This window comes from Diplotaxodon limnothrissa, linkage group LG3 (genome assembly GCF_057381915.1).
Source record: "Diplotaxodon limnothrissa isolate DT_005_m linkage group LG3, D_limnothrissa_male_GT1.1, whole genome shotgun sequence".
In the NCBI taxonomy this organism is placed as follows: domain Eukaryota; kingdom Metazoa; phylum Chordata; class Actinopteri; order Cichliformes; family Cichlidae; genus Diplotaxodon; species Diplotaxodon limnothrissa.
The window spans coordinates 38,141,730-38,202,677 of NC_140598.1; the positions used below are offsets into that span (position 1 = coordinate 38,141,730).

Sequence of the window (60,948 nt, forward strand, 5' to 3'; positions counted from 1 at the left end):
ACAATGAATCATTCATCAGTAAAAATCCAACTCAAATCAAATACAACAAATTCAACATTCATAGAAAGAAATCCAACCCTGCAGGGATCAAACATCTGATCAAACACCAGGGTTGGACACAGACTTTCTGATCTGACATCACAAAGTTATTCTGAAGCTGTAAATCTAATTAAAAACTCCCCAAAACTACTAAGAGAAAACCCTTAAAAGGTTCAGTGATAGAAGAAAAATCCTTTACATATAAAATCAACAGAGGTTCCTGATAAATAGACTAATAAACAGAGAATAGCTGAACAGTTTCTGTGACACAGACGTAAAAATGCATAAATGCTCCATGATTTTCATTTCTATCCATCATCTTGAACACTGACTATAAATGTGTTCACTTCATTATTGTGTGATTTGGTTTCTTCACGTGTCTCTGTATCTGAAAAATGACATTAAATGTCATCACTCTAGATACAATAATAACAATATAAAAAACCTCAAAGATTAAATTTTTTATTACATTTTAAAAGTTCAAACCTCAAAGACATTAAGTTTACAGTCATATATGATCAAGAAAATCAACAATCTTCACATTTCAGAAACTGGAACCAGCTTTAAATGTGACTAAAATAATGATAAAACAATCAATTCTCTAATCATTGACTAACTGATGAATCACTGCAGCTCCAATATATTGTTGCATTTGACAACCCACTACAGCAACTACAGAATAAAAGCACTAACCAGACTGATGACAGATTTCAAACATGCTGAATATGAAGAGTAGTATCATTTAAACTCACATGATTATCAGCCATGAGAACACATTCAGATTTATATTGATGTAAGGTATATAAATGTAAGTACAGTTTGAATCAGTGCAATATTATTTTCACACATCAATGGACCACTGAACTTCTCAGCTTCTAAAATGTAAAGCCTCATTTAGAAACTACACAAGTACACATAATGGTCAGGGATCAACATGAACCTGTCTTCTCTGTTTGACTTTAATCAACTCTGCAGTGTCTCCAACTCCATAAAGACAAAGTCCAGCATAGAGCGGCTGAGTGAATGTGGTCTGGACTCTGTGGAGGAGAGTCATGGTTTCAGAGACGCTGTAGAAAGACAGAATACCTGCTCTGTGATCCAGGTACACTCCTACTCTGGAGGACCGAGGACCTGAGAGGACAGTTTGGACTTTGTTGTGCAGAAATATATAACCGTTTGTGTAACAATATAATGCCCAAGATTTGTTATTGTTTCCAAATAAACATTCATAGCCCCTCCCTGCTCTGCTGATATTCTTGTATGCGACTGCTACACGAACTCCTTCTCCTCTCCACTCCACCTCCCAGTAACAACGTCCAGTCAGACTCTCTCTACTCAGGACCTGACACCATACAGTGAATCTGTCTGGATGATCAGAATAAGACTGTTGTTGTTCCATAAATGTTACTTTTCTGTTCCCCTCAGATAATAACAGACGTCTGTTTGCTGTGTTTGGATCCAGTGTGATTTCATGTGAATATTTTAAGAATCCAGCTCTGGTCTTTGGCTCTGCTGGTGACAGTAAAACATCCTCTTCAGTGACTGTCAGTGAGATGTTTGTCCATTCCTCTCTCAGGATGTCCTGTAGTTTATCTCTGGTCTCTGACACAGCTGCTGTCACATCCTCAAAGTAGCTCAGAGGACGAATATTGATGCTGGATGAGTGTGTAGACTCACTGAGTGCTGACAGTGAGGGGTAGTTGTGTAGAAACTGGTTGTGATCCTCTGTGTGTGAGAGCTGCTCCAGCTCGCCGTCTTTCCTCTTCAGCTCAGCGATCTCCTGCTCCAGCTTCTCCTGAAGCTCTTTGACTCGACTCACTTCAGTTTCCTGCTGGGATCTGACCTGCTGCTTCACATCAGAGCTTCTTTTCTGGATGAGACGGATCAGCTCAGTGAACATCTTCTCACTGTCCTCCACTGCTTTATCAGCAGAGCCACTGATGGCCTCCACCTCCTGTTGAAGCAGCTTCACATCTTTCTCTCGCTCCTGGATTCTCTGCTGGATGTTTAGTCGTCTCACCTCGAGCTCCTTCTGCTTCTCAGTCCTTTCTGCTGCAGCTGGGACTGTTTCATGGCCTTTATGTTCATCCATTGTGCAGAGATAACAGATACTCTGCTGATCAGTACGACAGAAAATCTTCATCACCTCATCATGACGAGAGCAGATGTTCTCCTGGAGCTTCTTGGAGGGGGCCACCAGCTTGTGTTTCTGAAACTGAACTACATCATAGTGAGGTTGGAGGTGTTTCTCACAGTAAGAAATTAAACAGACTAAACAGGACTTGATGGCTTTCAGCTTTCTCCCAGTGCAGACATCACAGGCCACATCTTCAGGTCCAGCATAGCAGTGATCAGCTGGAGCAGCTTGGAGTCCAGTCTTCTTCAGCTGCTCCACTAAAGCTGCTATTATGGTGTTTTTCTCCAGGACAGGCCTCGGTGTGAAAGTCTTCCTGCACTGAGGGCAGCTGTGGATTCCCTTCCTGTCCTCTTCATCCCAGAAACCTTTAATACAGTTCCTGCAGTAGCTGTGTCCACATGCTGTGGTCACCGGATCCTTCAGTAGATCCAAACAGATGGAACAAGAGAAGGTTTCTCGGTCCAGCTGAACTCCTTTCTGCGCCATTTCTCCTCTCAGTGTCAGTGACTGTGTGAGTTTCTCTTCCTTATAACTGAAACTAGTCTGAGCTCTGATCTCAACAACATGTTTCTGCAGTGAATGGAGCCTGTCAGCTCTTACACGTCACCACATGTTGGTTACACCCATCTTCAAAGTGCAGATCTGAAGGGGAGGGAACGAGGAAACACGTGGACAGAGAGGAGGTGCTGTGTTTAAGAGCAGGAAGAAGAGGGAGGGTTATCAGGCTGTGCTTCACTCCAGGAAGAGGAGCAGTTAGAGAGCGATACTGTGTGTTTAACCCTTTTTATTTACTGCTCACATCAACTTTTAAGCTTGTTAACACTTTCTTCTATATAAATAAACTTCAGTTTAGAAATGTCAGAGTTCTCACTGAAGTTAACAAACAGTCCTTCAGTTTCAGTCAATGCAGGAGGATAATGATCCTAAACATACAGATAAGGCAGCCACTGACATGATGCTTATGTTGCATTTAAGTTTGTGTTCATTTCAGTTGTTTCTCTCCCTCAAACACCATCAGAGGTGAGAGGGTGCAGCAGGTGTAGTAGTTGGTATATGAGGCAGTAAACAAATTAAAGGTTTTACAAACACATTCATCTTCACAAAAATGTGATAAATGTTTGACAGGAATAAAAAGAAACTCTGATCCTTCTTTAAAAGTATTTTTCTGTTATTACGGTCGAGTTGATCACACAAAATCATCTTGAGCAGGGACGTGGCTAAATACTGGTATGTGAGAACCCGTCAATATTAAGGTCTCCACTGACTGACTGCAGCTTTGTGACCTGGAGATACTGGATATTAGAACTTGGTGGTCTGTAACAGCAGCTCACTAGTACAGGTTTCACAGGAGGAAGCTGGACCTGTAACCACAGAACTTCCAGTCGGATCAACAGTCACAGCAAGAATCAGCATCTGCACATTTATCATCAAGAGCAGCAGGGGGCGCTGTTACACACAGAGGCAGGTTCTCTCCCAAATGTGTCCAGAACAAAAGCTGAGCAGCTTTTTCTGTGAGTCAAAGTATTTCTAACAAACTACAGCAGATCACAGAGCCTGTGTCAGCTCAGCTATCAGAATCAAACAGTGAAGCTGACCTGTGTAAGTCAGCAGGTCAGACAGTATGTTAATGAGGGCAAATCTACAAAGCAGTAATGAACTTTTCATAAACCACATTTAATACAAATCTATGATACGTCCATAAGTCTGCACCGTCTGAAACCTCCTCACATTTCAGCCCTCATTTCTCATTATATTGTGATCTACAGTTATTTAAACTGTGTGTGTGCAGGCTGTGGCTCTGTTTCACTTCCACAGTTCAACTACAGAGGGCGCTAAAAGGGTCCAGGTCATGTTAGTCTAAGTGCCTGAAAAGAAGTTCAGTTTCCTTCTTTTTAAGATATCCAGGCTGAACTTCACGACAACAATTCAAGCGTCTACCAATGAGAGTTCAGGACACTGTGATTGATCTACGACGGGGTGGTAAATACATCAGAGGGTGACCTCAAGTGTTTTTATGTCTAGTTAACAGAAAGAGTAGGAGTATAAGCCATGTTTGCTCAGCAGCAGCTTTATATTAGAGGGTGTAGCTTTAGTATTTTAGCTTTTATATAAACCCCTGTTTCACCCCTGCTATGTTCCTATTGTGAAGAGGGAAGCTGTGACCACTAGAAGTATAGTAGTAGGTGGTCGGAGGAGGCTTTAGTGGGACTACAGGGTTGTTTTGAGGTGACAGACTGGGAGACACTCTGTGAGCCTCACGGTGAGGACACCAGTGGGCTTACTGAGTGTGTCACTCACTACATAACCTTCTGCACCAGCTCTATCATCCCAGCACGGACACATTGCACCATTGCTGCCTCTCCTCCACCATTCACTTCCACTCGTGACCAGATTCAAAGACAAAGGAGAAGACTCCAATCAAGCACGTTGTAACGTCGGGTTGTGTTTAGTGGTTGAGAGGAGGCGGCAAAACACTTAGCAGGATAGTCGAAAGAATACACACTCGCACTGGCATTGGGAATTCCACAGCGTGTTCTTTAATATACCTTCTGTTCATCAACCATATAAGCCCGGTTGAACGGCTGCAGCTTAACAAACATAACGCACAGTGTTCGTACAACCCATTACGTTGCAAACAAAGGTGTCTGGAGAGGTAAAACATAAAATCTGTCCGTCCTCATGCACTAGCGTGTAAGCACATGTCCACACAATCACAGAGAGAGCCAGTGGCGCATACGGATGACAACATTAACCCTCGACTTGGGTTGTCTTAAAGAGACACCACACCATTGTGACTGTTACAACATCTGCTGGACCAGACCAGATGAGTGCTGTGTCCTCAAGGCCTGTCCCACCCAGCTTTGTGGAGTCTTTTATAAATTGTTCATGTTGAGTTTGCCATCTTCAGAAGTTTTATGATGACTCTGCAGTGGTTGGATGTATCAGTGTGTCATGGTCCGGCTGAGTGCAGGTTTTTCCATAGAGCCGGTGGCTCCACCTCTGGGCGGAGTCATTGCATTACAGCCTGCAGTCCACACCTGTTGGCAATTAAGCTGCCAATACTTAAGACCAGCGTCACCAGGTCTTCAACTAACCTCTGTTAGTGTAGGCCGACACAGCTCTTGTGATGTTGTTTACAGTGATATTCTCTGCCTGTAGTCATCCACCTGATCCCGATGCTCAAACTCTGACAATACTCACCTTCATTTGGACGCCAGTTTTCTCTGCAGCTCTTCCTCCACAGCTCCTGCTCACTTCTCCTCCCTGCCACAGTTACCGGATACCACATGTGTATACCACATGTGTATACCACATGTGTATACCACATGTGTATACCACCACCGGTATCCATCACCGCCTCACTCGGACCACTTGCCCCTCTCATGCAGATCCTCCACCTACAATAAGTAACACAGTTCTTGTCCATATTTGGTCTTTCCTGACCTGCAGAAAAACACCTTCTGAACTTTACCTCCTCTCGGTACAGTGACTCAAAAGTCTCCTGGTTTCGTTCCCTCAGCCTGACTTCCCTTTTCCCCACGTCACAGAATTCATATGTGTATAGTTTCCTAGTACTTCATGTTTGTTGTACAGTTCACGTTTGCTAAACTACTTCTTAGAATCTCACGTACATCATGGTTCACAGTTCATAGTCACATCATAGCTGTGATTCTGTGTTTGTAAATAACGTCTTGTTATCATGTTTCCCAGTGACTCTGTTTGTATCTGCAATTGAGTCTGTTTGTCTGGTTTGGTCTCTGACTGTGACACAGTGACAGAGATGAGGCTGAATACTGGGCTGTTTTGTCACATGGTGCAAGCAGAATCATCTGCAGCTCAACGTAACACACAACAAATAAACACAACAAATAAATGGATCTGGCTGTATGGGTACTTAATGATCAAGCTGGCAGTAATGTTGTGGTGTTTAGTAGACAGGAGGGTGGGAAGTGTGAGAGGAAATGACACACAGGACATGGTTTGAGGTAGATTCATACCCAGGCCCTGCAGTGAGGACTATAACCTTCACTACATTGGTCGTCTGCTCAGCCAGGTTAACTATAACAACACTGTAAATTCAGTCTGACAGTGAGTTAGTGAGTTAATGACAGTGAGTCAAACCCACTCCCTCCTCCAACTATGACGGCTTAGACAGAGACTTTATGCAAGCTTCTTTGAAGCTGGCAGACAGTGAAGGTGAAGGTGAGCATAACTGAGTTCTAGCGACTCCTTCTTACTTTAATAACTGGTAAATTTCACTGAAGTTCAAAACAACTCTCAAACCACCAGGAAGGAGACAACAGAAGTATTTATTTTTACCTTCATTGTAATTTCTTCCTTTACCTAAGCTGGTGAGAGGTTGTTGTTGTTGTTGTTGCTTTCAATTTGTAAGATTCCTGCATGAAATGATTTGATCGAATATTTTTAATTTTATATTTAAATGGTTTACTGTTGTCTATCAGGTAGAGGAATACAATATCTCAGGGTATCTCTGTGTAGCCTGCTGTTCTTGCTACATAACAGGGATATGTGTTTTCCTCTTCAGAGATTACAAAAGGGTTCATGTTCAAAGAAAGTCTTTAAATCCATTTTCAAATTTGTGCCATTTGGCTAATTGTGCCATTTACTTTCAATATTTTATATAAAATAATCTCAAAATGAGACAGCAAAAGAAAAAAAAAAGATTTCTAAACAAATTAATTAATATGCCTCTTTATTCCTAAGAAAACAGTCAGCTTTGAGATGTTGTTTATTTTTGTTTTTTAAATAGCACAGAAAGGAAACAGGAGGGTGACGAGAGTGTGAGGGGAAATGACACAGGAAATGGTCGGAGGCAGAATCAGACCCGGGCCCTGCAGTGAGGACTCTAGTTTTATCCATCTGTTAAGCTGGTGACAGGTTTTTGTTGTTGCTTATAAATTCAGTTTGTAAGATTTCTGCATGGGATGATTTGATCACATATTTTTTGCTTTATATCAACTCTATGATTTATTTTGAGTATTTAATGTTAAATAATCTCAGAGTGCAACATCAAGAAATGATGGTGATTCAGAAATAAATAAATAAATATACTCTTTATTCCTTAAGCCAAACACAATATTCAGATGAGAATAAAATGCCAGGAACATTTTATAACCTGGAAAAAAATCAATGTGCTTCATGTGTTCCTCTCAGAGGTTGAACCAGCTGTCGTCAGGTTTTCAAAGTCAAATTTGGTCTGAAACTCTTTTCATTCACACTTACGGCATCAGGGAAACTTCACAGTACTGATCTACATCATCGTGTGATGGATGGATCCAAAAAAAGTTAAAGGAAGTGATAAAAAGGAAACAACACATTCAGTAACTTCAGTTTTCTGATGATCTGACAGAGTGAAGAGTCAGACGCTGTTCTTCTGAAGTTTAACGACTTTTCTGCATCAGAATGAAAATCCTCCATTTTCTCTTCTTCTGCTTCTTGTCAGGTGAGGACTGATGATCTTAATGTTGCTCTTTAATTCAAAATATACTCAACTTTATAAAACACTTTATGAAATACATTTATCTACTTACACTAAATAATGTTGTGATTATCCATCTTGTTTTAAATGTATTATTATTATTTTTCATCTGACAGGTCCAGCTGGGCTCGTCAAGGCAAAACATAATATTTGGTCTGCAGCTGAAGGATTTAATGGCACGCTTAACTGCAACTTATCTTTGTCTGGAAGCACAAAGTTCTTCTGTAAGGAAAAATGTCAGCGAGCAGAAGATATCCTCATTAAAACAGATGGAAGCACAGCTCAGAGTGGCAGATACAGCATGAAGTATAAAGATGGATCTCCAAGAAGAGGAATTGTGTTTTTAAGCTTCTCACAAATGATCAAGTCTGACGCAGGAATGTACAGGTGTGGTTTGGGAAGATCTTCTGCTCCAGATTCATACTTTGACTTTGAGGTCAGAGTTTCAAATGGTGAGTTTTTACTAAAGGTCACTGAAATTGAAAATGTGGAGACCCCCCAGGTCTAATTTAGTAATGTGGATCACTTTTAGATCAACCTGTTCAATCAATAAATACAAGCACGTTTTACCTGTTATTCCACTTACAGTTTTTTCTGAATGCTTAAACCCTAACTGTGATTCCTGTAGCACAATCTCTAAAACTATTCAGACTTATAGCAAAACCACTCACTGAGTTTGCAAAACTAAAAGCACAAAAACTGCTTTGCACTCAGTTTGCAATTTTGTAACACACACTTTGCAAAACTGTAGGCACAATTCACTGCACAACACTCAATTACCAAATTTCCAACACACTCCTAGCAAAAGTATACACATGTATGGCTATCATTAACACTAATTTGCCAACTGTCTGGCACACTTTCACATGTGAAAACTTTTTTAGATAATTCGTTCACTTTGCAATCAGCCTAAGCACTATAATACAGGTAAGCTGTGTGTGCGGAGTACAATGGAGGGAGCAGGAAGAGTGAGAAGTAGAGGAGGCCGAGGAAGAGGACGTGGAGGTGAAGAAGTAGGATGAAGAGGACGACAAGGACAAGGAGGAGCAAGAAGAAGACGAGGAGGGGGGAGAGGAAGATGAGGAGGGGGGAGAGGAAGGGTAGGAAGAGTAAGAAATAGAATTGCTGATGACATCAGAGCTACAATAGTGGACCATGTAATCAACCGTGGAATGACCCTGAGGGTAGCTGGCCAACGGGTCCAGCCTAACTCGAGCCGCTACACTGTAGCAAGTACCATAGGGACATCTTGAAATGAGAATCGGTTAGTACAGTCACTTCGCACAAAGATTTGTAGCACTGCCATATGCCAATGAGAAACACACCAATACCATTGATGTAAAAATACTGAAATTGTTACTTTACAGAATTGCTAGATGACCAGATGCTGGGGCAGAGGAAGCATGTTCACTGCAGACCAAGTAACCCATATAGTCATTATGGCGATTGCAAATAATCCTATACTTGGAAATAAACACTTGTGTTTGTTTTGATGTGTTTGAATAAACACCAGTACTTGAAGTTTGGATCCCTCTATGCTTATGGATCTATGACAGAAGTATGAGCTCAAACTGACATAGCCTACCTTGTGCACAGGGAAGGCAAAAGCCAGATGTGTTTTGTATTCATACCATCAGTGTGCAGTTGGCGCATTGTGTGCTTAGTAGATGATGGCTTGTGTGTACTGTTTGATACGGAAACACCATTTTTACAAAGGTGTGAAGAGTTAATCTAGCTGTGTTTGCTTTTGCAAGAGAACTACAATGTTTTGATGATTGGGTGACAGGTTTTCTTATTTGTGTGAAGAGTTTTGCAAAATTAGCCAATAGTTACAAAAAATGTGCTTAAGCAATCAGAAAAAACTGTAAGTGTCCATGTTATATGGCATGTGACAACTGTACTAAGATAACGTTTTAGCACCTCAGTGTAAAGCCTACAATAATATTCAATGATTTATTGATTCAAATTCAGGCTCTGCTAAAACCGAGTTTTACACCACCTCCAACTATCAAAGTCTAAAGCAAAATCTTGCTTTTGTTCAGATTTTCTTTTCTCTATAACTGATTTTGAGCATCAGTATCATGGTTTACATCATGATTTAAATAGATGAAATCTACTAATTTAATTCCTATGATGGAGAGTAACAGAAGAAATGTTTTACCTAAAAAGTTGATGATCTTCCAAGAGTGTCATCATGCTAAAAAGAAGTTAGTCACCTTTTTTATATACAGGCTCATCTTCTAGCTGTGAGTCCTGAGAAATGCCTCAAAAAAAGGACAAATGAAAAAAAACAAAAACATTTGCAGTCACACCGGTGAACTTCAAGGGTCTATAACGCTGCCCTTTAAGTTCATAGTATGTATGTTACATTTTGCATGACTTCATTAAATATGCAACAACAAGTTTTGATTCTCAGAGGATCAGGTAAGAATGTGTTTTTCAGATTTTTCTGATTTATTATGAAATGATAACTGTGCTCATTTGATCCATGAAATATAATCATAATACAACAGTGTAAAAAATGACCCAACACACTAGTATGTTGTATGTTGTATGCTTGTGGGGTGTTTATTGAAGTGCCACACACGTGGCTTTACGTTTCGGCACATAAGTCATAAGCACACAAACTCTCTCTCTCAGGTCTCCGCCTTCACTATATATATAGGGAGAAACCTCAATGGTTAAATGACCACCACCTGTCCCTCCAGCCTCCTTGGCACTGCCCCCTTGAGCTCACTGCCCCACTCCTCCCCTGCAGCTGAGCCAGGGACCACACCTCCCCCACAAACTGGTTCAGTTCAGACTAATTAATGTTCTTCTATTTCACAGATCTGGATAAAAATGTTGGTTTTTATCGCACACAAACTGAGGGAGAAAAGATGACATTGGTATGTTCCAACAACACATATGGACACAGGAAGTTCTTTTGTAAGAATGAGTGTAAGAATGAAGGGGAGATCCTCATTGACACAACTAATAACAAATCTGAGAGTGGCAGATACAGTATTGAATACAGACCAGGATCTGTGTACGGACTGTATGCAACCATCACACAGTCGTCCAAGTCAGACACAGGAAAGTACATCTGTGGTTATGGGAACCCTCTGTCTCCTGATTCATGTGTGAATGAATATGTTCTTGTCATTGATGGTAAGTTTCTTTTCAAAACAGTAAAAAAAAACTGTTAACTTTTGGTGACTTTGAGGTGAGATTGTTGTTACTGCCAGAGATCAGCTGATTGGTTGAGACATCATTATACCTTTCTAACAATGCAATACAATACAATACAATTTTATTTATATAGCACATTTAAAGACCTGAAGGCACACCAAAGTGCTTCACAGTAATATGGAGAGTCAACATAAGTCAAAAACAGGGTACAAATCAGGCACAAGCACAGATAGGATAGAGGCACTAACAGACCAGGAGAGTTAGATAAATACAAAATATGCTATGAAGACAAAAACAGCAGTAAAATTAATAAAAATAATACATTTAATAAAATCTAATAAAAGATTTAAAAGTTTAATAATTAAAAGATTTAAAAGGGTATTAACTGGTCGGGAAAGCCAAGTCAAATAGATATGCTTTTAATCTTGATTTAAAGGACTGGATAGAGTCCAAGGCTCGAATAGAAGCAGGGAGGCTATTCCAAAGGTTGGGTGCAGCTGAAGCAAAGGCACGATCGCCTCTGGTCTTCAGTCTAAACTTAGGTTGGGCCAGGAGTAATTGACCTGATGATCTTAATGCACGACAAGGAGTGTACAAATTAAGGAGGTCAGTGAGGTAGCTGGGCGCAATGTTATTCAGGATTTTAAAAGTGAGTAGCAAGATTTTAAACTCAATGCGATATTTGATTGGTAACCAGTGTAGATCAACAAGAGCCGGAGTAATAGGGTCAAATTTTCTAGTGCCAGTAAGAAGGCGAGCCGCAGCATTCTGAACGAGTTGCCGCCTTCGAAGAGAGAAGGCTTGGAGACCACAGTAGAGAGAATTACAATAATCTAACCTGGAGGTCACAAAAGCATGGATAAGTTTTTCCAGGTCCCTGTGTGGTACATAATGCTTAGCTTTAGAAATCTAACTACAGATGATACTTGCTTATCGAGCTTAAAGGAGCTATCCAAATAGACACCCAGGTTACGCATAGAATCAGAGAGAGAGTTAGCTAGGGGCCTCAGCAGGGCAACAAGCTGGTCTCGAGGAATATGGCTGTCAAACACCATAACTTCAGTTTTTTTCTAACATCAAATAAAGGACAAATTGTTGAAGTCTGGATGTCCGATCTCAGAGTATTAATTTCTTGTTGTGCTGATAAATTTATTCCTCTGTTGATTCACAAATATAAACCATATTTCTTATGAAGCTTTAAAAAAACATACAGATATTTAAATATAGTAAGTTTCACAGTCATAATGTGCACTAATAATTTTTAATCAGAGCACATATCATATACGAAACATCATTTTTTGTATTACTAAAAGTTTTTTAACTATTTGAAATCTAAGGTTATGTGTGTTTAAGATGTGTGAGCTCCACTTTGAATCATTTTTTAAAGTTGTGATGGTGGAGCTAAAATTGAGGGCAAAACATCATCATCATCATCATCATCATCATCATCTTTCACTAAAGCTGAGTGTTTCTACTCATGCAGGTGAAACATATGTAGTGCGCTTTATATGAATTTCCCAGTCTAATGTGTAAAAGAGTATCAGCTTATCCATCAGCTGATCTGATGAGACTGACACTGAACGTGACTTTGTGGTTTATCTGAAAAAGTAATAATGATGTAAAGAACAGGAAAGCAGGCAGCTGAGTGATTACAGATCTTCCCTATTGAACTTACACATAAGCTTCATGTTAATGCTGCATTTAGTGCTTCACACGTTTGTATTTACCTGTATGATGATATGATTCGTTTTACTGCATGTGTCTGTATCGCTATTGATTTAGTATTGATATTTTTTCTGTTTGTTGTTCACAGATTCAAACCCACCTGCTTCCACACTGCAGACAGCAACAACACAGAGTGAAAGTGTCACTGCAGGAGTCTCTACACATTGTCCTGACTCCTCCTGGCTTCTGGTTGTGCGTGCGTCCTTGGATGGTGTTTTGCTGATGGCTGTTTTCCTCATGCTCTGCTACATTAGTAAGACAAGGAGGAACTTTGGACTGAACACCAGAGAAAATGACACAAACATAGAGGTGAGTTTGTGTCACTTGTTTTCATCACTTGTCTGTTGTTGCAGGTTTCAGTGAGCGTTGTTGATTCATGCTGTCAGTGTGACTTTCTCAGTGAAATGTAGTGAAAAGAGGTGATGTTACCTGTTATTACGGTTTCTTCAATAATATCCTTGTAGTGTTAGTCCAATAATCACACAACTGGTATGTTAACGCCAACTTTAATGGTCGCCTTCTTTCGTTCAACCACACAAAAAAAACTGACCCTCCAAAACTTCTACTCCCCCTTCCCACCTGCACGTAGCCATGCCCCCCTTCACTGGACACTTGCGCAGTGGGACAGATACATCTTAACAGTAGTTACATACAACATACAACATATTTTTTGGTCCTTTGAGGTTATTCCACAGCATCATAATTTCAGGATGTCATATCTAAAAGTGTGAAAGCCCCTTTAGTTCTGTTTCCAGACACTGTAGTACATGTATGCTGCTCTGAAGCAAACCTGTTTAACTTCCTATGATATTTATAATGTTACATTTTTTTGGGTTTGTTTGTTTCTCTTGAATAAACTTTGTGCTTCTGTTTTTTTAAAGTTCAATTTGCATTAAACTGTGATGCTGCATGAGGTTATTGTCTTTTTTTTTCAGTTATCTGTAACACATGAGAACTGGGATCCAACCATCAAACACAAAGAGTCCAAAAGCAACAGGACAAAACCCACTCTTCATTATTAAAGACCAAAATCTAAAAAGTAAAAATGAATTTTGAGATTTGTGATTTCACAAATCGATTGCTATTTCCCAACTGTAACTGAAAAATGTTGTAAACATTTGGTTTTATTTCATTCATTGTTGTCTACTGTATGATTTATACATCTATGCACTTACTTATGATAAATATCTGATAGCAGATAATTATCTAACTTTGCTTCTGGAGATTTGTTGTTTGTTTGTGTTGTTTGCTGTTTGTTTTGCATTCCAGTAATCTGATCAAGCACCTCAACTGGAGAATTGCAGAATAGACCCTGTACACGAGAAAATGCTAACTTCCTGGTTTGAGACCGGATGTGACGTTGTACATTTCCGGTTGCTTTACTTTGCGGTCAATCGCTACTGTGTAGATATACTCCAAAATCATGTCCAAAACTCAAAAACGGAAAGATCGCGTTAAGTTACAAAGAGCAGAAGGTGGGAACACTCGCCACGGTTGTGTCATAAAAAATCTAATGATCAACTTTGACGTTTAAAGAGTTTAGATCGATCAGTTGTTTACATCACTCAACACAAGCAGAACTGCATCACTGCATGCAGAAGACACATCGTCCACATTCAGAAGCACATCTCTGTATAGTGACAATTATTATGATTTAAACAGGCAAATATTCAGCATTCAAACTACAGGTGAAGAATAGTCAAACCAGATGTTTCCCCTGTTTTGTTGATATCAGCTAGTCAAGTACACACCTACACAGCATGTTAACAAACCGTGAAAAAAAGCCACAAAAAATTTTCTTTTTTTTAAAATCACATTGTTTCCTGCATCCTGATCGCTGCAGACGATCTCCTCCGTGACGTCTCTCCTGTACAGTTAAGAATCGCTGCATCGATCACTAGCAGTGTGACTCTGAGGTGCAGTATTGTATGTCGACGAAACGTTTCGCACCGTCAAAAATTAAAATTGGCTACTTGATTTCACCTATCGCTGGTTATTTTTAGAACATAACACCCGCGATAAACGAGGGACAGCTGAGAAATATAACATTTGAATCCATTTTCTCTTTTGCTCTGAGGCGCGGGGAAAAAATATCGACAAGTCGATGAACATCATTTACAGACATATTGGGTAAATGCCCAAGACATCTATAGAAATGTAAATCGCCGCTTGATTCATTCATTTGCTTAACTTGATTTGGGCCATAAACAAGGCGCGAATAGGACACCGGAAACAAAGCTCCCCACAGGAGTTTCCACACCGGAAGTAGCATATGCTAATGTGCACATAGTCTATTTCCCATGTTGGGTTTTACATGTGAAACACTTTGCACTGAAATTGATGAGAAATACAACAAGGTTTCTTCAATCTGACAAAATGTTAGACATAATAGTGTCTAATGAATGTATCTGGGGACTTTGAGTAAAAATGTGCCTGTTGTTCTTATGAACCCTGTGTCTCAAATGTTTAGTCAGTTTCATTTTCATGTTTGTTTTCCTTTTGTCCCTGTCAAGTTTATGCATCTTAGTCTCTGCCTCAGTGTCTGTTTCGTATCTTATTTTTGTCTTATTTTTGCCCTTTGTGCATTTAAACCCTTAGTTAGGAGTAAATGTGGATTTCCTGTGGCAAACATGAATGTCAGTTTCTCGGTTTATGAAGGTCACCTTTAACTATGACAGTGCTGAGATACGGACCTCCTGTGAAGTTGTCACCATACTAGTGATGAGCAAAGCGAGACTTCGTGAAACATTTGAAGTCTTTGTGCTTGTATTAATGATTCCAAACAATCTGAAACCATCTCCACAGTGGCACCTGCTGGACAATTTGGCTATTTTCACGTCCTGATCATATTCTGTGAAATGGTGACACAGACAAGTTCTGCACAACTTCAAACAAAACCACTTATTATATCAGACTATCAATATCTTCGATCACTACATGTTTTGGAGAAATCCTCCAAAACAATTTGGGTAATTAGTGGTACAGTAGAGTACTAAGGTCACATTAATGAAAGGAAGGAGTTTTACCTCAAAATAGTGTTTTGAGAAAAGTCGAAATGTGGAGATTACAGTTGTTGTTTCAAGCCAGACAAATGCCACAGCAGCTATACCCTCACAAAATGCCTCAGTGAAACAAAACAATCAGCTGTCTTATCATGTCTTGTGATACAACATGCATCCTCTTCATTGCACAAGGGTGTAAACATCAATATCCTTGCTTCTGTCCATTGCCAGACATTTCATTTTATACTAATCCAGCCAACAAGTTTGTGTGTTTGTTCCCTTCTGACCAGATGCAGCTTTCTGCACCACCACATGGCCTTATAACTCTCACCACTGTTTATGTGCTAAAAGAGAAATAAAGTTAATAAATACCAATTCTGAAGTAGAATTTCGCTAACTCATCTACACAAGTCATTTAGTAGACTGTATATAAGCCATAAGAGGTTTGTCTACAAACAACAGTTAATTCCACATTTCCACTTCAAAAAAATAATAAAATAAATCAGTAATATATATTTTTATTTATGTGGCCTCTAATAATTTCCGTTTTATATATTAATCACAGTCGAAATGTGTGTGTGTCTGTGTCCTCCCATGCTCAGAAGTCTGGGCGCTTAAGTTAATTTGCCAAGTTTGAATTAGCAACTAAGGAAGAACAAACTTGGAGTATTTGATGTTGAGAAACAGCTCTTCTCTTTTGTGGCTCACTTTGTTGCTGCTGCAGCAGTGGCTGTGACATGAACTCTGCCTCATGTGTTCAGAGAGCTGCACACTTCACCAAACTTGAAGGAGCTGTGTGTGTGTTTTGCTTTCATTTGTGTTTCCACCTCTGGCCACCAGGTGGTGCTCTTTTGTGTTTTCTTTTCAGCTGAGTTCTGTTTTAGGTCCCGTTAGTGAGGAGACAAACAGATGTTTCAAATTTAAACCATTTAAACTGGCTCAAATAAAAGACCTCTTTAGTAACTCGGCTCCAAACAGACACTGACAGCAGAGAAGGAAACTGTTTACAGCTTAAAAAACAAACAGTACTGGACTCCACCTGCTGGAGGCGCTGTGAGCTCACTGGACCCAATCAAACAGATTAAAATACTCCTGTGTACTTTTCTCTTTCTTCAATCCTCACCTTTTCAGATTATTTTTTTTATCCTACTCTCATTTTCAAAGATGCATTTTTTCATTTATTTACAGATTTTAATTATTTTGGTTAAATGAATCCAAACAGTCACTTTTAAATACACTCTAAGAAATAAAATGTTGTATTTACTCCACCCAGTTATGTCAACTGGTTCCACACAACTGGGTTAGTGAAATATAAAATGTATGATACATTTAACTTGAACAAGAAATTTTAAGTACATCTGATAAATCTACTCAACCAAAACAAGCTCTACTGAAAGTATAGGATCAAATCACTTTAACAGAATCGCAACTTACTCTATACAAGTTTGTAAATTAAACAAATCAAGTTTGTTAATTAACCTAACTTTAATAACACTTGGTGTGTATACTACACACATATATACACGGGAGAAGTAAACATACACTGACAGAATATGCAAGAAGTCAAGAAGAAAAAATCCGACTGTTTTCATCTTGATTCTTTTGTCTTCACTTTTCCGTTTCTGTTACATTTCATGAGTCTGTTTTAACACGGAATAAAAACCAGATCTCAGATTGTAAAACTGTTTCTGTTCAGTCAAGAAACACAGACTGGAGGTCAGACTGTTTTTATTGATTATGAACTGAAGAGAGACGTCTCCACAGCGTCCAGTTAGCCATAAGCTGCTCTTCTTGTATCGGCAGTACTAGAAGCTACATTTGGATCAACACAGACTAATAAATGGATCCAGAACCATCCAGATCAGTTGTTGTGAAAACTGGTCACATAGTGGTGATATTGCTTTTCTCCATGAACTAATTGTACTGTAATGTTATTAATTTGCATAATAAGAGAGAGACACAAACGTATAGTTATGCAATGTAAAAAATTAAAGACACCTAAACAAAAAATATTTAGAGCCTGCAGCGCTCATCATCACAAAGTCTAACCAACAACGTCTAAAATGTCTAAATTATATGTTCCAAAGATTTCATCCAACAGTCTAAGCATGATTAAAATGTGTATAATGCAACAAATTTAGTAATAGATGATAGTAATGCAACATACAGTTCCTCTTTCCTCAGCACTAAAAGTCCTGTGGGTATTTAAACTGTAGTATATAAGTAACAACTGATATCTGCTCTTTAAAAAAAGGCACCTAAGATGATAAAAAAAATTTTCAGGAGAATCAGTCTGATCCAACATCTCTGGACTGAAAAACAAACTAATATATGTACGAGACAGTTACCTGATATACTAAGTAAGAAAAAGTATGAAACACCAATGTGAGAATATTTCTCTGCACAGTAAGTTCATTATTCTGAGTCAGCACAGAGGTGGATACTAGAGTCAGGCTTCACCCTAAACCCAGCATATACAGGTTCAGTGAAGGTGGTGTTGAAGGTGTGCAGGTGGATCAGTTTATCAGAGGAGACACTGTAGAAGGACACAGTTCCTGCAGAACAGTCCACATACACTGCTACTTTGTGAGAGAGAGCTGAGGGGAGAAGAGGGATGGCTCTTTCTATGTAATTGTGAACTACATAGTAACCCCTGTCATCACAACAGTTGAGACTCCAGGATTGGTAAGTCCTTCCAAACCTGCTTTCATCCTCTTCTCCTTTCCGTCTGATTCCTCCATAAACTACAGCAACATGAACCTCTCCTCTCCACTCGACCTCCCAGTAACAGCGACCACTCAGACTGTTGGTACACAGCAGCTGAAGCCAGTGATTAAACCTAAGATCATGATCAGGATACAGCTGGTCTTCTTCCACATGTGTCACCTCCTTGTTGTCATCAGACAGTTTGAGGTTTCTGTGTGCTGTGTTTGGATCCAGCGTCAGATCACAGAAATCTAAAAGGAACCGTGAGAAAAAATGTAGAACAGTACAAGATTGTGTGAATGCAGCTCATAAATCAAAAATACTTACATTTCCTTAGACCTGGTCTCATCCACTGGACTCCTTGAGGCTCCACACTGAAATGAGCACATTATCTTTTAGTGTGCAGACGTGGCCTTTATGTTCTCTGATTCATCTTTTCTAGAGAAATAACCTTGTGTTTTATTTTATCTCTTAATAAAGTCAAACAGATAATACGGTTCTAAGGTTTTATGTATCAAAGCACAATTAAAAAAATAAATCATCCGGTCCGTACCAGGTTCTTAAATTATCTAAATACCTAAATACAACCTTCAGTCTGCTTTATTTTCTGCCTCCCTGTGTTTCTGTCACTACAATGAACACTGTGCTTCAAATACTATTTTCTCTTTCTGTTAACACGTGTGAGGATGTTTCCGTTGCTTAGTTATTCAGTGCAAAACAAAACAAATAAATATATAGAACAAAATATTTTGAGAAAAGACTGCTGTGTTCATTCTGATAATGACAAAGGCTTCAGACTTTTTGAGTCTGAATCCGTTTTTCAAGTCAAGTTGTTCCTGTTATTGTTTTTGTTTTGTAGCTTCGGTTATTTCCAGCCTCAATAGACCTACTGAGTCCTGCATGCAGAAAACAATAAAAAGTTCAATGAGAAGATGATTTTTTTCTCGATTCTCAGGAGGCTATGACAGCAAACATTCCAATTAAGTCAATATTTATTTAATTACACTTTGAATCTGAGTACTTAATTGAACTGAGAGCATATATTATTCTTCCCAATCACAATTAAAAATAACGTGTTCCTGCACAGATGACTTGTTCATGAAAATAGGAATCCTGGTGCCTCAGCTGACTAAAAACAGGGAGGTAAGGCTGTGACTGTGTGGAGCATGAAGTGAGGACATAGGGAACGCAGCAGGAAGCAGCAAAATGAAACTATAAACTGGATCACAGACCCAGAACCATCACAAAGGCACCTGTCAGATCTGGGGTTAAACACATCAAAACCTCACTTAGCCATGGTCATGTGATGTTGGTGTTTTGATTGACACAGTCTTGAAACGTCAGTATCGAGGGTCCAATCCTTATGTATTTGTTACATTCTCCTTCAAGCTGTGTATCCTTCCTCGTGTTTTAACTGTGATTGGTCATTGAGTCATTCACCCACACAGCTGCCCACTTAACTGGACATACAGACTGTATTACTGGCAATCAGATCAGTGGTTACCTTACAATATGCTGGAGAAAAAAATATATTTTAGCTTTATTTCCTGTTTTCCTACCAGAGTATGACCAGTTTCACATGTGGATCCTCCTTTAGAGCAGACAAAAGCTTCATTCCTGAGTTTCCTGGATGATTATAGCTCAAGTCCAGCTCTTTCAAATAGGAGGGATTGGAGCGCAGAGCTGTGGCCAGAGAGGTGAAGCCTGTTCCTGTGATCTGACAGCCTGACAGCCTTCAAACACATACAACATGTCACATCATTGTAATGAACTGCTCTGAATTTGATGATGTACATGTAGTCAAATTAACAGATTCTGATTTCAGTTAAAGTAGTTAAAAAACAAACAAACTGGCTTTTCTTCACTCAGTTTTAAAAAAGAACAAAACACATTGACTTTCTGTCTTTTTTGCTATGATGGACAATCATAGATAAAGTCATATTTTTCTGATTTATGAAGTGTGTGTTTCACTTCTACTCTATTGTTCTCTCTCAGAACTTACACCACAACAGAAATTAAATCTATAAAATAATGACAGTTGTGAAATACCCAAATCTCCTGAAACAAAGAATCAGCTAACCTGAGAGTTTCCAGCACACACTGTGGACTCCCAAGTCCAACACAAAGCAGCTTCACTCCTGAATCCTGTAGGTTGTTGTTACTCATGTCCAGCTCTCTCAGTCTGGAGGACTGAGAACTTAGAATTGAGGAAAGAGCTTCACAGCTTCTCTCTGTGAGGTTACAGCCACCCAACCTGGAAAGACATGAATAGCAGTGAACTTTCCAAACTTTTGAAATAAATACTTTAAAGCAATGTCTTGCCAGGATTAAAATGGATACTTACAGGGCTTTGTTGCAGGCTTTGACCACTGGCAGCAGCTGCAGAAGAGCCTCTTCAGAAGCTGAATATTTCCTCAAGTCAAACACATCCAGACATGCTTCTGATGACAGTAAGATGAAGACCAGAGCTGACCACTGAGCAGGAGAGAGATTAACTTTGGACAGGTGTCCTGAACTCAGTTGATGCTGGACCTCCTTCACTATAGAGTCATCATTCAATTCATTCAGACAGTGGAGTAGATTCATGCTTTTATCAGGAGAGAGAGCGCCATTCATTCTTTCTTTAATGTACTTGACTGCTTCCTGATTTATCTGTGAGCTGATTCCTGTTTGTGTGAGCAGGCCTTGTAGGAGATCCTGATTGGATGGTATGGAAAGACCAAGGAGGAAGCGAAGAAACATGTCCAGATGTCCATTTGGACTTTTTAAGGCCTTGTCCACAGCGCTCTGGTAGAAATGTCTTACTGAAGATTCTCCACTCTGCACTGAGGCTGTTTCTTCTTCTTTCAGCAGGTTGATACCAGAGTTGGTGAATGTCAGATTGACATGAAGAGCAGCTAAAAACTCCTGAATGCTCAGATGGACAAAACAGTAAACTTTCTCACGGTACAGCCCTCTCTCCTCTTTAAAAATCTGTGTGAACACTCCTGAGTACACCGAGGCCTCTCTGACATTAATGCCACACTCTGTCAGGTCTGTTTCATAGAAGATCAGGTTTCCTTTCTGCAGCTCCTGAAAAGCCAGTTTCCCCAGTGCTTCAATCATCTTCCTGCACTCTGGACTCCAGAGAGTATCTGTCTCAGCTCCTCCATCATACTTGATGTTCTTCAGTTTGGTTTGAACCACCAGGAAGTGAATGTACATCTCAGTCAGTGTCTTGGGCAGCTTTCCTCCAGCCTGTTTGGTTTTTATCACACTCTCTAGAACTGTAGCAGTGATCCAGCAGAAGATTGGGATGTGACACATGATGTGGAGGCTTCGTGATGTCTTGATGTGAGAGATTATGGTGTTGACCTCTTCCATGTTACTGAGTCTCTTCCTGAAGTACTCTTCCTTCTTTGGGTCAGTGAACCCTCTGATCTCTGTAACCATGTCTATATATTCAGCAGGGATCTGATTGGCTGCTGCAGGTCGTGTGGTTATCCAGATGTGAGCAGAAGGAATCAACTTTCCCCTGATGAGGTTTGTCAACAGCACATCCACTGATGTGGACTCTGTAACATCCGTGAGGATCTCAGTGATGTGGAAGTTCAGAGGAAGTCGACACTCATCCAGACCATCAAAGATGAACACAACTTTGAACTTTTTAAAGTTACAGATTCCTGCTTCTTTGATTTCAGTGAAGAAGTGATGAATAAGTCCCACTAAGCTGAACTTTTTATCCTTCAGTGAATTCAGCTCTCTGAATGGGAATGGAAAAATGAACTGGATGTCCTGGTTGGTCTTGTCTTCAGCCCAGTCCAAAGTGAACTTTTGTGTCAGGAATGTTTTCCCGATGCCAGCCACTCCTTTGGTCAGAACTGTTCTGATTGGTTTGTCTCTTTCAGTCAAAGCTTTAAAGATGTCTTCACACCTGATTGTTGTTTCTGGTCTGTTTGGTTTCCAGGAGAACATTTCAATCTGTCTGACCTCATGTTCAGTGTTGACCTCTCCGGTCCCTCCTTCTGTGATGCAGAGCTCTGTGTAGATCTCATTTAGAGTGATTTGGTTTCCTGGTTTAGCAATTCCCTCAAAGACACACTGGAACTTCTTCTTTAGGTTACATTTAAAAGTATTCTCACAAAGTGGATCAGGATTTTCTACAGGAAAGCACCAGAAACATGTGTTATGATTACAGAAAATGTGACAATTTCATTCCTGTAAAGACTGAATTTATGAAGAGAAATCCTCTCACTGCTCTGCAGACAGTCAGCCAGCTCCTCCTGTTTCATTATTCTCAGGAAGTTAACTGCAAGTTTCAGAAATGCCTCTCTGCTGCTCCTTCTCTGCTTCTCTTCCTCACTGTCCAACACCTCCTCTTCATCCCTCTGACACTCTGAATAATCTGGATTCAGATCATTCTGCAGCTTCTTTAGTTCGTTCTTCACAAAAGTGATAATGTTTCCCTCCAGCATCTGGAAAATGAATGACACAACCTGAATTAACAAAAATCAGATCTTCATTGTAAAAATAAATTTTCACAGATTTGTTTTGTGTTTGTTTTCAATTTAGCAAAAATACCCTGTACTTATGTTCATTTTACAGGAAACAATGAAAAAAAAAAATATAAGTAAAATACGCAATTAAAATTATTATTATAGTTAGTTTTGTACAGGAAACAATAAAATAATAACATAAATTAAATTAAATAATTTCGGTTATTTCATGGTACATTTTCCCATCTTACATCTTATGTTCCCTGTAATTTCCTGCAAATTCCACGTAAGTACAGGGTACTTGCACCTTATTTCCAGGTCGTGTTATAAAGTTATGCTGAAGCTTTGCTTTGAAAAAGTGTTTTATAAATAAAAATAAAGTAAAAAATTAATTCCCTGTTGAATTATTTCTGATATTTTGCCATTATTTTATGATGAATATTATACTGTGCAACATGAAAATAATTACAAACAGAGGTTGGTGTACATGTACAAACCTTAAATACTGAGTCCAGATCAGTTTGATGCTGCAGACTCTCCTGATCAGCTCTGTGGAGACATCATGAAGACATTAGAACCATTTTGCACAAAAATACAAGCCAAAGATTTCTTCTTCTACTGTTAGATGATCTTCCTGATTAAAACAAGCACAACTGTGCTGTAACAAACCTATTATGTTAATTTATAGACTTATTTATTGGACTCCACTAGTCCAAAACTAACAGGTCAGTGATCGTTCTGTACCATCACTGACCTGTAATGGTTCTTGTAATGACCATATTATGGATATCTCCTGCACATTGCATCATCACATTAAAAAAGTCAGATTCGTGTTGTTGTGTTGAAGTGTTTCATTTTAAATTTGACCTTTGTGCCTTTAAAATACCAGCAGCAAGTAAAAGCATCTTACAGCAGCAGCTGAAGCTTTTTTCTGAGTAAAAAAACTTAAAATACACATTAAAAAATTGTATGATGACACTTTGAATTAGCAGCCTGTCAGTCTTACACATGGAGCTCTTTAATCTCAGGACTGAGGCCAGGTGTGCCACAGAGCTGTAAGGTAAATGTGAAATGTCTTACTCCTCAGCAGCAGCAGATTTTGTTCCTTTAAAGTTGACGATGTTATCCTTTGACCAATCACTCTTCAAAGACACACAGCTGGGTCCAGGTTCAGGTTCAGGGGCATCTGGTGTCTCAGTGATCCTGGTGAACAGAGAAAAAGACCATCAGGAAGGGAAATCACATTTTTCGCCTTCAGACACAAAAAGTACTGGATAAACTTTGCAGGGTTAAATTGAATGAACAAAACAGAGAGCAGGTTTGTTGTAGAGAGTTACTGCATGTTGTATGAAATCACTTCTGTTTTTGTTCTTTTAGCAGTGAAGATAATGCGACAAAGTTTGCATCAAGAAGATAATGTGAGGTTTTGTGTGTGATACCTTTCCATGTTGGTAAAAACCTGCAGTCACCTGATGGAAGAGAAAAGTGAGAATAAAACACAGATTTTTATTTTTTTCTGTTTATTGAGATATTTGATAGTGATAAGGTATCGCTATCAAATACCTGTTTAATTATAATAATAGTTTTATATTGTATTATATTATATTATATTATATTATATTAAATTATATTATAATTAAGGTTTCATTGTTTGTCAAAAAAAAATCTGAAATAAAGTGAGCTTTGATCTCTGGCAATCAAAGAGTCAACAAACAATCATTGTGATGATTAAACTTTTTAAAGAGGAGATTAAATAGAAAACAAATAATGAAAAAAAAAACATACATGATATAAATCAGATCAAAGATTCACTTTTTCATCATCTTCCTGAACACTGTCTGTCTGCAGCTGTTTGCTGTCTGCACTAGGATAAGATCTGATTCTGTTCTTTCTCTATTAAGGTTTTGTCTTACTTTCATCACTTTATGCTTCAGGAGTTTGACTCTGTACTTAAGTAAAAGTATTTTCCTGCTACACATCGTAGATCACATAACACACATTTTAGAAACCATGCTCTTCTTCGGCTGTCTCAGCTTTTCTTTCATTCTTAGACTGTGTGTAACCACTGCAGGATTTAAAGAAACATCTTAACATAATACAATAAAAACATTTTTAATTAAAAAAAAATTAATTAATTAATTAATTAAACGATTCAAAGCTCACCAAATGTCCACCATCAGTGTGTTTTATTCTGTAGCTCACTTCCTTGTTTTTCTCTTATATGTTAGTGATTTGAATACAGGTGCTCACTGTACTGATGACACGCCTACACTGTTATACTGGTTAAACTGGTTAAACACTGCCTTGTTCTGGTGTTTTGCTGAATTTCCTGCCCCTGGCTACTGGATTTCATCCATCAAGTAAAGGGTTTGAACAACTAAACATAAATTATGCAGTTACTAAATGGCGTAAAACATTTTAATCGAATAATAATTATGTTACGAACTGTAGGGCTCTGCGTCCTGACAAAGTCAGAAATGATCCAGCCACCTGAATCAAAAACATGATAAACTACACAGAGAGCTCATCACCCAGAGGATTAATGGTTTTGTCAAAGCACATAAAACCATCATCTGATTGTCTCAAAACACCAAATTCATGGTTCATGTCTCACCTTTAGTCCTTCCAACAGAGTCTGTTCTGCCTGCAGTGGGAAACCTTCAGCCTCCTCAGTCCAGTAAAAAGGTTCTCAAAGGTTTTGTGGTCACGAGCCCCTTTCAGAGGACAACATTATCCCATATAATCAGCTGATTTGGTCTTAGCTTCACATGATGATGTGCACTGACTGAAATATTTAACCACGTTCACCAGATAGCTGACTGGCTAATAATTCATTGGTAGCAGGACAGAAGACACAGAATTACAGTAAAAATAAATGAAAGATAAAATACGTACGTTTGCCGTGTGTCCTTCTTTCACTCTACCTTTTTCATCAGCCCTTACAGGACAAAGAACCAAGTGTAGTTTCATATGCAAACACAGCTGTCACGCCCGGCTGCCTGAGGTCAGGTTACATCAGCGAGTTTGTTCCTCTGTTTGTGTTCACAACAGCCTCTGTTCAGTTTTCAGCAACTTCGAAGAAACACACAGTTATTATTAGGTTTGGTTTTATGAGTAATGTTTGAAGACATCAGTAAAACAGGAGTAAAAAATAACAATAATTATGTGTGTGTGTTGACCTTGAAACAAAAACATATGATCCTCTGTAATAGGAACTAATATGAGCTCATGTTTATGTGTCTCTTTGGCACACTTAGAAATGTTAATGTAGGTAAGCTGGAAAATTTATTAATATTAATAATAATTCAGTGTCCAATCTCAGGTCATCGGCTCAGACGCAGTTTTCTTTCTCTCTACCTGAGCTCACCAGCTCGGTAACAGCCCCACTCTTTGGTGTAAATGAGTCTTTTTATTTGCTTTCTGTAACTTGATTTTTCTTACTTATTGTGTGCTCACTGTCTGCGTGTTTGTGTGCACAAACTCGACCAAATAAAGTTAAAAAAAAAATAAATCAAAGAATAAATAAGTTAGGGGTTAAGAGTCAGAATAGTTCATTAAATGAGTAAATGAGTAATGAGATGTTTCCATTTTTTGTTAAAAACTGATTCAGTGCTAGTTTCACTGCACTCCTTACACTGGTGCAATATTCAAAGATGCCACGAGATGGTCACAGCACTCAGGAGGAACCTTAAATTTCTCAGAGAAGTCCTGAAGTTAAATCCTGCAGTCGACTTGAACACGTGTTTTTTGCATCTCTGTTCAGACGGTTGGTGGAATCTCATGTTTGTTCCTGATTCTTCACTTTTGTTGTTGTTTCAGTTCCAGCCTGAACTTTGAACTACATGATCACACAGTGGATTCTCCATTTTGTGCCAAAATCTGTTTTGAGTTTTCAACAACAGGTGTTTAAATCCACTGTTTCCCCTGTTCTGTTGGGCCTGCCTGTGTTAGAGACTAAAACATGACACACATCACACTGGAGTGGGTGTTCACAACCAAACCTGACAGATCCTGGAATTATATTTTTATCTTCTGTGGAGAGATAACTGATCAAAAAATATCTGTCCTGTATTATGTTCATGACAATTTGTTTGGCAGAAATCTGGTTTCATTTAACACAACGTATTCACCTCAACACCTGTCATGTTCATGAAGGACTTGAGGTGTCAGAGTCTCAGGAAGGACGAATCAGACTTCAGCTGTTCAGACTCAGGACTGATGACTCGGGACTGGACCTGTGTCAGATGAACACTGATCATGGCTTCAGCTCTTTTGTCAAACTGAGTCTGAGAAAAAATGAACTTTTTTTAATATTTCCTTTCTGTTTGAATCTAAAAGAGGCCTAAACACACAAGATATCAATAGAAATCCCAGGACGTCCTCTATTTAGTACATGAGGACTTAGCTAAAAAGGGGCAACAGATATAGACTTAAAACAAATGTCCATTACAGAGGACATAAATGCTGCTTCTCAGGAGGATAAATGTGTCAGGTTTGGTGGTGAACGTCCACTCCAGTGTGATGTTGTGGTTCTCCTCTGCCTGATAGCAGGTCTGTGTCACATTGACTACAAATGATCCTGTTGAGGAGACAGAGAGGGAAAGAGAGGAGCAGACACACTGAGAACTGGAACAAATCTGTTGTTGAGCTTTATTTGGAGTTCATAAAGTGAAGCTGTAAACTAACCAGAGACACATGAGGTGAGGATGATGAGCAGCAGGATCCTGCAGATCATCTTCTCCCTGTGACGATAAAATTTGATTTGAGGAAGAACCTTTTCACACACATTTATATGTTTTAATTAAAAGTATAAAAAACTTAGCAGAGCTGAATCTTGTCTCACATGAACTTTCTCATCTTCTAAAACATTTTGGCAGCTACCCCTCAGCCTCTCAGCAGCTGCACTTCTGGTAAATGTGAAAATCACAGGTGATCTCAGAAAAGTTGACTCTGAACTTGAGGTCAAGATCACAGGGATTCAAACTCATCTCAGAGCTGACAACCTGTCTCTGAATGTGGACAAAACAAAAGAGATGATTGTTGACTTCAGGAGAGCACGGAGAGCTCACTGCCCACTTAACATCAATAGATCCTCTGTGGAGGTTGTCAAGAGCACCAGATTCCTTGGTCTCTACCTGGTGGAGAACCTCTCCTGGTCCCTCAACACCAGCTCCATAACCAAAAAGCCCAGCAGCGTGTCTACTTCCTGCAGAAGCTGAGGAAAGCCCATCTGCCATCATCCATTCTTACCACCTTCTACAGAGGGACTGTCGAGAGCATCCTGAGCAGCTGCATCACTGCCTGGTGTGGTAACTGCACCATATCAGATTGCAATACCCTACAATGGATAGTGAGAGCAGCTGAGAAGATCATTGGAGCCTCTCTTCCCTCCACCAAGGACACTTTCAGCACCCGCTCCATCTGCAACGCCACCAGCACTATGGAGGACCTCACACACACTTTTCACCCTGCTGCCTTCTGGAAAGAGGTACCAAAGCATTCGGGCCCTCACTGCCAGACTATGGAACAGTTTCTTCCCCCAAGCCGTCAGACTCCTGAACACACACACACACACACACACACACACACACACACACACACACACACACACACGTCACTGATAAGCACTCGTCTACAAAACTCATTACTACACATTTCCGTTGCTCTGTCTTGTGTCTGTGTCGCCCTGTTCTGTCTAGTGTTGCACTGTCTTGTCTTGTTTTCTTAGCAGTTTTTTGCACATTGCACTTTACGTAGTCCCGTGTTTTTCTATTATATGTCATATGTAGCACCAGGGCCTCGGAGGAAAGCTGTCATTTCACTCTGTACTGTACGACTGCACATGGTAATGACAATAACAGACACTTGACACTTGACAGAGTCTGCAGCCACAGTTTCAGTGCAGCTCACCAGCACATCAAGAGTTAATGTTCGTCTATGATCCAAATCATGATCATTGTTCTGTGCACACTTTCAGCTACAAGATGTAAAATTGTCTGTTGACATCAGAGTGAAGTGTGTTGTTTTGTTACTCCAGAAACATGTTTAGATGTTTGCAGGCTGTCTATCTGTACCCGTCCTTGTGTTTCTCCGTCTCTGGCAGCTGTCTCTGCGAACCATGAGCTCCTCTCTACGAACCTGGAAGAACATGTGAAGTTTGTTCTGTTGATTTTACCCGGTGCATTTCACTCACTGACCTGCAAGATAAAAACTAAATATCAGTGTAACAGATTTTCATTTCATCAGAGCTCACAGATAAGTTGAGCATTAGCCAACAGGGGGCGTTTCTCACCAGAAAATAAATGAGGCAAAATTAAACAGGTCATGTGATTGGTGTTCTTTAAAAGTTCCTTTCAGACTCACTGGTTTATTTGAAAGTTGCAGGATAAACAGGTTAGTTTGCTGCACTGTGATGAACTTAACAGAACAGTGTGTGACTGCTGCACAGTGGCTGTGGCTTCATGCTCAGTTTGGTTACATCAAGTGTAGCAGAGATGAATTTGCAGTTAAGCTCATGATGCTTAGATTCACTGAATTCCACCTTCATACCAGCTGAATAGTGTCTAATATAAAGGCAGCATAAACAATTTACTGTCAGTGTAGAGGATGGAAATCAGCCTGTTCAACTAATGAAACATCAGCTGACATCTGGTTGAATTCACTTGTGTAAATCCACAAAGAGCAGCAGGTCAGCTGATCACAGCCTGTACATTCAGAAAATCTATTGAAGCTCTCAATAGAAATTATGTGAGTCATGATTCTTTTCCAGACACTGAGCCATTACAACTGATTTTAGGGTTCCTCCACCTGCTGAATCCACTTCAACCCCTGACTCCTCATTTTCCTGTTTAGAGACAAAGTCGCCCTCGACAATGTAGGCAACAGAAAATAGAGCCACTTTTTATTTTCCTTCTTTTTCTCTGCTCATGAGGCAGAGCTCAGCTACTTTTTTACTTTCTTACTCTGAGTACATTTCAGAGCCTGTACTTTTTCACTTTTAATTAAGTAAAGACATTGAATCAGTACTTTAACTTTTACTGGAGCATTTTTTAACACAGGTATCTGTACTTCTACTTACGTACAACATGTGTGTACTTTTGCCACCTCTGCGTATCAGCCACATTAAAGTCTCCCTCTTCTGTGGTGCCGCCTTTACAATGTGTTAAAGTCTTCTTTATAATGATCTTGTTTCACCTCTGAGGGGAAATTTTGATGCTGGTCCTCTTTGTCTGTTCACTGCCTGCTGGAAACTTACCTGCTCGCTGCTGCTGCTCTTCCTCTCAGCTTCCCGGAGTAAGTCTGAAAACTCACCCGCCTGCCCTCCTGTCTGCACCTCTGCTCTGAAAAAGGAAAGGAAAGGTTAGACATGTTGTTCTTCTCCTCACTCCACCACACACCTGGACAAACCCCCTCTCTGCAGCACTTGGCCTTGACAGCACAAGGTCCTGGACCACGTTTACATGTCTTCATAAGTTAACAGATGTGAAGTATTTTCACATATGGCCCTTAAAGCTTTTGTTAAAGTGCTCCACAACACTTGGTTCAATCTGGCTTTATGCAGAGAAATGTGTGATGTTAAACTGAACCATCAGCTGATGCAAATGTTTATTATTAAACTCCTCGCCTTCATCTGTTGGAAGTTTAACAGGTACACGTCCCTCACTCATCCTCAAAAGCAGATGCAACAGATGTTCCTGCCTTGGTTTGAAGACACCTGCATGCATACTTAGAAAATCCATCTGTACATGTCAGTAAGTGTCTCACATTATCATTATCTGCACAATATTCACCCATATCAGCCAAATCAGCCTCAAACTGTTTGTCGATTCCACTAATCAAAACTCTGTTTCTGGGAAAAAGTCTTCATGCTGGTTTATGAAGTGTGTAAGTATCCTCCCTCTTTAATCATAATAACAAAGAAATAAACTGTTGGTAGATCCACTTTTTACAACGAATCATCCATCAGTAAAAATCTAACTCAAATCAAATACAACAAATTCAACATTCATAGAAAAAAATCCAACCCTGCAGGGATCAAACATCTGATCAAACACCAGGGTTGGACACAGACTTTCTAATCTGACATCACAAAGTTATTCTGAAGCTGTAAATCTAATTAAAAACTCCCCAAAACTACTAAGAGAAAACCCTTAAAAGGTTCAGTGATAGAAGAAAAATCCTTCACATATAAAATCAACAGAGGTTCCTGATAAATAGACTAATAAACAGAGAATAGCTGAACAGTTTCTGTGACACAGACGTAAAAATGCATAAATGCTCCATGATTTTCATTTCTATCCATCTTCTATCCATGACAGGAAGCACTCAAAACGTGCGGCTATCCTAAATGGGCGTTCTTAAAGTCAGCAAAGAGGCACAGAAAAGAAGACCAGACACCAGCGAGGGAGGATAAGAAGGACAGACGCAACAACATTGTCATCCCCTATGTAGCCGGTGTATCAGAGAAACTCAGGAGAGTTTTCTCCAAGCATGACATCCCAGTGTATTTCAGACCCAGCAACACGCTCAGACAGAAACTGGTTCACCCAAAAGACAAAACGCCAAAACACAGACTTAACAATGTGGTGTATGCTGTACAGTGCAGCGAGAAATGCTCAGACCTCTACATTGGAGAGACCAAACAGCCACTTCACAAGCGCATGGCACAACACAGAAGAGCCACCTCCACAGGACAAGACTCAGCAGTCCATCTGCATCTTAAGGATAAAGGACACTCTTTCGAGGATGCCAATGTTCACATTTTGGACAGAGAGGACAGATGGTTTGAAAGAGGAGTGAAAGATGTCCACTATGTCCACTGTGAGCGACCATCTTTGAACAGAGGCGGGGGTCTACGACACCAACTCTCTGCCATCTATAATCCAGTTTTGAGATCCCTTCCCAGACGCCTTAACGCCCACTCACATCCTGGGCCATCTGATCTCAGGAATTCGCATGATAAGGTGGGGCCAGGTTTCACAATGAACACACCCGAAACTCTGGCTGATTGGGACCCACACCCAGTTTCACACCTTGGCTCAGGCGATTAGAGGATCATCAGGGGGTCCTTTTGTCCCTCTGTGGGGGGTCACTCCCACTAGGTTTATATCTGGGACTCTCCACCATTTGACCTTAGAACTGAAGAAGCTTCTCGGATGAGAGGTGAAACGTCTTCAAGCAACTTAAAGAAGTCCAGACGCTTTTCTTTGCAAGCTCCTTTGACTACGATGACCTGGATGACTGAGAACCTTCACAGACATATTCTATCCATGATCAAACTTTTCATCTAAAAAATGACATCACTCTAGATATTATAATAATAATAATAATAATAATAATAATAATAATAATAATAATAATAATAATAATAATATCAAAAACATCAAGGATTCCGTTTTTTGTTACATTTTAAAGGTTCAAACCTCAAAGACATTAAGTTTACAGTCATATATGATCAAGAAAATCAACAATCTTCACATTTCAGAAACTGGAAGCAGCTTTAAATGTGACTAAAATAATGATAAAACAATCAATTCTCTAATCATTGACTAACTGATGAATCACTGCAGCTCCAATATATTGTTGCATTTGACAACCCACTACAGCAACTACAGAATAAAACCACGGCTTCGGTCCTCGTCGGTGTGTCACCGAGGTTGTGGGCGGGTGGGTGCACGAGGGCTCAGCCCTGGCGCAGGGGGCCTCTTGTGCATCGGTCTAACTGGGGGGCTCTTCAACTGGCGGGGAGGTTGTTCCATCCTTGCAGGAGTCCACTCTGCAGGTGGGGGAGAGACATAGGAGAGGTGGAGAATAAACTTAACCTGGGTGTCTGTTGTCTTGTGTAGTCTGGGAGATGATTGAATGTTGGGGTGGGTACAGTTTCCTCTGCGGTGGGGTAGGGTGGGCTGCCCCGGGTCCTGTGGGGCTTGGCAGTGCTACCGTAGGCCCCGGTCTGGATGGACCTGGGCTCCCTTGCCTTGGTGGTTACCAGAGGACGGGGGTGCCTACTGGGGTCAGCGGGGGAGCTGTCCCTAGGGAGGGGCATCCTCGCCTCCCTCCTTTTCCTCCCCATCCCTGGCTACCTCCCTCTTCCCGCTCCACCACACTCACCCACACAGGTAGGGCCTTGGGGTGCGGGTGTGTCACAAGGGTGCAGGGGAGACAATTCCCCTCCCCCCCCCCCCCCCCCTCTGTCCCCTTCTGGCCACCTGTGCCTCAATTTTATCTCACAACTTAGACATCCACATTACTTACACTCTCATAACACGCACATATATATAGGGCCTTGAGGGTGGGCACGTTAACGGCGTCCAGTGGACGGTCTGTGTACTCAAACCTACCTCTGGCGCCGGTGCCCACCTCTCAATTTTAAATCCATGTAGACATTGAGGGTTCTCGGGAGGGGCCGTGCTAACACCTGTTGCTCTCTGGCAGCAGCACCATGCTTTCCCTTGTTTTAAATGCACTTTAGAACAACACGCAGCAACACTACACATGAGCAGGAGGAGGGAGGTATGGGGTCTTCACACACCCCCGTTCTCTACTAGCCATCGGGGCGGGGGGGCTGGGAAGAGATGTTGGCTATCCGATTGGCCTCCATGCTGCTGCGGAGCCTGAGACGGTCTGCTTGCCTCCACCCCGGGGGGAAGGGTAACATCTCTTGGGTCTGGGTTTTGTTTCCCCCTCTGGGGGCGAGGGTACCTGGACCTGGGGTATAGAGTATGTTTGGGGAGTGTGATTGTGTGTACTTGTCCATTTATGTCAATCCTTACCTTGGGTGAGTGCTGAGTGTTTGTATATGTGTGCATGAGGGTGGGAATGCATGTTTGTGTCTGTGTGTGCCTGTTTGTCTGTGTCTATATGTCAGGTCGGGTCTTAGACTCCACCTCTCTGGGAACTCCCAGGCCCTCCAAAGTGTGGAGGCCTATCTCCCCTCACCACACTCCCTGCCGGTGACTGATGCCCTCAGGGGTCGGTGCATTGGTGGTTCTTGGTGTCCGGGGCGCTCAGGTATGTACCAGCTCACTCCTGGTGGCTACTTGGCGGGGCCTGGCACCTGTTGCTTGGTCAGGCCTCCTCCGGGGTGCGGGGGGCCCTCAGGCCTCCGGCCTCTGGGCCTGCGGCTCGGTTCACTCTGGTACAGCTGGCTGCCGGCAGAGCCGGCGGGCATGCCGGTGCAGCCCCCTCTAGCTTCTGCTCAGTGGATACTGGGTGACCCCTCGTCTGGGGATCCTCAGCCCTTCCCATGAGGGTGGCACGGATGCCCCTCCGGTGGTCCTCCTTGGGCTCTCGCACTCTGGGGCCTCTGGATGTCTGGGGCCTGGATCTCCTCCATGCCTGCTTCACGCCCTGGGGGATGGGGCTATGGCTCTCTAAATCCTCTTGCAGACCATTACATGTGGAAACCATTTTAATACAAGTGCGCTGATCCACACAGGTGTGCACATGGTGTGCACATGGGTGTTCACTGTTCGTAGACTTAAATTACACCTTTCTTGGCTGCTACTTCAAAGCACATTTTGCGCTGTCTGTCCTGCGTGCTGCACAACAACATTGAATATTTAGTATTTACTGCTGTTTACACTTAGCTACATTAATGCGATGGTGTTGTGTTTAGTATGTTGCTTTGGTTTTTTTTGCTTGTTTTCTATTGTTTTTCTCTCAACAGGTGATCCAGGAGATCCCCCCCCCCCCCTTCTCACTGTCCCTCTCCCCTTCTGTTTTTCTTTTCCTTCCTCTTCCTTTCTCCCTTTCCTATCCCTCACTCATGTCTGTCCCGTCTGTAACAACTGAAAATAAAATAAAATAAATAATAAAAATAAAGGTCGATCAAATGGACCAATACGGCAATGCCACGATGATCCATTTGGCAAAATAAATCCATTGGGTATCCTTGTTGGTCTTCAGACAACAATTCTGACGGCTAAAGAACCAAATGGGACAGGCAAAAACAAAAAAAATGCATAAATGATCAAGTGTGATCAAACTTTTCATATGAAAAATAATATTAAATGTCAAACATTAAGTATTTAATTTTTGTTACATTTTAAAAGTTCAAACCTCAAAGACATTAAGTTTACAGTCATATCTGATCAAGAAAATCAACAATCTTCACATTTCAGAAACTGGAACCAGCTTTAAATGTGACCAAAATAATGATAAAACAATCAATTCTCTAATCATTGACTAACTGATGAATCACTGCAGCTCCAATATATTGTTGCATTTGACAACCCACTACAGCAACTACAGAATAAAACCACTAACCAGACTGAAGACAGATTTCAAACATGTTGAATATGAAGAGTAGTATCATTTAAACTCACATGATTATCAGCCATAAGAACAAATTCAGGTTTATATTGATGTAAGGTATATAAATGTAAGTACAGTTTGAATCAGTGCAATATTATTTTCACACATCAATGGACCACTGAACTTCTCAGCTTCTAAAATGTAAAGCCTCATTTAGAAACTGCACAAGTACATATAATGGTCAGGGATCAACATGAACCTGTCTTCTCTGTTTGACTTTAATCAACTCTGCAGTGTCTCCATTATACAACCCAAGACAAAGTCCAGCATAGAGCGGCTGAGTGAATGTGGTCTGGACTCTGTGGAGGAGAGTCATGGTTTCAGAGACGCTGTAGAAAGACAGAATACCTGCTCTGTGATCAAGGTACACTCCTACTCTGGAGGACCGAGGACCTGAGAGGACAGTTTGGACATTGTTGTACAAAAATTTACAACTGTTTGTGTCACAACGTAATGCCCAAGATTTGTCATTGTTTCCAAATAAACATTCATTGCCCGTCCCCGCTCTGCTGATATTCTTGTATGCAATTGCTACACGAACTGCTCCCCCTCTCCACTCCACCTCCCAGTAACAACGTCCAGTCAGACTCTCTCTACTCAGGACCTGTAAACATCCAGTGAATCTGTCTGGATGATCAGAATAAAACTGTTGTTGTTTCATAAATGTTACTTTTCTGTTCCCCTCAGATAATAACAGATGTGTGTGTGCTGTGTTTGGATCCAGTGTGATTTCATGTGAATATTTTAAGAATCCAGCTCTGGTCTTTGGCTCTGGTGGTGACAGTAAAACATCCACTTCAGTGACTGTCAGTGAGATGTTTGTCCATTCCTCTCTCAGAATGTCCTGTAGTTTATCTCTGGTCTCTGACACAGCTGCTGTCACATCCTCAAAGTAGCTCAGAGGACGAATATTGATGCTGGATGAGTGTGTAGACTCACTGAGTGCTGACAGTGAGGGGTAGTTGTGTAGAAACTGGTTGTGATCCTCTGTGTGTGAGAGCTGCTCCAGCTCTCCGTCTTTCCTCTTCAGCTCAGCGATCTCCTGCTCCAGCTTCTCCTGAAGCTCTTTGACTCGACTCACTTCAGTTTCCTGCTGGGATCTGACCTGCTGCTTCACATCAGAGCTTCTTTTCTGGATGAGACGGATCAGCTCAGTGAACATCTTCTCACTGTCCTCCACTGCTTTATCAGCAGAGCCATTGATGGCCTCCACCTCCTGTTGAAGCAGCTTCACATCTTTCTCTCGCTCCTGGATTCTCTGCTGGATGTTTAGTCGTCTCACCTCGAGCTCCTTCTGCTTCTCAGTCCTTTCTGCTGCAGCTGGGACTGTTTCATGGCCTTTATGTTCATCCACTGTGCAGAGATAACAAATACTCTGCTGATCAGTACGACAGAAAATCTTCATCACCTCATCATGACGAGAGCAGATTTTCTCCTGGAGCTTCTTGGAGGGGGCCACCAGCTTGTGTTTCTTAAACTGAACTACATCATAATGAGGTTGGAGGTGTTTCTCACAGTAAGAAATTAAACAGACTAAACAGGACTTGATGGCTTTCAGTTTCCTCCCAGTGCAGACATCACAGGCCACATCTTCAGGTCCAGCATAGCAGTGATCAGCTGGAGCAGCTTGGAGTCCAGTCTTCTTCAGCTGCTCCACTAAAGCTGCTAACATGGTGTTTTTCTCCAGGACAGGCCTCGGTATGAAAGTTTTCCTGCACTGAGGGCAGCTGTGGATTCCCTTCCTGTCCTCTTCATCCCAGAAACCTTTAATACAGTTCCTGCAGTAGCTGTGTCCACAGGGAATAGTCACCGGATCCTTCAGTAGATCCAAACAGATGGAACAAGAGAAGATTTCTCGATCCAGCTGAACTCCTTTCTGTGCCATTTCTCCTCTCAGTGTCAGTGACTGTGTGAATTTCTCGTCCTTATGACTGTAACTAGTCTGAGCTCTGATCTCAACAACATGTTTCTGCAGTGAATGGAGCCTGTCAGCTCTTACATGTCACCACATGTTGGTTACACCCATCTTCAAAGTGCAGATTTGAAGGGGAGGGAACGAGGAAACATGTGCACAGAGAGGAGGTGCTGTGTTCAAGAGCAGGAAGAAGAGGGAGGGTTATCAGGCTGTGCTTCACTCCAGGAAGAGGAGCAGTTTGAGAGCGATACTGTGTGTTTAACCCTTTTTTATTTACTGCTCACATTAACTTTTAAGCTTGTTAACCCTTTCTTTTCTATAAATAAACTTCACTTTAAAAATGTCTTCAGTTCTCACTGAAGTTAACAAACAGTTTTAGTCAATGCATGAGGATAATGATCCTAATCATACAGATAAGACAGCCACTGACATGATGCTTATGTTGCATTTAAGTTTGTGTTCATTTCAGTTGTTTCTCTCCCTCAAACACCATCAGAGGTGAGAGGGTGCAGCGGGTGTAGTAGTTGGTATATGAGGCAGTAAACAAATTAAAGAGTTTTCTTACACATTCATCTCCACAAAAATGTGATAAATGTTTGACAGGAATAAAAAGAAACTCTGATCCTTCTTTAAAAGTATTTTACGGTCGAGTTGATCACACGGAATCGTCTTGAGCAGGGACATGGTTAAATACAGGTATGTGAGAACCAGTGTACGGTTTTTACTAAGCTAACTACCTTTAATTTAGTAAACTCCCACCGTAAGGGTGTGTTTTAACTGATGAAACTGTGTCGTACTCAGGCTCGGACATCTGATTGCTGCCTTTTATAAGCTTTATTGCACAAGCTAACACCATTACAGTAATCATGCCTTTACAGAAGCCAGGTAATCAACTGAAAGACACAAAATAAAACAACCATACAACATTAACAAAGCAACACTATTAATGACAGTACAGTTTGGTAATATTCATATCTATAGCTTTAACATGTTACTTAGTTAACACAGAAACTCACCAGCTCGGCTTCATCAGTCATAACAGCAATATCAATGAAAATAAGATCCGGCAGGTAGGATCTATGAGTGCCCGTTAACACGTACCATCCCAGACTTACATAAATCACTCCGTCTTAAATAAATTTGTCATTTAAAGCAAATATGGGTCTGGCTGATAATAAATCCCAACAAACAAATTGGCATGTTAGTAGTATGGGAAAAAAACCACACACCTCCCACTTGGGCTACGTGTCAGACTAAGTAGGCCACAATAACCAGTAGCAGTAAACACTAATATAGAAAACAAAAACCCTTATAACCGTGTTTTAAACAGGTTGGGCCTGGTCCCCACACCAAAGAGTCCCCAATCCGCAAGTATTTCTCAGGTACTCAGGGGGATGAACCACATCCCTCTTGCTCCTCTACTGGGCAGTAACACCACCAACCTCCTTACGTCCCTGTGGAGAATGGTGGAATGACATGGTTCCCTGTCCTTCCTTGCCTGAGACCAGTTGATGGGACGACTACAACAAATCCTTACTTTGACGTCTCGAAAAACACTCCAGTGATCTGGATCTGCCTCCTCCACGCGGCCCAGCCTGAAACGGCCCCTAAGTGCGTTCTGATTTGCCACCCAGACAAGGTCCCCAACAGAGACATTTCTCGCCAGGGCATGCCATTTTTGCCGAACAAACAGGTGCGGCCCGGCCAACTGACTCCACCGTCTCCAAAACTTGTCCACTTCCACCTGGACTGCACGTAGACGACTGAATGGGTAGGCAGGGAACTCAAAACCTATGTTGTCGCCTCTGGGTCCTGCCCGACCCAACAACAAAGAGTTTGGTGTCACAACATCTACAATTTCTTTCTGAACTTGAGCTCTGGCCCCGATAGGCCTCTCATTGGTGAGGTTGGCCGCCAAATAGAGGAGGGCTTGGAATTCCAGAGCAGTCAAGTTTCCCTCCTCACCAGCGTTACTCAACACCCTTTTCAACACGCGAACAGCTGCCTCTGCTGCTCCATTCCGGTGTGGGGAGTCCGCTGTACTAAACTCCCACATCCAGTCAGAACCAACTATGGCTGCCTTTCTTTGGATCTCTTCTTTGTCGATACTCGCAAGGAAATCGTAGAGCTCCTTCAGTGCAGGTTTAGCTCCCACGAAATTGGTCCCCTGGTCAGACCAGAGTTTCTTGGGGTGACCCCTCAGAGCAGTAAACCACTGGTATGCCTTCAGAAAGCCCTCAGTTGACAAATCTTCAACTATGTCTGCTTGAACTGCTCTTGAGGCCATACAGCTAAAAACCATGCCCTCGTCGCCTTACTGAGCAACATATCCACGAATCAATCACCTTCCGTACGATCCTGGAACCTTGAACTACCTAGCCCCTCTTCCTCATCCGAAGAAGGGTGGCAGAAACACCTTCATGGTTGACACAATGGGCGTCCTCAACTAGGAGAGAGCTTAAACGACACTTGTAGGGGATCAATGGGACCGGTGGTGGTTGAGCGTCGCCATAGGGAAAGTCACACCAGCTTGGGCAGCGAGGCATAAGTCCTGAAACGCCTCTACCCACTCCTGAGCCGTGGGCACTGCCTCCCACTTTAATCCTACAGCAGTTCGACCCCTGCCAGATAACCTAAAGCACAAGGCTCTGTGGACATAAGCTATGACCCCACAGAGCTTGGCTAGGCAATTGAACCGTGAAAGATCTACTTGATTTATCAAGGCTGAACCCCAGTACTCCTTGATCCTGAAGACATTAGAAGCAACAGAAGGAGACCCTTCCTGTGGATGAGGAGAAGCGAGCGGGCGAGCAGTAGCGGCGGGGTGGTGGAAGTGTAGTTCGTGGAGAATGAAGTTTTGCACGAGCGGGTGCAGTGAGTCCAATAGCCAGGGATAATTGGAAATAAGCTGTTGTAGCCTGACTTCCAGAACGTAGAGAAACACTTCTCCCTCATGCTCAAGCCACAGGTTGATTAATTTTGACACTGAGTCCGTTATGAGCTCTCGAAGCTCCGTGGGTGGGGTGAATGCCGCTGGATCCATACCTGGCTGGTCCGTACTGTCACGGCGAGTGAGAAGAGCTGTGTGAAAAAGGAAAAAGAGGATCCAAGCGCAGGCAGTTGTGAAGGTGTGAAGGTGATTTATTGAACACAAAAATATAGAGAGGCAAACGGCAAAACGGAGAACTAAACTATACTGGGACAACTAAACTACAGAGCATGAACAAGAACACGAACCTGAACATAAAGGAAGGAAGGCAATGGTACATGATGATGATGACGACAGGGAACACATGGATGAAACATGGTGGATACTCAGACGGACCAGCAACTACAATGACAGAGGACACGACTTAAATACACACAGAGAAACACAGGGGAATTACACACAGGTGGTGGACACAGTTGGGAATAATCAACAAGACCAGACAGAGGTAAAACTGAACACACTCACATGACGCAGACCTTCACAATAAAACAGGAACAAGAAACCATCACACTAAGACCCAGACTCGACATAGAGAGACTGACAGAAAATGACACATGGAACTAGACAAATACTAAGCAGACACAACCGAAGAACAAATCCTAAACACAAACAGAGACATGAAACTCTAATAATAAACATCATAATCATCATCATTAACATGACAAGAGAACAAGAAAACAATCCCTGATGCAAACTTAAACCAAAACATAATAAACTCAAAATACTGGGTAGAAACTGACCCAGAACCGTGACAGTACCCCCCCTCCAAGGGCTGGCTCCCGACAGCCCCAAACAGAAAACAGAACAACAAAACCGAGCACCAGACCAGGGCGGGCGGAGGGGGTCCAGGAAGGAGGGTCCAAAACAAAAAACAAGGAGCACAAGAGTCCAGATCAAACCAAAAACAGGTCAACACAAAACAAGACTATTCATGAGTCCACAGTAAAGTCTGGGGGTCGATTGGAGGTCAACAACACAAGAGCCAAAACAGTTCAGGGGGCCGACCGTGCACACGGCAGCGACGGGCAAACAGTTCAGGAGGCCGACCATGCACACGGCAACGGCGGCCGCGCAGGCAAAACCAATGAGGAGGCCGACCACTTGGAAGGCAGTGGCGGCCACCGAGCACGTCCAGAGGTCGGCTGCGATGCCAGCGGCGGCGACGAACTCCTTCCGGAGGCCGTCCCCGAAGGCCATAATGCCAACTTAGAGGCCTGGAAAACGGCCGGCAGAGGCGAGGCGGAAGAGGTCGAGCTGGCTCTGACGGCTGTGTGGCAACCGCAGGACCAGACGAGGCAGGACCAGACGAGGCAGGACCAGACGAAGGCGGAGCTGGACCAGACGAAGATGAAGGCGACGTCACGGAGGCTGGACCAGGCGTGGATGAAGCCACAGAGGCTGGACCAGGCGTGGATGAAGCCACAGAACCTGATGGCAGCGATGCTGCAGGCGGTGATGCGAATGCTGTAGGCGATGATGCGAATGCTACAGGCGATGATGCGAATGCTACAGGCGATGATGCGAATGCTGCAGGCGATGATGCTGCAGGCGATTATGTAGAAGTCGCTGGGGATGATTCAGCAGATGACGGCTGAACAGACCTCCCCGGACCATCAGCAGATGTGAGGGTGTGCTGGCTGGGTCATCCAGGATCCTCAGCTAACGAGGCGTGGTGCTGGGTGGGCTCCTCGGACCCTCCAGCAGACGTGGCATGAGGCTGGACGGGCTCCTCGGACCCTCCAGCTGACAAAACTTGAGGCTGGCTGGGTTCTCCCAAACCCCCAGCAGACAAAACCTGAGGCTGGCTGGGTTCTCCCGAGCCCCCAGCTGACGAAACCAGAGGCTGGCTGGGTTCTCTCGAACCCCCAGCTGACGACACTTGAGGCTGGATGGGCGACTCGGGCCCTCCAGCTGACGTGGCGTGAGGCTGGACGGGCTCCTCCGGCCCTCCAGCTGAGATAGACGACTGAATGGGTCCCTCTGGTCCTCCAGCAGAGGACAGGGGCAGAGGGGCGAACTCACTGGAGCTCTCAGCAGGGGATGACGGCTGAGACTGCTCAGTAAAGTCCTCTAGTGATGCTGCTGGTGCTGGCATCTTGACCTCTAGGGGTCCAAAGTTGGCTGGTGACTGACACCCAGCCTCTGGGGAGGCCCTAGAGGGAGCAACTGTCTCTGAGATGGCCAGCTTAAGTGAACCAGCTAAAGTTTGTATGAAGTGTGTTCCCTGCTTGTAATGAGGCTGTGAGGATGATGAGTGAGTGAATGAGTGGGTAGGCTGCTGAGCTATAAGTAGCAGAGACGATTGCAGTGGAGGCGTAATAGATGGTGAAGTGGCTGACTGAACTGAGGGCAGCGCGGCTGCTGACTGAACTGAGGGCAGCGTTACAGGCCTGGCATTTAACTGGGATGGAAGTGAGGATGGGACAATGGAGCGGACATGGTCATAAACATGGAACGAGGGTTCAGAACAGGCAATCAGAAATCATTGTTATCCTCAAAAAATTGCCCCAGAAACAACAGTCACAGAAGCAACAGAGTCAACAAAAGTGTCCCTTTCACTCACCACAGCCGGCTGCTCTGACATTCTGAACTCCGGCTGTGGGGTGCCGCGCCGGCGGCGCGAACGTCGCTTCCTCCTTGGAGACGGCTCCGACGGGCCGGGTAACTCCTCGGGTAACTCCTCATCCGGCGGTACGTGGATGAGGAGAAGCGAGCGGGCGAGCAGTAGCGGCGGGGTGGTGGAAGTGTAGTTCGTGGAGAATGAAGTTTTGCACGAGCGGGTGCAGTGAGTCCAATAGCCAGGGATAATTGGAAATAAGCTGTTGTAGCCTGACTTCCAGAACGTAGAGAAACACTTCTCCCTCATGCTCAAGCCACAGGTTGATTAATTTTGACACTGAGTCCGTTATGAGCTCTCGAAGCTCCGTGGGTGGGGTGAATGCCGCTGGATCCATACCTGGCTGGTCCGTACTGTCACGGCGAGTGAGAAGAGCTGTGTGAAAAGGGAAAAAGAGGATCCAAGCGCAGGCAGTCGTGAAGGTGTGAAGGTGATTTATTGAACACAAAAATATAGAGAGGCAAACGGCAAAACGGAGAACTAAACTATACTGGGACAACTAAACTACAGAGCATGAACAAGAACACGAACCTGAACATAAAGGAAGGAAGGCGATGGTACATGATGATGATGACGACAGGGAACACATGGATGAAACATGGTGGATACGCAGACGGACCAGCAACTACAATGACAGAGGACACGACTTAAATACACACAGAGAAACACAGGGGAATTACACACAGGTGGTGGACACTGCTGGGATTAATCAACAAGACGAGACAGAGGTAAAACTGAACACACTCACATGACGCAGACCTTCACAATAAAACAGGAACAAGAAACCATCACACTAAGACCCAGACTCGACATAGAGAGACCGACAGAAAATGACACATGGAACTAGACAAATACTAAGCAGACACAACCGAAGAACAAATCCTAAACACAAACAGAGACATGAAACTCTAATAATAAACATCATAATCATCATCATCAACACGACAACAGAACAAGAAAACAATCCCTGATGCAAACTTAAACCAAAACATAATAAACTCAAAATACTGGGTAGAAACTGACCCAGAACCGTGACACCTTTAGTCTCAAAAGACGTAACCTTGTTGCTGAATGGTAAAAGCTCTGGACTTACTCGGCCGCCGACCACGGCTTTGACGCTATCAAAACCATCTGAAGTAGTCTGCACCCTTTCCTACGACCTTGTTAAGATTGCAGAAAAAGCCTTTCTTTGGAGTCAACTGACGACTTCTCTAGTCCCAGAGGCCACCTCTGCATCCGACTTTATGGGCCATTCATCTACTGGCTTGGTTAGGAACATGGGACCGGTCTGCCATGAAGAGTCCTCACCAAGCTGCTCAGGGGAACATCCTGTTGTGACCAGGTCAGCCACGTTGAACTGGCCAGGAAGCCACCACCAGTCGGTCACAGTCCCGGCCTTCTGTATCTCTCCCACTCAATTGGCAAAGAAGGTCTGGAACCCGTAACTCTCCCGTTGGATGGCACCTAACGCAGTCTGACTGTCCAGAAAATGGTACCAATAATCTATTTCCAACCGACTGTACTTCAGAAAGTAACCTTTCAGGCGAGTGGCAAAAACAGCTCCACAAATCTCTGCCTTGACAGCATCTCCCTTTTGTTCGATTGGAGTCAATTTGGCCTTGGACTCCACGAGCCGAGTCTTGACCCCTCCAGACGTTTCCCAGCGCAGGTAGAGGACCGGTCTGTATGAGTCACAACTCCCATCAGAGAACGTGATCCCCCAGGGTTTACCCACCCAGCCGGAGGGTGTAATACTCCTGGGAAAGGTGATGGTACTCAGCCACGTGTACTCCTCAAAGAGCTTGACCGCTCTCCCACGTAGTTCACTAGACAGCGGCTTATCCCACGTATCCTTAGTCAGCATCCCGGCCTCCTGAAAGGCTCTTCTGACAAGAATATCACCTTCGTACGCATCTTCTTGTTTCTCGCTGAGAAGTTAAGTTTCTTGAAGACGTCTCACCTCTCATCTGAGAAGCTTCTTCAGTTCTGAGAGTCTACTTACAAATCACATTATGCATACTGAGTTTAAATGCTCTCTTTAAAGGCTTCACCTGTTCATTATTTCTCATTTATTTATAAGTTCTGTCTGCCTTTTATCATAATTACCATTTTATTCTGTTTATATATTTCCGTTTAACCTCTGCAGATCAGGCTAATTTCACTGAGTGAAGAATAGGTCTACAAAGCCGAGCAAAAGAGCAACATCACAATAACATGGCTCAAAATTTCAACACTAACAGGCCTCCTGACTTCCTGCAAAAAGACCTAATGAATGTGAAAAGGAAAACACATCTTTATTCTATAACCGTGAGACTAACACTGAGGCGTATCCAGATAAGCACTACAGAGGATGACAGTATCATTCAGTTCACCTGGAACGGATGGCTTGAGTGTCTTCTTAAGTCATCTGAGACTCAACGACACAGGCACATATCACTGCATCGCTATCCTTAAGAGAAAAAATAGGTCATAGGTCAAATCATGTGACCTCAAAGTTACAGATAAGATAACAATACTAGCTCCTTTGGGTTTGTTTATAGCACTTTCCCTCAATCTGTTTGGTAAATAATAGGCCAGTTATGTACATATAGAAAGTAGGTGCACATTGCAAATTGCTGCTACTGTTATACATAAGTTGCTTTTAAAATTCCTCAGAGCTGTATCACAGTGTACTTTTACATCAGCCTCCACTCCTCTACATTTACATTTATAAAACCAACCTTTTTTTAAGTGAAGATGCCAACAAATCCATACTATCCTGACCAGCTTCTTCTAAAACAGGTTATTAGGCTAGGCTTCAGTGGTGGCTGTAACTCAGGAGGTAGAGCCAGTCTACTGACTGGAAGGTTGGTGGTTTGATCCCTGATTACACGAGTCTGCATGCCAAATATCCTTGTGCAAGATACTAACCCCAAGTTGCTCTCCAATGCTTCCGTGTTAGGGGTTAGATAAAAGCATAGAAGAAAGTGTTTGGTTGAATGGGACATGTTGTTTAAAGCGCTTTGGGGTAGTAGAAAAGCGCTATGTCAGAATCAGTCCATTTACCATTAGCACGTAACTGTTTTTGATTTTAGGTCCGGGAGGGCATCATGTGTAAAACTCAGCAAAGTCAAACATATTGAACCACCCACTGTCGTGACCTCTTCCGGCAACAAAGGAACAAGTAGCTTCTCTCTTTTTTTCTAAACTGACAGCTGTTTTCTAGTTTTTCATTTCCATGAATATGTGAGGGTTTGCTTTATTTAGATAAATTAAAAGTTTATTGTTGGTAAATCAAGGCCATTATGTGAAAATGTCCTCCATAATTTTACTTTTTGGTTAAAGGTTAGAAAATGTACTCTAAAGGTATTAAGTATAATAACAAGCATCCGTAAAAAAATAAATAAGGAATAGTTTGATTTTCTTCATTTCTTTTTTTAAATATCAGTTTGCATGCATGTTCACAGATAAAACACACAAATAGAAACTCTGTCACAGATTTTATGCTTGCGATAAAAAATAGTATAAAATACAAATTGACACATTTATACAACACGTAACATATCAATGCTATGTGACAAATCATCGGTATCTTGTGTGTTGGGAATGAGAATGCTCTGAGATTTCACTGCCTATTATTAAAAAAACAAAACAAAACAAAAAGCTCCTGGTTGCTCTAGCATCACCATACTGGAGGATCCAGAGATGCATTTCACTCGCCATCCCAAGGATAAACTTAACCTTTAACAGGTCAAGTAGTTTCAGTAGATGAAAGTTAAAAAAAAAACTAAACAAAACACAAAGTCATCATTTATCTAGAAGCCTTTTTGGTACACAAATGAAGCTCAAAAGAGTAGAATAGCTCTTTATTGTCATTGTACATGTATTACTAAATTTGGGTGCTCCACACCAATGTGAGAATGTGTCTTGTCGCAGTAAGTTCACTAGTCTGAGTCGTCACAGAGAGAGACAGTGGAACCAGGTGACTTTAATTGAAACCCAGCATATAGTGCTTCATTGAATTTGGTGTTGAAAGTGTGCAGGTGGATTAGTGTATCAGAGAGGACACTGTAAAAGGACACAGTGCCTGCAGGGTAGTCCACATACACTGCTAATTTGTGAGAGACAATCGAGGAGGGGACAGCGATCACTATTGATGTGTAATTGGAATTTCCAAAGTAACCATCATCATCACTGCAGTAGAGACTCCAGGACTGATCAGTCCTTCCAAACCTGCTGTCATCGCCGTCTCCTTTCCGTCCAATTCCTTCACAAGCTACACCGATTTGAACTTCTCCTCTCCACTCGACCTCCCAGTAACAGCGACCAGTCAGACTGTTGGTACAGAGCAGCTGAGCCCAGTGATCAAACCTATGATCATGACGAGGATACAGCTGGCCTTCTTTCATGTGTGTGACCTTCTTGTTGTTGTCAGACAGTTTGAGGTTCCTGTGTGCTGTGTTTAGATCCAGCGTCAGGTCACAGAAATCTAAAGTAGACAGTGAGACACAGTGCAAATGGTCTGTAATAAACACTTTTAATTTTATTTGCATGGTTTTCATGTTAATTTATGAAGAAGATCCAGTATGCAAAAGTTTTTGATTTTTTTTTAAGAGTGTGTTACCATCAGAAATTGGTTTTTAGTTAGTAAGTAAGTAAGAAGCTATGTAACTTTTTTGTAAAATTCATGATTACATGTATTTGGCAGAGGTACAACTAAAGTGTAAAATATGTGAACACAGTAAAACATGGTGTAAACAGAACTGATACATCAAAAATACTTACATTTCCTTAGACCTGGTCTCATCCACTGGACTCCTTGAGGCTCCACACTGAAATGAGAACTTTATCTTTTAATGTGAAAACATGCCTTTATATTGTCTGATTAATCTTTTCTAGAGAAATTATCTTGTTTCCTTTCATTCCATAATAAAATGAAAACGATAATGCACTTTCAGTTCTATGGTTTTATATATCAAAGTAATTTTTTTTAAAAAAGAAACCAACTGGTCTGTACAAGGTTCTTAAATTACCTAAACACAACCTGAGGAAACTGAAAGAATTTAGACATGTAAATAAAAAGCCAAAATCCTGTATAAATGACACGGTGCAAAACAGTTCACACTTGTAGCATCTGCTTAGCCATGAGTAGGAATCAAATAACTTAAGAGGAACTTTGAAGAAGAATTCTTAATTTTCTCACATGACTATATCTGCTCTGCATAAATAACTACTACTTGCTTCACTTTTTTTTTCTTTACAGTAGGAAAGTCAAAATCCTGTTCCAAAGATTACGGTGGTTTTGCATTTATTGGTGTGATGGTACACGTAAGCTCCAGACTGAGATGTCTTGATGCATGATCAATCATCCAGGTAAGTAAATCCTAAAAGGTTGATTCTGTTCATCTGGACGTAATGTTTTCAGTGAGAAACTCCACACAGCCTATTGTTTAGATGTGCTAGTTTCAGTCATTATGCATTGAACTGTATATAAGGTTGGGGAAACCTGCAGTCAGCTCAGATTAAAGAAGTCACTTGGATGAGTGACAAAACGTTTGTCCCACTGAAAACATTACATCCAGGTGAACAGAATAAACCTTTTGGGGCTCCAGACTGAGACTAAGTCTGAGAAAACAATCTGAACCAAAACATTGGCATGTATGGCAATACATCTGGTAATAAAGGGAAAATGAAACAAAAGGGTTACATAATATAAAAAATTTGATTCTGTTTATCTGGACTTTGTGTTTTCAGTGGGAGAAACGTTTTGTCACTCATCCAAGTGACTTCTTCAGTCTCAGCTGACTGCAGGTTTCACCAAACTTATAAACAGTACATTTGCACAATAACGGAAACTAGCCCACTTGTTCTAGTGGAAAACATGGGGAACACAGCAGGAACGAATTAGGTGTGATCTGACAGGAGGAAGCAGAACTGCACACACTGAACACAGAACTTGAGATTGTCAAAATAAAACAGGAAACACACTGAGACACAGACCAAGAGACAAAGGCTTGACAAAGGGGCCGGGGGAGAAAACAGACAGGGATGGACATGACAGATTGGGTAGAAAGGATTGTACACAAGGAGAGAAACATGGGAACAACTAAGGGAGACGAGGCCTGGAGGGAGAGGGAGTGAGCGAGAGACAGAGAGGGGGAGAGGGAGGGACACAGAGCAGGCAAAGAGACATAATGGCTGAGGAAAAGACACATGGATGGACATGACTGACAGAGGAGACATGGAAAGAAACACATGGAGGGGAAAACAGGAAAAGAAAAGCGAGATGAAACACAAAGACATGACTGGGGAACACATGAGTAAACTCAAAGACATTAGGAAAACTAAAACCCAAACCTAAATCATCTTAATAAAGCAAAGTGTCAACAATCCCAAAATAAACTCAAACCCCCCACCGCAGACCAAGAACTATGACAAAGACACTTGTCAGAACTTGTCAGGGTTAAACACATCAAATTCAAATTCAAATTCAAATTTTATTTGTCACGTACACAGTCATACACAGTACGATATGTAGTGAAATGCTTGGACAACTGCTCGTGACCTAAAGAAAACAAAAAAGGAAAAGGCTATGAATAAGATAGGAAATAAATATGAAAAACTAAAAAGGTTAAATTTAACTAGGAAGGAATAAAATATAAATTAAGGTTAAAAATGAAATAACTGTACAACACAAATTAGAATGAAGGGTAAATTTAACTGGGAGAATAAGATAAAATATATAAATTAAAGTTGAAAATAAAATAACTGTACAACAAAATACACAATATAGAACTATATAAGAATGTATGAAGAAATATAAATAAATATATACACAATAACAGCAGCATATACACAATAACAGCAGCATGATTTAAGTAATGAAGTGAAAACAATGTCCAGAATGTCCAGTGTGTGTGTAAGAACTGTATATGTGGGTCAGTACTGTGTGGTGGTGTGATTGAGAGACCGTATCGCCTGCGGGAAGAAGCTCCTCCTCAGTCTCTCTGTGTTGGTCTTCAGGGAGCGGAATCGCTTTCCTGACCTCAACAGAGAGAACAGTCTGTTGTTGGGATGGCTGAGGTCCTTCACGATCTTCCTGGCCTTGGTCCAGCACCGCCTGCTGTAGATTGAGTGCAGGTCAGGGAGCTCGGAGCGGATGGTGCGCTCAGCTGACCGCACAACCCTCTGTAGAGCTCGTCTGTCCTGCATGGTGCTGTTCCCGAACCAGGTTAAGATGTTTCCCGTCAGGATGCTCTCTATGGTGCACGAGTAAAAGTTCCTGAGCACCTTGGAGGGCAGTTGGAAGTCTCTCAAGCGTCTGAGGTGGTAGAGACGCTGACGGGCCTTTTTCACCACGGTGTTGATGTGACAGGACCATGACAGGTCCTGCGTGATGTGAACTCCGAGGTATTTGAAGCTGTCCACTCTCTCCACTGGCCACTCGTTGATGACAGGGGTCTGGTAGTTCTTCTCCTGCTTAGTGCTGAAGTCCACTATCAGCTCCTTTGTCTTACTGAGGTTTAGAAGGAGGTTGTTCCTCTGGCACCAGTTCTCCAGATTCCTAATCTCCTTCAGGTAGGCCGTCTTGTTGTTATCAGAGATCAGGCCCACCACGACGGTGTCGTCAGCAAACTTGATGATGGTGGTGGAGCTGGTAGTGGCCACACAGTCATATGTGTACAAAGAGTACAGCAGGGGGCTCAGAACACACCCCTGGGGGGCTCCAGTGCTGAGAGTGGTGGAGGCTGAGACATGTCCGCCCATCCTTACTGCCTGTGGTCTGCCAGTTAGGAAGTTGGAGATCCACTGACACATAGATGAGCTGAGTCCCAGATGCTCCAGCTTGGTGGTGAGTGTGGAGGGAATTATGGTATTAAATGCAGAGCTGTAGTCTATGAAGAGCATTTTAACATAATTCCCCCTTCTAGTGTCCAAGTGAGTGAGTGATGTGTGGAGGAGATGAGAGATGGCATCGTCTGTGGAACGATTTGGACGGTAAGCGAACTGTAGTGGGTCCAGTGTGTCTGGTAGTGAAGAAATGATGAAGTCTCTGACCAGGCGTTCAAAGCACTTCATCACTACTGAGGTGAGGGCTACAGGGCGATAGTCATTGAGAGAAGCAGGGTGGGGTTTCTTCGGGACAGGAACAATGATGGACTCTTTGAAGCATGTGGGGATCACCGACTGAGATAGAGAGATGTTGAATATCTCAGTGAACACAGGAGCTAGCTGGTATGCGCAGTCTCTTAGGATACGACCTGGGATGCCGTCTGGGCCTGCTGCTTTCCTGGTGTTCACTCTCTTGAAGGCTCTCCTTACTTCATGCTCGGAGATGACGAGCACGTTTCCGGTGCTGGCAATATCTTCCTGTCTGCAGCCGTTAGCGCCGCTAACACTAGCATCGTTGGAGTCCTTAGCTGCAGCCTCGAAGCGAGCATAGAAAGTGTTCAGCTCGTCTGCCAGAGTCACGGCCGCGTTCGTCATACCGGTTGTTGGTGCTTTATAGTCCGTTATTGTCCTTAGTCCCCGCCACAGGCTCCTAGAGTCACTCTGTTGGAGTTGTGACTCTAGTTTCCTCCCGTAGCGCTGCTTCGCCTCTTTCACCGCCCTCCGCACGTTATACGGGTCCATGTCCCCCGTCGTGAGTCCCGTGTTGTAGGCAGCGGTGCGGGATCTCAGAGCGTCGCGGATGGTTTTATCCACCCACGACTTCTGGTTGGGAAACGTTGTGAAAGTCTTTGTCTCCACGATATCATCCGCTAGTTTCCCGATGAATCCCACAACCGCTTCCGTAAACACGTTGACATCATCATCAGAGCTGTTTCTGAACATGCCCCAGTCTGCGTCATCGAGTGCGTCCTGTAACGCGGCCACCGATTGATCCGTCCAGCGCGCGACCTTCCTCTGAACCGGAACTTCCTGTTTCAGCCTTTGTATTTTGGGATGAGGAAGATGGCGGCGTGATCAGATTTGCCAAAAGGAGGGCGGGATTGTGCCTTGTAGCCGTCCTTGACCGTAGTGTAGCAGTGGTCCAGTGTCCTTTCACCTCTGGTGGGGCAGGTGATGTGTTGATAAAAGTTCGGCGCTGCGCGTTTGAGGTTGGCGCTATTAAAGTCCCCCGTCACAATAAGCGCAGCGTCCCGGTGTTGTGTCTGGTGCTGTGTGAGTGCCTCATGCAGCTCGCATAAGGCGGTGACCGTGTCCGCTTGTGGTGGAATATAAACGGCACTTACAATGACCGATGTAAATTCCCGAGGTAGATAAAAAGGACGACACATGATGGACAGTAGTTCCAGATTTGGTGTGCAGGAGCGTGTGAGAGGAACAACGTTCGCACTGTTGCACCAGTTGTTGTTCACCATTAAACACACGCCGCCTCCCCTTGACTTCCCCGAGTCCCGTGTCCTGTCCATGCGGTGAACCGAGAAGAACTCGGCCAGCTGGATGGCGTGGTCCGGCACCGCTGGGTTCAGCCATGTCTCGGTGAAGCAGAGGAGATTGCAGTCCCGAATGTCTCTCTGGAACTTTACCCTGGCCCTGAGGTCGTCAAGCTTGTTCTCCAGTGACTGGACGTTGGCGAGCAGGATGCTAGGCAGAGGTGTGCGGTGTGCACGAGCTCTCAGCCTGTTCCTGACGCCGGCTCGCTTCCCTCTAGGCCGCCGCTTCCCTTTGTTCTCCCTCAAGATCTCACTCGGCCAGCTCGGATCCGGAGTTAAAAACTTCGAATTGTGAGTACATTGTATACCAATAGAAACAAGAGTGTCACTGTCATACCTAATGTACCAATGGTGATGATTTTGCCGATTTAGAAACGCTGAAAACTAACTTAAAAAACAAAGACAAAGAAAAAGTGGTCGGAGCAGTCGTGACGGCAGCCGACCTCACCGGCGCCATCTTAACAAAACCGCACGTAGCTATTGTGACACCTACAAGTGTATGGTCACAGTTGTAATCTGCTGGAAACATTTACTGATGTAAAAGCCTTTGGTTCATTGTGGTATTGCACTTTTCAGTTGAGGTTATGAAGATTGCGTGGCATCGCCACAAAAGGCGAGTAGCTGTAAGTGCGATAGGCCATTGCAACGCTCTTACCTCAGTTGAGGAAGAGCCTGCAGACTGAACACAACTCTTGTCTCCTGTCTCTACTTTTCTGTATGAAAACTGGTTAGTAGTTTGAGTTAACTAACTGTGATGCACATATAGGAGCAAGAAACCTTTTTCTGTCTTGATTTAAAGGCCACAACTGTTGTAAGAAAGTGTGTTTTCATAGATCAAGAGAAAGCAAACTTTCCCGCCAGTTGTAATGGGAGCCGCAATTCCACTTGTAGTGTAAAGAGGTGGTGGGTCTTACTACATATGTTTTATTTCGTAGCACATGTAGCTCCGAGACATACTTTTAACCTGATGTTACAAGAAGTTTTACAGTTGATGATTTCAATATAACCTCGTTCTTACTCATTATATTGCTAAATGTAAATAGCCTGGTTTATATTGACTTTTGGGCAACTATAGAATATGTTTGTTTATTGTTTGCAAATATAGTGTTTAATCTTTTAAGGTATAAAGAGTTTATAACGGTAATAATAAGCAGGTTATTCGCAGTGCTAATATCACTGCACAGAGATATTGTTGAAGCTGGACAGCAGCAGGATTTAGTTACAGATTTATTGTAAATAAGGAGACTGATATAAGATCATTATTTTGTAGATCTATACTTGTGGAAAAAACAATGCAAGTGGGTTTAACATGTGAACCTGATTGAATATGATGGTTTTTTTGTCACAAGAGGAATAACTGAAGGAAAGAGGAACGTGTTTAAAAATGAACAGAAAACAATGGTGTGAAATTCTGTGTAATAGAAAGACAAGGAAGAGCCTGCACAACTTATGTCTCCAGTCTCTACTTTTCTGTATAAAATAGACCCCATAGAAGGCCTATAACACTGTCATGTGATGTTGGTGTTGTGTGCTACACTTTAAAGCAGTGCAGTAAAAACACTGAACTTCATAAGATCGACACAGTTTCAAACATCAGTAAGGGTCCCATCCCAAGCTATTTGTTACATTCTCCCTCAAGCTGTGTATTCCTCCTTGTGTATTTCTGCATCTCCTGAGCAACTTTAATTTGTATTTTGTTAAGCTCAGCAATAAAGCTTCCTTTTAATCACCTTGTTTCCCATGTCCTGCATTTTGGGTCTAACTAATCTTGCCACACAGCCAACCTTTACACACAATGAGAGAGAGCAACGCTCATGGGCAATGATGATGAATCCTGATGGGGTGTGATTGGGGTAAATACCTCAATCTTTTATTGAAATGCACAATCTCAATTTTCAACCTTAATGAGGTTGCAAGGTCATGCAGTCAAAAGGTTGTGGGTGCCTATTTCATTTGATTTTAAACACTTTTTGAGGCCTAACTCATCATGATCCCAGCCTTGTTTATTTGTTTTTGGTCAATTATTCTCTCAAATCTTGGCAGTCTGGAAACAAAGAAAATAATCGATCTGATACAGAGCAAAAACTAATTTGAAAAACGTCAGTTTTGCTTCTCTCTTGAATTAAAGGTTAAGGTAAACTTAGAGTTAAGGTTATCACTTACTTTAATTTTTTGTCCATAATTTGATAGATATATTGTAGATAGACAGGAAAGTGGTGAGAGAAAGAGGAAAAGACATGCAGCAAAAGGCTGCTTGAACCCAGGCCTACTGCTCTCCGGCCATACGGCATATGGTCGCCTGTTCACCCACTGAGCTAAAGCAGATCAACAAGATTACCACTTATTGTGAATGATATCACAGTATGCAACTGCTTGGCAAAGACTGTGACAGCTGGGATATGCTTGAGCACCCCCTTTGACCAGCAAGACAAGAAAATGTTAGAGATGATTGATTTTGTGATTTTGACTCACAGGTGAGCTTTTAACTGTGATTGGTTCTGAGTCATTCAGCCACACAGTTGCCCATTTGACTGGACATACAGACTGTATTACGGGCCATCAGGTCAGTGGTTACAATAAACCCTCAAATGACTTCAAGTAAATATCTGCTCTTCCTTACAAAATGTTGGAGAAAAATATATTTTCAGCTTTATTTCCTGTTTTCCTACCAGAGTATGTCCAGTTTCACATGTGGATCCTGCTGTTGAGCAGACAAAAGCTTCATTCCTGAGTCTCCTGGGTGATTATAGCTCAAGTCCAGCTCTTTCAAATAGGAGGGATTGCAGCGCACAGCTGTGGCCAGAGAGGTGAAGCCTGTTCCTGTGATCTGACAGCCTGACAACCTTAAAACACATACAACAATTTAAGGAACTGCTCTGCATTTGATGATGTACATGCAGTCAAATGAACAGATTCTGATTTCAGTTAAAGTAGTTTTAAAAAAGGCTTTTAAGGACTCTGTTTAAAAACATGGAAAAAATATTATTACATTTTATTTTATACTATGATGGACAGACATAAAGTTATGTTTTTTGTTGTGTGTGTGTGTGTGTCTTTCTCTTCTACTGTGCTCTTTCACAATAGAAAAAACATGTTAACATCTATAAAATAATGACAGTTGTTGTGAAATATCCAAATCTCCTGAAACAAAGCATCAACTAACCTGAGAGTTCCCAGCATACAGTGAGGACTCCCAAGTCCAACACAAAGCAGCTTCACTCCTGAGTCCTGGAGGTTGTTGTTACTCATGTCCAGCTCTCTCAGTCTGGAGGACTGGAAACTTAGAATTGAGGAAAGAGCTTCACAGCTTCTCTCTGTGAGGTTACAGCCACTCAACCTAGAAAGACATGAATAGCAGTGAACTTTCCAAAATCTTTAAATAAACACTTTAAAGAGATTAAACTGGATACTTACTGGGCTTTCTTACAGGCTTTGACCACTGGCAGCAGCTGCAGAAGAGCCTCTTCTGAAGCTGAATATTTCCTCAAGTCAAACTCATCCAGACCTGCTTCTGTTGACAGTAGGATGAAGACCAGAGCTGACCACTGAGCAGGAGAGAGATCAACTTTAGAAAGTTGTCCTGAACTCAGTTGATGCTGGACCTCCTTCACTATAGAGTCATCATTCAATTCATTCAGACAAAGAAGCAGATTGATGCTTTTCTCAGGAGAGAGAGCGCCGTTCATTCTTTCTTTAACATACTGAACTGTTTCCTGATTTATCTGTGTGCTGTTTCCTGTTTGTGTGAGCAGGCCTTGTAAGAGATTCTGATTGGTCTGCAGTGAAAGACCAAGGAGGAAGCGAAGAAACATGTCCAGATGTCCATTTGGACGTTCTAAGGCCTTGTCCACAGCACTCTGGTAGAACTGTCTTACTGAAAATTTGTCAGTCTGCACTGAGGCCATTTGTTCTTCTTCTAGCAGGTTGATACCAGAGTTGGTGAATGTCAGATGGACATGAAGACCAGCTAAAAACTCCTGAATGCTCAAATGGACAAAACAGAACACCTTCTCTTGGTACAGCCCTCTCTCTTCTTTAAAGATCTGTGTGAACACTCCTGAGTACACTGAGGCTTCTCTGACATCAATGCCACACTCTGTCAGGTCTGTTTCATAGAAGATCAGGTTTCCTTTCTGCAGCTGCTCAAAAGCCAGTTTCCCCAGTGCTTCAATCATCTTCCTGCTCTCTGGACTCCAGAGAGGATCTGTCTCAGCTGCTCCATCATACTTGATGTTCTTCAGTTTGGTCTGAACCACCAGGAAGTGAATGTACATCTCAGTCAGTGTCTTGGGCAGCTTTCCTCCAGCCTGTTTGGTTTTTAACACGCTCTCTAGAACTGCAGCAGTGATCCAGCAGAAGATTGGGATGTGACACATGATGTGGAGGCTTCGTGATGTCTTGATGTGAGAGATTATGGTGTTGGCCTCTTCCTTGACTCTGAGTCTCTTCCTGAAGTACTCTTCCTTCTGTGGGTCAGTGAACCCTCTGACCTCTGTAACCATGTCTATATATTCAGCAGGGATCTGATTGGCTGCTGCAGGTCGTGTGGTTATCCAGATGTGAGCAGAAGGAAGCAACTTTCCCCTGATGAGGTTTGTCAGCAGCACATCCACTGATGTGGACTCTGTATCATCAGTGAGGATCTCAGTGATGTGGAAGTTCAGAGGAAGTCGACACTCATCCAGACCATCAAAGATGAACACAACTTTGAACTTTTTAAAGTTACAGATTCCTGCTTCTTTGATTTCAGTGAAGAAGTGATGAATAAGTCCCACTAAGCTGAACTTTTTATCCCTCACTAAATTCAGCTCTCTGAATGGGAATGGAAAAATGAACTGGATGTCCTGGTTGGTCTTGTCTTCAGTCCAGTCCAAAGTGAACTTTTGTGTCAGGAATGTTTTCCCGATGCCAGCCACTCCTTTGGTCAGAACTGTTCTGATTGGTTTGTCTCTTTCAGCTGAGACTTTAAAGATGTCTTCACATCTGATTGTTGTTTCTGGTCTGTTTGGTTTCCAGGAAAACATTTCAATCTGTCTGACCTCATGTTCAGTGTTGACCTCTCCGGTCCCTCCCTCTGTGATGTAGAGCTCTGTGTAGATCTCATTTAGAGTGGTTTGGGTTCCTGGTTTAGCAATCCCCTCAAAGACACACTGGAACTTCTTCTTCAGGTTACATTTAAATGTATTCTCACAAAGTGGATCAGGATTTTCTACAGGGAAGAACCAGAAACATGAGTGTGATGATTATAGAAAATGTGACAATTTCACTCCTGTAAAGACTGAATTTATGAAGAGAAATCCTCTCACTGCTCTGCAGACAGTCAGCCAGCTCCTCCTGTTTCATTATTCTCAGGAAGTTAACTGCAAGTTTCAGAAATGCCTCTCTGCTGGTCCTTCTCTGCTTCTCTTCCTCACTGTCCAACACCACCTCTTCATCCCTCTGACACTCTGAATAATCTGGATTCAGATCATTCTGCATCTTCTTGAGTTCGTTCTTCACAAAAGTGATAATGTTTCCCTCCAGTATCTGGACAATAAATGACACAATCTTAATTCATAAAAAAATCAGATCTTCATAGTAAAAAATACTTTTTTACAGATTTGTTTTTTGTGTGTTTTCAATTTAACAGAGTTACAGTGTTAAACGATATGCAGGTAACTAATTAAATTAAAACTTCTGTCAGAGAAAAAAAATATAATTCCAAAATGTCATTGTTATAAGATAAGGATAATTTTTTGGATAAGTGTGTCATTTTGGTTCTTATTGATGTAAGGACATTTTCAGAAATTTACATTTCTGACAGAAATGTGATAAATAAGTACACCGTAAGTACCCTGTACTTTCTGGGGTGCCGGTAGTGTTATAGAGTGACTTAGGTGACAGAAAATAATAAAATAATAGCATAAATTAAATTAAGTAATCTATAGTACTGATTTTTTTTAACCTCTGGGCCAACGTGGGGGTTTCTGAGCTTCATGCTCGAAAATGCAATGCCCAAATTTAATTGATTATTTCTCTGCAATTACAAACTCTGTCCTTACAATCTTGGTATCAAAATAAAGCTAACACTTGTGAAATTTCATCGGCGGTGTATATATTGAAGCAGATATTACTGTGTCAAAGTTACTGAGACTGGAACACAGAAAAAGTAAGTTGATTTTATCCTTGCCTAATTTAAAAAAAAATAGCATATAACCCTCAGTTCACATTTCATTACAGAAATTCAATAACCAACATATAAACATCATCTGTGCAAAGATTTATGTTTGTAAAGTGAAACAGTGAAAAATTACAGCACTGTCAATACATGAATATCCAGACATTGTACAAAAATGTCTAATTTTGGCACACAATTGGACACCATGCCAGTTGGATTTTTTAGGTATTTAAGAGCAGAAATTAATTAATTTTATTAATAGGCTTGAAAATGCTGTTTTTTAAAATATATTTTTGAAGAATTAACCACAGATTTACATGGTAATGGCCCTTTTCTGCTGTGCGCATAGAGCGTTTAATTGGCCTCTGGCCCTTTAAACTCTGAGGGACTGTAACTTTGGTCTCTTTGGGTCAATTTGCATGATTGACACCTCTTTTTAATCGTTTGAGCCAATAGGATCACAGCAATGATGCCACATTCACGTCACTTCAACCAATCAGACGTTGCAAGGCCAAAACCCACGTTGGCCCAAATTTACTGCATGTAACGTCTGTCCAGTCACGTGTCTGTAGGTGGGTCTAAAATGTAGGTTTTTGACAGAAAGCGGCTCTGATGCAGCTAGGTAGGTGTGGTAACCGCTGATAATCACGTGGCTGCGCAGTGTACTTGCACCTTATTTGCAGATCATGTTATGTTCCCAAAACTTTGTTTTGAAAAGTGCTTTATAAGTAATAATAAAGTGAAACTAATTCACTGTTGGAGTATGTTTGTTACTTTGCCATTAAGTTATGATGAATATTGGACTGAGCAACATGAAAACAATTTAACCCTTTAGAGCCGATCAGAGCGGACACGCTCTGTTTTGCGTAACTATTTTTAAATCCCGGTAGCACTGCAACCACGTAAGCTAGCGCAAAAATTTTTTTTGCATATGAAACCGGAGGAGTTGTACTTACATCTTATGCCATCAGCTTGTCCTAGGTCACGGTTTCCTTCCACATAAAGCTTTGCAAAAACTGCATTAAAAGCGCTTGCAGCAACAAAAACATAATATTCCAGAAACAAGCTTTGCCGATCCGATCAGCTGTTCATAACACTTCCTACGTTGGAATAGACGTCAGCGCGAACTTTTGCATTTCCGCCATTACCTGCCCGAAACCGGAAGTGACGTAATTTTCGCGGAAATGTAGTCTTTTTTACCATCAGGGCCTCAGGGCCTATACTGGTCTTTTTAAAAGTTATGTTTGACTTTATGACTTTCTGTGTCGTTTCTGGGATGCTTAGGACTCATATTGCACTGCTGGAAATAGTTTATTTTGATGCATATGCTTCTTTTTTGCAAATTTGCAGTATAATATTTATTTTCGTTTTTCCTGCAGTGTATAAAAATTGGTGTATTTCAAAAATAAAACTATGAAGACACTCAAAATAAATTTCCTGTGGTGGGAAACTATTTTGTGCAACTTTTTTGTATTTACAGTTTTGAGGGATAAGCCTCTTAAATTTCTCTAACTACAAATATATGTTAAAAAGCAAAAACGATTTTCAATTTTTTTGTAGTTTATTGCACTTTTTTGCAATTTATGTAAGTACTATGCACTTAATGAATACATATTATTAAAATCTGGGCTATAATGGTTGTATTGATGTATAGCAACTTGAAATGCTCCCAAAAATGGCTCCACAGCATGTAAAAATATAATATAAGCTCTGGCGGACTTGGTTCTATGGTAGGTCTTAAAGGGTTAAAAAAAAGAGGTAGGTGTACATGTACAAACCTTAAACACCGAGTCCAGATTGGTTTGATGCTGCTGGGCATGATGAAGACTCTCCTGATCAGTTCTGTGGAGACATCATGAAGGAATTAGAACCATTTTGCACATAAATACAAGCCAAAGATTTCTTCTTCTGCTGTTTGATGATCATCCTGATTAAAACAAGCACAACTGTGCTATAATAAATCTGTTGTGTCAGTTTATACACTTATTTGTTTATTCATTTATTGGACTCCACTAGTCTAACTAACAGGTCAGTGATGGTTCTGTACCAAAGTGTGTTCTTGTACTGACCATATTATACATATGCTCTGTACATTGCAAAAAGAAAGAAAAAAAAAGTCAGATTCATATTTTTATGTTGAAGAGTTTTATTTAAAAAATGGCCTTTGTGTGTTTACAATACCAGTAGCAAGAAAGAGCATCTTTGAGGAGCAGCTGAATATTTTCTGAGGAGAAAACTACGAATACACCTAAAAAAAACCAAAAAAAACACATGATGACACCTTGAATCTGCCTACAGTACATCTACATCTGTGGTGTTCAGTGTCCAGACGGTGAACTACAAAATGATCAAGAGCTTTGAGGGTCTCGAAAAGCGCTATATAAATGCAATCTATTATTATCATTATTATTATTAATATTAATATTATTAATATTATCAGCTTATTACATCCCAATGCACTTTGCAGTGTTATTTCATGCAGAAAAATGTCAATGTTAAGGTTAAAAAAAAAAAAAGATTTGCTTTGGTCCTTTATCAGTGTTACGGCCCTGGCTGGCTAGAGTTTTCTTCTGTGCTATGTCTTTAAGAATCTACAGGTCCTTCCTGATTGGAGAGCTAACGGTGGCTGATTGCTCATCACCATTCCTGCTGCCATTCAGGTCTTGCTTGCCTGTGTTGTCACACGTGCGCACAAGTGCAAATACGGTGATGTTGACTTGTCTGACTCTTTTCTATGCTGTGAAGATGATCCTGAGACAAAATGATCCAACTCTGGCCAAA

At 41.8% G+C, this 60,948-nt stretch overlaps 5 protein-coding genes across 5 annotated transcripts; 1 reads left to right on the top strand and 4 right to left on the bottom strand.

Annotated features, from left to right (window-relative positions):
- Window positions 1-961: 961 nt before the first annotated feature.
- Window positions 962-2,677, bottom strand: LOC146635730 (tripartite motif-containing protein 16-like). Its single transcript, XM_085348325.1, has one exon. The coding sequence runs from the start codon at window positions 2,660-2,662 to the stop codon at window positions 962-964; it is 1,701 nt and encodes a 566-aa protein (XP_085204451.1). The 5' UTR covers window positions 2,663-2,677.
- A 4,923-nt stretch (window positions 2,678-7,600) lies between these two features.
- On the top strand, window positions 7,601-13,594 carry LOC146635731 (polymeric immunoglobulin receptor-like). The gene is made up of 5 exons (XM_085350200.1): window positions 7,601-7,640; window positions 7,793-8,128; window positions 10,506-10,826; window positions 12,694-12,881; window positions 13,508-13,594. The coding sequence occupies exons 1-5, from the start codon at window positions 7,601-7,603 to the stop codon at window positions 13,592-13,594; spliced, it is 972 nt and encodes a 323-aa protein (XP_085206326.1).
- Window positions 13,595-17,980: 4,386 nt separating this feature from the next.
- Window positions 17,981-23,945, bottom strand: LOC146635732 (protein NLRC3-like). The gene is made up of 8 exons (XM_085348211.1): window positions 23,836-23,945; window positions 23,253-23,304; window positions 22,515-22,734; window positions 20,625-22,419; window positions 20,361-20,534; window positions 19,840-20,013; window positions 18,608-18,654; window positions 17,981-18,531 (listed from the first exon to the last, which is right to left on the bottom strand). Exons 3-8 carry the CDS (start codon window positions 22,732-22,734, stop codon window positions 17,990-17,992), a joined length of 2,952 nt encoding a protein of 983 aa, XP_085204337.1. The 5' UTR covers window positions 23,253-23,304; window positions 23,836-23,945; the 3' UTR covers window positions 17,981-17,989.
- Window positions 23,946-35,251: 11,306 nt separating this feature from the next.
- On the bottom strand, window positions 35,252-36,970 carry LOC146635733 (tripartite motif-containing protein 16-like). Its single transcript, XM_085348311.1, has one exon. The coding sequence runs from the start codon at window positions 36,953-36,955 to the stop codon at window positions 35,252-35,254; it is 1,704 nt and encodes a 567-aa protein (XP_085204437.1). The 5' UTR covers window positions 36,956-36,970.
- A 9,431-nt stretch (window positions 36,971-46,401) lies between these two features.
- LOC146635734 (protein NLRC3-like) lies at window positions 46,402-57,400 on the bottom strand. Its single transcript, XM_085348200.1, has 6 exons — window positions 57,317-57,400; window positions 55,425-57,219; window positions 55,174-55,347; window positions 54,680-54,853; window positions 47,356-47,402; window positions 46,402-47,059 (listed from the first exon to the last, which is right to left on the bottom strand). The coding sequence occupies exons 1-6, from the start codon at window positions 57,351-57,353 to the stop codon at window positions 46,515-46,517; spliced, it is 2,772 nt and encodes a 923-aa protein (XP_085204326.1). The 5' UTR covers window positions 57,354-57,400; the 3' UTR covers window positions 46,402-46,514.
- Between the last annotated feature and the right edge of the window lie 3,548 nt (window positions 57,401-60,948).

Excerpts from the sequence above, each read along its gene's own strand:
- LOC146635730 (XM_085348325.1), bottom strand. The coding sequence starts at position 2,662 with ATGGCGCAGAAAGGAGTTCAGCTGGACCGAGAAACCTTCTCTTGTTCC.
- LOC146635731 (XM_085350200.1), top strand. The coding sequence starts at position 7,601 with ATGAAAATCCTCCATTTTCTCTTCTTCTGCTTCTTGTCAG. Across the intron at positions 8,129-10,505 it reads TGAGGTCAGAGTTTCAAATG|ATCTGGATAAAAATGTTGGT; the intron begins GTGAGTTTTTAC and ends TCTATTTCACAG. Across the intron at positions 12,882-13,507 it reads AAAATGACACAAACATAGAG|TTATCTGTAACACATGAGAA; the intron begins GTGAGTTTGTGT and ends TTTTTTTTTCAG.
- LOC146635732 (XM_085348211.1), bottom strand. The coding sequence starts at position 22,734 with ATGCTGGAGGGAAACATTATCACTTTTGTGAAGAACGAACTAAAGAAG. Across the intron at positions 20,535-20,624 it reads AAAGCCTGCAACAAAGCCCT|GTTGGGTGGCTGTAACCTCA; the intron begins GTAAGTATCCAT and ends ATGTCTTTCCAG. Across the intron at positions 18,532-18,607 it reads GAGACCAGGTCTAAGGAAAT|ATTTCTGTGATCTGACGCTG; the intron begins GTAAGTATTTTT and ends GGTTCCTTTTAG.
- LOC146635733 (XM_085348311.1), bottom strand. The coding sequence starts at position 36,955 with ATGGCACAGAAAGGAGTTCAGCTGGATCGAGAAATCTTCTCTTGTTCC.
- LOC146635734 (XM_085348200.1), bottom strand. The coding sequence starts at position 57,353 with ATGAAACAGGAGGAGCTGGCTGACTGTCTGCAGAGCA. Across the intron at positions 55,348-55,424 it reads AAAGCCTGTAAGAAAGCCCA|GTTGAGTGGCTGTAACCTCA; the intron begins GTAAGTATCCAG and ends ATGTCTTTCTAG. Across the intron at positions 54,854-55,173 it reads TGTATGCTGGGAACTCTCAG|GTTGTCAGGCTGTCAGATCA; the intron begins GTTAGTTGATGC and ends ATGTGTTTTAAG.